The 72089-nt window shown below is 39.3% G+C and overlaps 1 protein-coding gene across 1 annotated transcript; it reads right to left on the bottom strand.

Annotated features, from left to right (window-relative positions):
- Positions 1–27105: 27105 nt before the first annotated feature.
- LOC128302539 (opioid-binding protein/cell adhesion molecule-like) lies at positions 27106–45522 on the bottom strand. The gene is made up of 10 exons (XM_053039383.1): positions 45432–45522; positions 39637–39740; positions 39107–39314; positions 37955–38113; positions 35191–35319; positions 34943–35080; positions 32745–32894; positions 32320–32373; positions 27946–28026; positions 27106–27775 (listed from the first exon to the last, which is right to left on the bottom strand). The coding sequence occupies exons 1-10, from the start codon at positions 45520–45522 to the stop codon at positions 27618–27620; spliced, it is 1272 nt and encodes a 423-aa protein (XP_052895343.1). The 3' UTR covers positions 27106–27617.
- Between the last annotated feature and the right edge of the window lie 26567 nt (positions 45523–72089).

Below are 72089 nucleotides of genomic sequence, written 5' to 3'. Positions count from 1 at the left end.
TCGCGAGTTGGCTGCTGCTGATCTCCCGGACTCAAGATGATAATGAAATACAATTAGCCTCGGTGGCTGTGATTAATACAAGATTGATGGGCGAGCCTTAATCGTGCTTTTCCCCCGTTTCACTCAACAAGTCGGTAGTCTGGGCAGAGCAGCCGGATTCTACCGGACGAATCATTTGCAAACATCTTCCTCTAAAATTGCGCGCCTGGGACTGCGTCAACACTGCCGATTTGATGCACTATGCAGTGAAGCTATAGTTTCTGCTTGTAAATGCTAAAGTGCGCATGTTAATGAAATTGCACGCATTATCATTTAGCGGCATCCATTCGCGTGTCGAATGTGTAACAAATGTATTCAAGATATACATTTTCCCGATAGCTAAGAGAAAAATCCTCCTTCCTAAGCCAATAATATGAGCTAAATACGGCATAGTAAAACTTCTCAAATCGCGATAACAACAATAAATACTTAAATCATAAAAAAGTTCATCACTACTCTAAATGACTGCCGAGTTTAAAATTAAACCTTCAACACTAATTAGTAGTGTTCTGCAGCTCCGCAACAAGGCAACTGGCGCAAACAACACTCTTACGAGATTGCTTTCCATCTTTGTAAGAATTAAAAATAATTAATGCCTGCAGATTCCAAATGCTTGGATAGAAACGAATACAAATGCAACCGATTGGTTAAACTTCGCTGGCTATGGTTCCGTTTCAACAGCAGCTCCCAACAAAGTGCTTTCTATAGCGCGGCGCTATGAATGTACTGTACGCTGTAGCTACGCGGTTGCTCATTAAATTCATTCACCTAGCTGAATATTTACAATATCCTTCCGACCGTAGTTTGTAGCATTGCAAACCACCGTGTTCATGTTCATGCAAAATTGTGAGGCTCGTTAAAGTGTTTCAGATTTTCAAAAATTGTGTATGAACAGATTCCATGGCCCACAGGGCAGCACATGTATTCCTTTGAGTAGGTAAAAATTCCACGCTTTTATTACCCTTTCTGTCGTTTTCTGCAAAATTCGTATGACATGGTGATTATGTTGTCAATTTCATAAATAAGCTTCGAAATTAGTTTGTTCAGTGCGCACCTTATCGTACATTTTGACATAAATATACTTTCCCTACCCAAAGCTACTTAGCGAAGCTACCAAATCGCTGCCATCCTACAGTTGACGGCGATCGACAGTTGATTTCTATTTTAGACAAATGGGAATTGAAACTGGCATCACGAAACAAAATATAAAATATGATTTCCATAAACAACGAACGAACACAGTTGCAGTGCCAAAAGCGAGGGACACAAACAGAAAGGAGAAATCTTTTGGTAACGGCACGTAAAAATCGATCCACAATATGATCATAGTTTAACCACATGCCTCCTTCTTTCACGAACCAAACCCATTCCTATCGCCTTTGCCAGGATAGGGGCGCCTTATACTTCCTTTTTTTCTCTTCGCCACATTCCCAGCAATGTTTTTTAGATTGGTAAGGCTCATTTTTTTATAGTTTTACTCTGCTTCAGCTATGCCCGAAGTACCCCCGACTTCCGGAAAGTGACTCCAATTGTTGTCGTTGGCATCAGCCACCAAAAAAACCCTGGAGAAAGAGCAAAACTAGCTCCGCTAGAATGGATTTATCGATTGAATTTTTCACTTCCGCGGTTGCTACAGACCGCCGGTTTACCTGCCGTATTTCTGGGTGGGTGTTTGTTTTTTTGTTTAACTCAACGAGTCCATTGCTCTTTAACAGTATTCATCTGTGCGCCGATGGGGAATTTATGAACAATGCTACACGCAATAACAATCATGCATTCAATGGCACGTCTAGCCGTGGGTACGATGGTTACTAAAGTTTTGATTCACCATTTTGCCATTATTGCAACATTGCTAAACACTGTCAAATTTGCACCATCCTATTTAATCAATTATGTACCAATTAGGGTTACTTTGTTCACAGTCAGGTGTCGGATTTCCGTCTAGTACTTAAGGTCATTAGGGTTTTAAGGTCCTTTAATCATCATATTATGTTTTCTAAATATATTTAAAAAATCTTCATTTGTGGGTGACCCACCAAAAGTAGATCTCATACTCTAATTTAACAGAATTTCATTTCAATTGTTTATAGAAAATTATGGTATTCATTTTGATTACAAGCTATTTCATCAAAAATATAAGTGAAAACAAAACAACGCTGTGTTGTTTATTAACTTTTCTTATAATTAGTTTGGTTCATTCACGTGCTATAAACATCAATGTTATCTAATAGAAAAGGCGAACGATTTCAATACCATGAAACGACCGGTTGTCCTCTTTTCCGCATACTGTACAACGTTTGCAGCATATTGCTTACATGGCTCAATTCTTACACCCTCCGAAAGTCTAAATAAACACCGCACAGAACACATGCACGATGGATTAATCAAATACCGGAAAGCATAGGAAAGCAAAAATCTTCACCATGAAAGTGTCAAATGCCCTCTTTCGTGCAGTGCCGGGCAAACCAAAGCAAAAATGGTCAATTCCCAATAGAATTTGAACACTGCCTAGTTTCCGGCTCTTCCAATGAATTTGAAACCATCTATATTATGCAAAAGCGATACAGTGCCATTCAGAAACAGGTAATAGTGACCGTTCGGTTCACTTCGTTCTGGCTCCGGCCATGACCAAGGCAACCCCAAGCTCTGCAAAACAGAGGGATGGCAGTAGACTGGTGTTGTATCTTGACCAAACCGGCAAAAACTACTACCTTGTGTCGTCACTATGTACAGTCAAACACACGCTTCGTTCTTCACTATACCCTGCTGACCAGTTTCAGGTGACAATATACTTCCATAAATATCGGGCCACATGTGGTAGTGCAGCAGACAGACCTTTGCAAGGTGGCGTGGAAAGTTGTGGAAACCCCAGAAGGATTTTTTCGTGAATTATCGACATTCGCTAACGTTATCGAACTGTGTGTGTTTTTTTTTTCAGATTGATGTGTACGTCGCTGTGGAAAAGTTTTCACCTATCATAAAATAGACTGACACACAATCTGGTGAAACATTTGTTTTTAAAGGAACCGCCTGGGTTTCGCTAACACTAAATAGATGACAACTTTGACTTTTGGCAAACACCCTTAAATCTTGATTGGCACAACAATGAAGTTTATAGTTTTATGTTTTATAATTTGCTACCCTATATGATGCATTGATTACATCAACTTTTCGTGTTGTTTTTTCAACTTCTCTACAAAATGTGCGAACAGTATCGCTTCTCACCTACCCTACCCTAATATGCACACAAAATCCCACTCCGAAAGGTGCAACCTAATCCACAGTGATAATGAATGCAACTTTCTAGAAAATCCCATTATAATTACACCAATTTCCATCTATTACCGTATCCTAATTCCTGTCTGCGGTAGGTGACGAAAGGAAGGTTGGTTCCGGTCGGAAGAATCATCTCCAGCGAAACTTTAAATACGGGCACGCTCAACGCAATCTCTAAGCATATCAATAAGGAGCGTCATCAGAAGATTATCACATGCTGTCTTTTGGCGCTCGATTCACCCAGCACTTCACCCGGTAAACTTCCCGACCCGGCACCTGGAAGGTGGGCGTGAAAAGCAAGATGAATAAGTTTTGATAATCTTCCATTATCCTTTTTTATGGGTGCAGTAATTTTCTTTGGTGGAATAAAAATTACCTAAATATAAATACCGATAAATCTAATGTATTATTCATATAGCTAGGTAATGAAAATACCGCAGCATACCCTTCCTGTCGTTGCTTTCACGCTTCGTTTAGATCAATTTGTTTGCTGCGCATTGTGGGTTTTATATTGGTGAACACCATAGTCTACCAATTTAAAAACGTTTCATGAATCGTCTACCTGTTTTGAGTAAGAAATAAAATATAGCGCATTGATTGGACTATAGAATTAACTTTTTTGTCTATAGTATTATAGATTAGAAGTGAAATTACATATTAAATATTAAAATAGGTAACTCTCTTCGCAGATAAACTCATAAGCAAAATCTTATATCAAGGGATGTTTACACTGCCCATTCTTGTGCTCTTGTTTTTGAGAACAATTGCTCATGATGTTACTGACTGCCTTCCAGAAACATTTTTTTAATCTTCAAATTTACTCCAGGTGTGTTAATAATCAAATCAATCATTCATTTTCACCCACTTTACCGTCATCGAACATGCTTCATTCTTCTGCCCGTTGTACGTTCTTGGTTCGATGACAAAAGCACTGCTTAAGCCAGACCTGCACTAGCAAACGCTGTGTCAAACTAACACGCTCATTTCAACCCGGTTTCTGTGATCATGTCTCAACCTCAACGAATCCCAGAATTTGCTAAGCTACCAATTGTTATCAGCGTTGGCTTTCCTTCGTCTCGCGTAGCTTCGTCGTACGCCACCTGATTTCATGTCACTGCTGAAACCCTTTGAGAGTAAATTATGCATGCTTTCACCGATGTGCCCAAGCCGGCGGGGGCCATCACCTTGCGCTATCGCCACCGGTGCTACGACGCTGAGGGTGGGTAGAGTTACAGTACGCGTAGGCGGTACCGGAACACATCACACTATTCACGTCACTCGATAAGCGCCCATCTTCATCTATATGCAAATAACTGTGCTCAAAACGTGGTCTTATGTTAAATTCACCTATCTAATCAACCGTTCTTCTTTGCGCAAGTGTAGAAGCGGAGCTGGCTGCTTTATGTTGTTGCTGCCACTGTTTTGTGAGCTGTTTGTTTTGTTGTTCCTGTTTTTGTTGCTAATGATTGTTGTTCCCATTGCTGTTGGCGCTAGAAGTTCGTAGTTAAATCACCGATGGCTGTTCAAATAGCTGACAGAAATTCAATTGACCAAACGTAACCATTTCACATTCACTTTATCCACGAAACAGTGAACCTCTACCTTCGACCAGTTAATTAAAATGTCTTAGGAAATGATGCGTAATTGTACAACATAACATTTGTTGCTAAGAGATCTTCCCCCCTTAGTACCTATTGCCTCACTGAGAATTCTGCAGTTTAGAAGGGAACATTTTAAAATATTTTACGGTATTGGACATTTTACATGATGATGAATCTTTATACGCGTATGAAAGATAAATGTATTGTCCCAGCAATTAAGGAACCTTGTTGTATATGACACGCTTTCCACTGTGAATGCTCAAGAGCGATGGAATATTCGTTCCCATCACCAGACTCTTGGTGCTAGTGCTCGGTTGCGTTGTCACATTTGTTCAACGAGATTTTAACTAAATCCATCATTGACAGTTTTATGATTCAACCACCGGGATGGCGCAATATGGGACTGGCCTTTCCATCACCATCAATCAGTCGAATGGGGCGATGGGTTCAATCACAACCGAATATCAATAAAACCGATCAACTCCATCATCGTTTCACCAGGTGGCTGGGTGGTTGGCAGCCAGCGTATGACTACCTTTGACTTGCCCGTTGTTCCTGTACCTGCTCACCCTTCATCCCGCTCCCGGCCCTTTTGACCCAACCGTACGAGCTTGATTTTAAGTTCCAACTTCCGCATGGCAACGATGTTCAAAAATCAACTCCATTCTGCCAAGCTTTTGTGGCCTTTGGCAAATCCATCCGTCCCACTGTTACCGCTTCCGACACCGTACCGTGCATCCGGTGCAGTATCAAGCACAAAATGCAACTGTGAATACTTGCCCGTTGCACCTGTTCCGTACGTCTACACTCGATTGATTGAAATAATGACTTTCGTTTTAATGGAAAACCTATAGAGCTAGAAACGTACGAATGCAGGAACGAACGAACGAACGCAGGAACGATTTGCGGAACGTTTGTACCACCTCGGCAAATAGGGTACAAGCAGACCGCTCAAGACTGCCTACAGAACACGTTGCTAAACGGTACACAACACAATGCCGACTGCTACGTTGTCTTTATCTTTGCGTCCCTACAGTGCAGATACTAATGCTAGTACTACTACCGGTGGTTGCAGGGTTTTCTGTTCCACTTTACCACTCTTCAAACCGTACCGGAAGCAGTGAAGCATTTTTCTTGTCCACCTCGAATCATTCATTTCGTCGCCACACTCAACGGCGTGTTCTTCATCTGTTGAAAGCACTGATGATGATTGATCAATTTTGTGATATTGAATTATGTGATCAATATCCGATTCATGGCCAGCTACGGTAACAAATCATTGGTGAAAAGTGCTATAACATAAACAATGCTGTACTTGTACTATAAATTATTAGTATGGTTGTAATAATAGCTTATACCAGTACCCACAATGCTTGTAATGCAACCTGCTATTATTTAACTGATTACAATGTATAATATACAGAGAATTAGCATTCACATTCGGTTAGGTTTTAAAACAAGTTCTATTTGGGTGGTCATAAAAAACTATATTTAAAATTCATTATACTCGGATAGACTCTGACTTGTTGAAAAATAATCGAATGAGTATAATCAATTATAATATTAAGCTGGCGAAACATTTTAAATGCAGAAGGTTTTTGCCATAAAATACATATGACAAATGAATTAAACGCTTCCAAAATTATGGACTATCAAATTAAAGTTCTTTCGATCGTTTTGGGATAAAGTGGACGATCGTTTTGAAAGTACACTTTCCTAACTTATTCTTGATCATTGTAAGTGATTTGTTTTGTGATGGTTGGTTGCTCTTGCCGTTGTTTGAATATTGCTCCGAAGTGAAAGTATTTGCATCATATACGTCATTCTATCACATAGAAAGAAAGATGTTTATTAAATTACTAGGAAGCTTACAAAAAGTGTGTTTTCGGAAGATTAAGGATTTGCTAAATCTTTAGTTGCAGAAATTCTGTCCTATCTATTACTTACCTTACAAATTCTACCAGGAAGCTTCATTCGAGATTACCTTATGATACCTTGTTTCTGATATAGAAAGTTGTATAGAGATATTTGTACAACATTTAAATTCGATTGAATTTATAGAAACTCGTTAAAATGGATACTCATTATAAGTAGGTTCACTGTATGGAATAAAACTTCGTAAAATAAATGAAAAGATAGGCACTACAAGTATTATCGTGAGAAAACTAGTCATTTCGTCTTCAATTTGAAATCAGAATCGTAGGTTGACAACCACCCATATTCTTCTTTGTAACGTGATATTTATCTAACAATCATTTGGCTTTACCGATTTAGACGGTTTACGTGCATTAGTTCAATCAATACTTTCGGAGAAATTGAGTCATTACTAATCACGTTATTTGAACTAAACAACACCAATTCAGCTTAATTGTGGAAGTACTATTGAATAGGCACCTACTTTGTTACTGAACAAAAGGAATTCAAAAACCAGTTGTAATTGTGTAGTCTTGTAAAGTGTACTTGTCGACGTACCAGATAAAGTAAACAAATATCTATTAATCTATGATTAAACTTAAAATTGCATTTTCCATTCCGAGTGGAACCTCTTTTTTATTTCAACTAACCCTTTCGTTGGACATGATTCTAATAGACAGTCCAAGCCGTCAGCATGATGAATCATCAGCACCAAAGATTATGAACTATCTGTAGTAGGTTATCATGACAACATCCAGTTAAAAGCAACACCTACACTGAACGATAGTTCCAATTCTCATGTTCTTCCTTTCTGAAATGGTAGGGTTCCTTTTAATGCAACATACACCCCTGACTATTTTCCCGTCACTTATCACTAATCTAACAAGCTTTCGTTTTGCACAATTTTGTCTTCATCAACCATTCCTTTTTTCTCGCGCGGCATCCACTGAATAGAGCGCCCTAAAAGCCACCATTCATTACAGCGACATCCAACCTTCCCAAAAACATTCGTTTCAAACATCAAAACGCGACTAATTCTCACAGGATGGAAGATTGATAACTTGAAACAAAAAAAAGAAAGCCAGCACCAAGAAGTCGACCGCCCTATCAGTATCATAATCAAATTTGCCAAAAATGTCCGCCTTTCGTATTTTCGTAGACGCGAAACACACCCGTCATGGTGTCACCGGGCCGCCTGCGTTTAGTTCTGCAGCTGAAGGCATTAGATACGTAGCAGGAAGCACGATAAATTGAAGGTTCACTTTTAGTAGCGTGCACCACGAGTTTGTCCACCCGTTTTGTCAGCAGCAAGGCGGAAGGATATTATCGGAGCTAGTTTACCCAAACACGATCGGTTCCATCGTTCAACCGTTACGGGACTTAAAATGTCTGGCCCGAATGAGCTCGTGACATGAAAGAAAGGTATAAATACCGGTACCACACGAAATCAGTTTTCATCTAATACGTCTAGCACAGTGAAAGGCCAGTTTTTCCTCTGTTACCATCTCCGCTTATACAGAACCTTGCGATCGCCGGCTACACTGCAACAGTCATGGTGCATGAGCTGCGAACCAAAAGCTGTCAGTCTGATGCCGCTGAGTATGTTTGTCCTCTTAGTTGACGTGTTTTTACGCGTCTTCCAATGAAACGATGTGCCATTGCCACCCGCGTGAGAAGGCGAGCACCGAAGACAGGTGCAACATTTGTGCTGATTAATGTCGGCTTATATTCACCCGCTCTCTACCTGCTACCTGCTACTGCTCTGGCCAAAGCTATAGTACACGTACCGCGGTGATAACTGAGTAAACCATAACAGTGTTTGGAACTTTATGCATAAGTATGTTTGTTCAGATTGTTGCAAAAGAAGTGTTGTTCACCAAAGGAAGCATTGCGCTTGTCTTTCACGAAATTTTCACCCCTTGCATATGATGAACCTGGATGTCTTGCTAAGGAAACTCGATTTGACAAGTGCAACAATTCGTAGGCATACCTCAAGGTCTGAGACAAAATAGCTAACGCTAAAATCAAGGTTATGTTTGCACAATTTGATAGGGGATAAGAGCAAGAAGTTTGAACGTTAACCTAGTGTATTGTGTATTATTCATTTAGAACGCGTAGGTAAAACACCAACGCTTTAACATAGCAAATTTTCCAAAACCAACAGACACGAAATCTTCGTTCTGTGCGTCCTTTGTTTTTAACCCACCCGTTGTGCATCCCACTCGTCCATCTTAAAGGCACGGTTATTAGCTATAGAAATATATTAACCAAATATCCGGCTTCGTTATGACACCTTTTTCCTTGCACCCTGGAATATTCTACATAACGAAGGATAATCATAAACATGTTTGCAGTGGTTTAACCTTTTCTTTCCATTCTTCGACATTCTGCCTTAGCTTCTTGTCTCATGGCAAGTGCCGGCACTGGAAGACTTTCTGCCTGGGTCTACCAAATAATACCCACCATGCCGCAGCCCGATTCAGCCGAAATGTTTTTCTTACTAAAGTCTAATGCTAGTTTCTCGGCATGCACTTAAGCGATGGAACCATAACAAAATATACACAGGGAAATCCTTTACCCGTTGGGCCTATCCCTAAAGGGTAAACAATACTAAGCTGAGCATAAAATTATTAAACGGGAACATTATGAACTACCAAACCTAGCGCTAGGCGTCGGGGTGTGTTTCTAAGACCCGGCTGACTCGTTGCAGCCGTGTTACGACGAACAGGCAGGGAAAACAAAACACCGCTGGATCGTATGTTTTGATCCCTTGTTTATCTACAGGTTTTGTGTAAACAAGATGATATCGGTCACTTCGTAGTGTAAGCTACTACAAGGTGAAAAGGGTGCCTAGTGAAGTGTTTGCGCATAAAATCAGGATACCGAAACTCCAAAAATAACAAACGAAGTTGGGAAGTTTATTTTGGCATGCTTTCAGAGGCAATCAAAGAAAATGATAATCCTTATCCTACCTAATGTCATAATATGAGCCTTGAGCCTAAAATTGTTAATAAAGATTATAGCATTACCTCTTGGCGTCTTACTGTATAGTTATGTTCTGTACGCTATGTGTGTTATAATGATTTATACCTAGAGTTCCTAGATGTAACATGTATTTATGCATCTATATTTCAAAATTTGTTGATTTGTACAGCAAGTAGTTAATCATATATTTCACAAACAATTGAAAAAACATTAATGTTTATTAATTCATCATTTACAACTATTTGACCATGGAATGAGATTAGTTCAAACCAATTTGAACAGTGCAAAGGGGAAAAACGTTATGTGCGGGCATTATGTGAGCAATTCTGACTTGTATTATGCAACGCTTATTCCTATTATTGCCTACTCTCAAGTTTAGCGTGTGAAGATCATTGAGTTTATTCGTAAAAAGCATTCGTATGGAACACCACTTGGTAATCTAATTTTGACGTTCTTTGTGTGCAATAATTTTTAACGAGCTTGTCATCCAATTAAAAGTAGGTGTAAATAAATCGCCATAACTTACATCATCGCAATACATCATGCTCATTGCCATTAGCGAACAATATCGCTAAACTTGGCTGCGAAATACGTGATAAATCGTTATGCTCAAGTCTGCTGGCTCTCGATCCGTAAATAATCGCTAGCTTTTGATAAAAGAAATCAATTACCTTAGATCGAATCGTAAAAATTCTTCCCTTTGCTGCATCAACGAACCAACACTGGGCCAAAGGTGAGTGTTTTCGAAACCTTCATCACACATAAACTATACCTGTTAGTGGTGGCGCAGCCAAACGGGCATGGCGCTCATTAAATTGTTCCACATGACCGGTTAAATCACTTCATCAATATAAAAGCGAAAGATATCCTCAAGAAAGTGTTCCAAAGAATGAAATATGTGAAGCACTAAGCTGGGGAGCAACAAATCTCGCATCCCACGTTATCGGGGCAAAGACGAAGTTTCTACTTCATACGGTCGCCACCATTTTTCACCACCTCAAACGAAAATATCCATCGCTGGGCTGCGTAGCCAAATGCAAACGAAACGGGCCTGCATCTCATAATTTTCCCATGATTTCTCCCGAATTACGAATGGCAACGCAAGAGAGTTAAACAGCAACAGCCACCCGAAGGAAAAAGTTTCCCGACAATCGTATCGTGATAAGAACGCACAGAAAAGAAGATATTCAGGCCTCAGTTCCGGATTATTGGAGCACACTGCCAAACGTTTAAGCCGTGGCTTTGCGATCGTTCATACATTGCACTCAACATGTGCGCTTTCGATAATAATTACGCTCAGGAGTACGATTTTCCATTCCACTGATTGTTAGAGCGGTGTAAAAAATACTTTCTGCTTCTCCTCGCCGAAGGGCATATCCTGCATTGAGCTGACAGGTTGCTCCGCACAAAAAAAAAGACGTAGGATGAAAAGAAACTGATGACGTTCTTATGTAGGGATACGCATACGCACAAGAAACTTCCAGCGGAATTGGAAATTCACTTACGCGTTTCAAACTTTTGTCCCGATTCCACATCAAACGGATCGTTGCATGGTATCGTCGGTATGGTTTTGTTGTTTCATTTATTCACGTTGTAGACACGAACCACAGCGAAGCAAAATTTCATGGGATTCAGTACGACTAGTTTGGTAACGATCGCTCAGGCAACGTTTGCTTGAAGCTAAATCTTTCCCTAACGGAATGTGGACCATTTTTAAATCCCTCATTCATTCTCCTACGTCCACGGCTTGTGCAGTATAAATTGTAGCCTTTCTGTATACCCGGCTCTACTTATTATCGTGATTGGCGTATCATTGCGTCGTACAACCCATATCAATGGAAAACAAATTTATCTCCTCCCTTACAAACAATGGGTGCGAGACATGCGTACGTAAGACCGTGTGATCTAGCGGAAGAATTGAGTAGCAAATTTGATTTTTCAATCAGGAAAAAATGGAACAAGGTGTGATAAACATCTTGTTTCGGCGCAAGTACATGGGCAATGTTATTCGAAGCCCTCGAACCTTTCTGCTATCTACCGGTTTTGGGACCCTTTTGGACCTGTAGCATCAGTTTGAGGGGCTGTCCCTTTTATGTCTGTGTGAATATGCGTTATTTCTTGCAAAGATCGACGTGACACGACCAAACCAGCTCGCCTTCATTCGATCACGTGCCGCTGTTTTTATTACTTTCGCCATCAATGGGGTTTTTTCTTCGTCTAGCGTCACTCCTGTTTACCGACAATGCCGTGTACGTATCCCATTGCTCGACACAACTCCACTGTTCTTTTATTTTCATTCACCCAAGCGAAATAATAATTGATAAAATTACTTACACTCTTCTCGGTGCCCTTTCATGCGAGCTTTTAGTATGTTACTATCTCCTTTTGTTACGGGCGGCCTTCAGCCATCCCCGAGGCGGGTGCTTCGTAGACGAATTCCAACTTCTGCGAGACTCAGAAAACGACCAGGGTAGCAGGTGCCTAGAAAAATCGGGCTACGTGCAAAAGAATGAAACGAAAGAACAAGGAACGCCGCTACTTACAATCGACAGCTTTGGCTTGATGGTTTCACCCTGGACGGTGGTACCACCGTAGGAACGGTACGAAACGGTATAAAGCAATTGCCACAAGTCCTGAGATGAGCTCGTGAAGAACTCGAACAAAAGCGGAGGAAAAAATCAGCAGCAAATTGACAACTGAACAAGAACGAAGAACGTGTCATTATTTCTGACAATTTTCGATTCATTTTTCATTACTTACTCCTGCAGTTATCACTCTGTTCCAGCCACATTCCAGCAAGTCGAAACGTTCTGTTCTTGTTTGGGATGTCGCTTTCGCTTCCACATTCCTTCGGTGCAAGCTGACTGTGCTTCGTTACATTTCAATCCACCTGAAGACCGGTGCTGCCTTGCTTTAGATTCTCGCAAATCCTCTCGAAGCCACAATGGAAAAGGGCAATCCGTCTCCAATCATAAGGACACCATACGGTAGCGAAACAAAAAGATCGAAGCCAATAATTAGCTACGTGTCACAAGAGTGTCAAAAGCGGACACATGGCGCTCACTGGTATTTATCCCGCTTCTTATTGAGTTTCTGGTTCCTTGAGGCTTGGTACAAACAGCAAAAAATATACATTCATTTTAGAAGTTGCTTTTTATTTTTGCTACAGTAGCGATTGAACTGAAATAACGAGACCATTTAACTTAAGTGTTTTAGTTATATTTTTAACCTCTTTAACTTATATAAATGATTTTTGACGTGTATTTGCCTCATCATCTACTAGCTATCTAATCACTGGCAGAACTACTACAAATTCGCCCTCAACATGCACACATGCACTTCGGGAAATTTGTCATTCATTTCTGCACCGATTCTTTACTTCCGCATACATAAATGCATCGCTTATCCTGGAAACAGCGATAGGCCTGATGGTCCGACTTCCCGGAAGTCCCTGAGCTGAGAATTGACATTTCGTAGTCACGACAATCGTAAACTCCCTTACTCCAGTTTGGGGGCAAGAATGTGATGCGTTGGTGACGAAGAAATATGTATCCCATTTACTACTTCATTTGAGGAGTTCCCGGACGCTACAGGCTCAAAGTTCCAGCAGTCTGCTTCAGCGCCAATGTCCAGGTCCAGTGAATGTTAGGGAAAAAGGCAACCATGTGTAACAAGCTATCGTACAAGTTTAATGAACTAACCAATCTGTGACTACGGTGACGATGACTAAGACTGACTGTCCTGCTAACTGTTCGACTGCATAACGACGAGTTCTTCCGGCGGTAGTAGTTGCGGCAATCGAAACGAAGCTATTGTTCCCGTTACGCATCCAATGGTGACCAGAGTGTGGCCCAGCTCCAATGCTGACGCCCTCCCCCATAATGGACCACTGTGGCGAAATGTTTCGGTACGGGTTAATCAGAGCTACAGCATCTACTGCCATTCTACAAAACGTGTAATCCTGTAAAATTAAATGAAAATCTCCATGTCTTCGATGAATGGTGGTGGTGCACCGCTATCCAAATACCTGGCCAATAGTGGAGGATCGGGATGAATCTGTCACCGGACCCTGGTCGGGATCGTAGCCGCTGTTCTGGTCTGGCAGGTACAATACGTCCCAAAATCCACTGGGGACGGCCGACCGCAGCACATTTCGATTGCACAAAACGATACCACGTGTAAATAGATTCAGTAGCATATTGATGCTTATTTATGCATCGGCTCTAATGGAATTCTACCATCATAATCATTCGTTGGCAATTTCTCGATACTTTGGCCGACGTTGGAATGCTAGGGTTGACGTTGTATCAGCAAGGGTGGGAGATGGAAAAAAGCGATTTGGAAATGGTGCATGGACATGGAAGCACAGCTCACACTGTTTGCATTATTTCAACTGACACAAATGATTTCGAAATAGCAACCAAATATTAGACTAGAAAGCGATGCAATTCAACATTTTACAGTGGTAGTAAGGGTGTTGGGTTTGGTTGCATTATTGAAAATCATACACATGAAGTTCAAACTTTGAACATTGTTTATATGTGTACTACAGGGAATTGCATCTATTCAAACCAAGTACATAAACACATACATAACAGGTCTGTTCTAGCATTCGAAACTACTAATATAAGCTGCATTTCATTTTCATAAGCTAAGGGGTTTAGTGTTGCAATAGCAAAAAACAGCAACAAAACCCCAAACTGCACCGGTTCGCTAGTGTAATTGTGGTTAAAGTGTTATGATGAAATGAGGGTTTGCTTAATTGGCTAATTAAAACAACAAAATCTAAATGGGATAAATAATCAATCAACATCGCACGTACCCACACACATGCTTTATGTTTGCGACACGTTAGCGCAATTAACGTTTACCTTTTCGTGGCGTTCAAACCCCCTTATTTTGTAGCACGACGACCGACCGTCCGACCAGGATGTGAGTATGTGTGTGCTGAAAAACTGCCTTTTTGTTTCATCGCTTACTGCGATCAGTCTGGTCGGGTTCTGCCTGGTGTGCCGGCATTTGTCGGTAGCGGGCGAGTGAGTTTATCGCATTTCGCAAACACGATGCACGGCATATGGCTGTTGTTCCAGTACACAAGTGTCACAATTCACACATGGCGGTGCTCTAAACGGTTTCCGCTCGCTACGCCCAATAAACACCCACTAGCAGTAGCGGTAGTACTAATGCTACGACTGCTATCACTACTGCTACTACTACCACTACTACTACTCCTACGAACTGAACCGCACCACACTGCAGAACCCAATTGGCAATCGACCGAAGAACCGCACAGGATCACAAAGGTCAGCGATAGTGACTAAGCAGGGCGGGCGAACCGAAATCGGTGTAATGCTAATGAAATTAATTAATCACAGCGTGACAGTGGAAATAATTTAAAATTCTACTTGATTTTATCATCGCTTCGTTTTGCTTTCACCTTCGAACACGGTAGCCAAGCAGCGAACGTACGGCACGATTCTCGAAGACCGGAAACATTTCCCTACAGCATAGCCCCGGCACATTATTCCGAACCACCACACATGCAGTACGACGTACATATTCTTGTACGATAAACGGAAAAGCGCTAGATTCATGCAATGTAGCAATTCTTGTGATAATTTCCATGTGAATCAATGCACCGCTTCAGACACAAAACACCCCGTCTGACCGAATCCTTCTTAAGTGCGTGTAGTGTGAGTTTATGCTTAGAAAGTGTTGTTCACCCGCATTACATTACCATTTTACACCGCTTACCATTGTATTCTTGAGATTAATTTTAACATAGATATTGCATTTAACTAGTTAAATACTATTCAAAAAATCTATTCATCAACTATAATTGAATTCATGGATTTGTACGTACAAAGGCGAACATAAAGATTTGCAACAAATACGGCTGAATTGTGTTATCTGCACAAAATAATATGATAACGAATAACCCTAGTGCAATAAAACATGAAGGAATGAATGATTCTCGCGTTTTACTATAGGATTGGAAATAATGTTACAGTAAGCGCCGTTATTGTTAGCGCATGCTACTCCAAAATTATTAAAAGTGTATTGATCAAAGTAATTGCTGGCGCTAGACATACGTGTTAGTCAACTTTCTGACAATTTATGAAACTTACTTACTTATCCGGCGCTACAACCGCTTCGCGGTCTTGACATGCTGCAGGAGTCCTCTAAACCGCTTACAGTTGTGAGCCTTCGTCTGCCTACCACGCCTCCTCTGTCCAAGAAGACGACCTGTGTGGGCTGGTACGTTCGGTGTTATTCTCATGACGTAACCAGCCCACCGGATGGCGAGTCTAACCCGCTGTACGACAGTGAGTTCGTCGTAAAGCTTATAAACCTCGCCATCGACACGGCGACACAGTCCACTCTGGGACGTATGTGAGTATTGAATGGTGATGGTGCCACCATAGACTAGATTTTGCCTCGTCAATCTCCAACCCGAGGTTTTCTACCGCCAGCTCAATCCTTTGGTAAGCATCTCCCGCTTAGGAGAGCCGTAAACCAATGATGCCTAGGCCATCATCGTATGCCAGGATCTGGATTGACTTATAGAAGATGGTTCCCGGAGTTTCCACCTTCGAGATGCGGATGTCCCTCTCTAGCGCTAGGTTGAATAGCAAACAAGCTAGCCATCTCCTTGAACCTTGGTGGCAGCAAAGGGCCCTGAGAGTTTTCCATCCAGCATCACCAGGTATCTGACGTTGCTCAATGTCATTCGTACTAGTCTGGTAAGTTTGGCCGGGATTACAATAAAGCTCATTGCGTCGTAAAATTTTATCCCGGCTATGTTGTCGTATGCGACCTTGAAGTCAATTAAGTGATCAAAGGAGTGTAGCTGTTGCTCCGGAACTTTCTCTAAGATTTGCCACACGCTGGAGTTCTGATCAGAGGTTGATTTTCCGTTGCGGAATCTCTTTTATTAGCTTCTAACAACCTTTTCTACATATAGGACAAGCCGATCTTATAGTATAAAGGCAAATAACTTGCAGATGGTATTCAACACCGTAATACTCCTGTAATTAAACTAAGCACTCTAGTTTAGCTCCCTTTTATTTTTTGTTTTTTTTTTTTATTATCGTTAGAACCGCCAGGCCGTATATCTACTCCCTTTTTCACGATTCGATTCACTATCCCATACCTTAGTAATAATTCGATGAATTTCGTTCTCTAATTCCGCACCTCTAGTTTTGATCAGTTCGGTTACTATTCCATCGGTATCTGGTGCCTTATTATTCTTTAGCCGATGGATGGCCTTTCGGGTTTCGTCAATTCTAGGTGGCACTAGCACGATATCATCTGCTAGTGGAGCATCTAGCTGTTTGTTAAACTGAAAGTTTAACAATTCATCAAAATACTTAGTCCATCGTTAGAGGACCCCTGACTGGTATCTGACCAGATCTCCATCCTTATTTCGACAACTGGTCACTCAAGGTCTAACGTTGTTTCAGTGACCTGATATCTCTAAGTAAAACTTCCCGGTCCGTAGTGCTATTTTATTTTATGAAGTTTATGTTTCCGCTGTTGTATGCGCAATTCTTATGTTCGATCACTTGTCTACATTCTGGTAGCAGAGGGTCACCTATTACTGTTGCGAATGTCTTTTGGACATTACTATCCTTCAGGCCTTGTTTGCTTTAACTCCATTGGCGCGAGGGTGAGCGACGTATCACTAGGCCAACCAAATAGTGATCGGAATCGATGTTGGTACCTCGATATGTTCTGACGTTTAACAGGTCCGATTGTCTTCGGCGGTTTATCAACACGTGGTAAATCTGATTACTGGTGGCTCTATCTGGGGATACTCACGTGGCTTTCTGAATATCCTGGACATCCTGACTCGTCAATTAGGCACTTCCGACAACCAGATTGTTTGCTGTAGTAAACTGGATTAATCTACTACCATTGTCATTGCTGTGCTCATGTACACTGTGTCTACCAATGTATTGGCGGTACATTGATTCCCAGCCGATGTTACATTGAAGTCTCCCAGGATAATTTTGAGGTCATGCCTGAGACACTGGTCAATGATTTTTGCGAGACAGCCGTAGAACAGGTTCTTCTCCTCTACGTCCATGTCTTTGGTAGGGGCGTGACGTTAATGAGGCTGAAATTGAAGAATTTGCCTCGCATGCGCAGGTTACATAGCCTGTGATCAATTGCCTTGAAGCCGATGATCTCGGATTTCAACTGGGGTCCTACAGCGAAACCCTTTCCAAGCATTTGATGGCGGTCGTGACAGCTATAGTAGCCATAGATACTATAGTAGTAGCTATGCTACTTTGTTTATGCGCCCAGGTAATATTGCTACTGGTCACAATCTTAATGAAAGTCATAAAAATGTTAACAGGTTTATAAGAAGAATTCAGTTGTTTTTGACTAAAAAACCTTACTTTCAAATAGAGATAATTTCTCAAAAAAAATAATGCTTAACAAATAGGGGGTTTGTTCAGATCTCTACAACATTCCTTATAATCTTGAAATAGTACTACATCAATACACTAGAAGATGGATCTTCCAAATCGTAAGGCCGATATTATAGGCATCTGCTGGTAATTTCATAAGCACCGTACATCCTGTTGGAAGCGGTAGATCACGCCGGAGTACATAATCACAAAGAAAAACAAATATTACACATAACTTTAAGAATGTCCCTATATTTGTTCTCAATAAAAAAGATAAATCTTTTTGAACGAGAAAGTGAAAATATTTATTAGTTTTCTTTTTGATACTATTACTTCTAGACGATTTTCATTTGAGGTATAAATCCCTTTTATTACCTCTAATCAATAGACTGGTCCTCTGGTGTTCTCATTTAAGTTGTAATCTTTGAAATGTAAATCAGAATGGTCAGTTACGGGTGACTGTTGCAAACCTACAGCCATTCGTTAAGAAACATTTTTAATAGAAACCAATGAAAGAACGATTAAAAAACCTCTACGCACACACTAGCCAGACGAAAGCTCCCGTTTGCACGTTACATCGTGTCGTCTTTATTTTACTTATTGATGAGTAATCTAAATTATTCGAATACTCGTTTATCAAACCTGTATGGCAAACAGAGAATCAAGTTTGTGCAAGCAAATGATTACTGTAATATCGCATACGAAACGAATCCCAATCAAGCGCAAATTTGAATGAGACCAATGTCTACGAACGTTCGATGTGCGTTGAATTTGAAAACAAATCAACAATTGCTTTGTCTAACGCTTTCGTTACGCCACCTTACGTGACTTCACACAAGTCGCTCTAAATGTGTATGGCGTGAAAAGTTTCATCAGCACCCCATAAGAACCCGAGTACGAGGCACCCGGGATGCCCACATCGCAAGATAGCTCAGGAACTCACAAACCTCCCCACGCCAAAAACTTCTCACCGTCACACCGTTTGGAAGTCAAGACTAAACAACGGCAACATCGGTAGCAGCAGCACTAGCAGAAGCAAGCAGCAGCTGCGGGAAATGAAATTAATTTTATCGGTTTCTGATACTTCTGTTGCGGAACTGCTCCGGGCAGTCATACGGGTATAAACATGCCCTGTACCACCTACGGCACCTGGGCTTGAGCCTCGTGTCGCCATCGATTGGGCGAGGACGAATATGTACCACCGCCGATTCGTATGCGCACCAAAGTTAACGTTGGTCCCAGCGGCGACGGCTGCTACGGGTACGCGATGCCAACCCAGGCCCGCAATCGATGTCTCGATGGCGGAGAAGCGGTAAATAACTCCAACGCCACCGGAAATTGGATTCTCATAATGAAAGCAGCTCCAAGACAAAGTTCGTGGAAGTTGAATTACCGACGCGCAAACGAGCTAATTTGCTTAACAGTGCGGCTTGATATTTCGCTCCGAGCTGACAACAGATCTGATCGGATGGATGGATAGGTGAAACTCACATAGTCGTATTTTGACGAATCCTGTGTGCATCCTTGTTTACGCATTCCTGTCCTTTACCGCTCTGCTTACATCGCACCGGTTTGTTACGCCATTAGCAGAGAGCGCAATGTACGAACCACGCCACAATGTTCGATAAATTACTAATTTCAAACATCCATAACATCCCAACACACTGTGACACATTTTGACTACTGAAATAGATTTCTATGACGAACGGTACCGTAGTATGCCTCAAGGCTTAGAGGTCATTATTTTCAAATTGTCCAACTATCACATAAAAATGTGGAAAATATTTACAGTTTAATTTTAAACTCTTTCTGTTGCACCTGGTGTTTTAGTGCCGTTTGCGAAATACTCCCTGGAATCATTTGTACGCCCAAACGCTGGCGCTATCTTCAGTGTCGGTCATTTTTTTACGTTGACCTACCTTGGGTATTATTTCGGGGTTTGTACTTACTTACGAGCGATCGTTTCATTTCCCAACCATGCGATACCAAAGAGACCGGCGGTAAATCCTACGCCCTTCGATGCATGCGGAAAAGGTTTTGGAAAGAAAACCGAGTTCATGGAAAATGCAGAACCATCTCTTAACCATAAAAATAAAATGCTTTTCAAAATAACACATAAGTACACACGTTCACCTAGCGAGCCTCCTAGCGCTAGTTTAACCGAACGATATCGAACTTTCATCGCCAAGAATGTTCCCGTTCCACGTGGTTTTGCCCTTTCACATTGCTTTCCCCACATACATTTTTGTGCCGTTTGCCATATCGCCAGCCAAACCCTTATTTGAGGCGTTTGTTCTCGCGCCGATTCTGTGTAGTTCAGTGTTTCGTTTTAAGAGCGGAATGCTCTCACTCTAGCCGCACGCTTAGTACCCATCCGATGCCGCACTAAGCGATCTCAGCGCACTCACTAACGAATGCAACTACACCCGGAAATAGAAAATAGCACCACCAGCGGCGGCAATACCAGTGTATTGTACCGAGGGAACCATTGCGATTCAATAAAAAAGATGGTTGGAAATCGACCGAAAGACGAAACGTAAATAAATAATGCATTTAAACCCGGTTCTAACGACAATCTTTAAGCACTGAATGCATTTGAACCTCGCCACACCTGCTGACCGTAGTGTACCTGATGGGTTTCGTTTGCGTTTCGTTTCGGTGACACCTCTTATCTCAAAATCAATCGTACTTTAAACGTTTTAACACCTTTTTCACAGCCTGACCGCAGTGGATGCATGTAGCAGCGAAACGATTTCTTCTTCATTACTTGTCCATCAGTGTTTTGGTTGTTGCTTTTTCCTTTTTGATTCAGAATGGGTCGTCGTTTATTCCATAGTTGTATGGTCTATATTTTACTTCTTTTACTTGTTTCAAGTGTTTTACTTTAATTGTGCAGAACATGAATAAATAAATACGGAACAGAGTGCTGTATCATAATGAAAACCCATACTAACAGATCTTACAAAACCTTTCATTCAAATCCTGCTCTCTGTCAAACTACATCAAAAACAAAATGATTATTTTGAGATCATTGATTATTGTTTGTTTATCCAACGAAAGGCATAAACTCTACTGTTTTTTTAACGAATAGAAGAGCATTTTTATGACGGACACGGTTATTACATGTTGTGCCAATAATTTGGTCTTTATTCTTCTGTTGTTTGAAAAGAGGTCGTAAGCGCATCCTTCAGTCTGTTTTATCCTTTTTTTCCTCATCTTATCTGTCGTTTTTTTTTCTTTATCCCTACCGCTATCTGACAGGTCGTTGGTGACCTTTTACTCACTGGTGTAGCGTTCTCAACACACTGAAATGACGATGAATTGTAACTTTAATTCCTATACATACTTCAATAGAAAATGAAGTTTACATACATTATAACATCATATATTATTTTCATATATATATTATCATATAATATTTTCCTGCCAACTCACATTCCCAATTGGTTTTTACTTTCGACCTAGATGCTAGTTTAATGTAGTTTGAGCTGCAGGAAAATAAATTCCTGTAAAGAAACATCAGCGTTAGACACAAGAAATACAGCGTTCATCTGTGATCAAGATGTTTATGAGTAGTAATTTAGTACATAGGCACACTCTAATTTATTTGTCAAGCATTACAATCACTCTGTGGTGTCGAACTGCTGAAGTAGTGATTCAAGTCGCTTATGGTTGAGTGCCATAATTTGCCAAAATCCAAGTTCATAACAAATCAGACGTTCATATTTCTTTGGCTTGAAACATCCATTTATGTGCTGACGCGAATCATTAAAAAATGTGCATGTTTAGTGTGAAATGCAATTAATTAGTTTAATTAAGTTTTTTTAATCAAGAACGGTTAGGCACAATCGCTGGTAAACAAACTCGTTATAAGGGAGATTCTTTTCAATACAATTTATTTGCAAAGAAGGCCAGAATACCAGAAAAATGGCCATTCAAGGTGTAACTAAATTGGCTTTTATTTTTTTTAAATGATGTGGTGAAAATAATCATTCTGCATTAATTCTAGATATTTTTATGGTACGGTCGTATGTTCATTTGTTTTGTGGTTGTGTACATATTTACCAAAAATGAGAAACAATATTCGTCTCACATACGTCAATCACCGGTAAAACCACTGCATCGTACGGACTATGTTTGCCAACATCTAAGATAGTGCTCTCCAACCTTTGGTCCGCGGACCATTTTGAGGCACAAATACTGGTGGTCCGCGGAAAGTTTTGTTTTCTTGTTATCATTTTAAATACGATGCCAAGCGATTTGATCGGCAGATGTATTGTACAGTTACACTTCGATTTATTCTACAGCGCAAATAATCGTCAGCACCATCGACTGCCGGTGGTGTATTCTTAGCGGCGCCGTTCTTCACACGACAGGACTAGGCCAAAATCGAACCCGGACATATCCTTCGTAGTAAGAACTGAATACCCGGCTACGGGTACATAAAACCAAAGAAAGCCAGAATTGGCAGTCATGACCTTAGAAGGTCGTCACGCCAAGAAAAATGAAAAAAGTATATGATCGTAATCTCTTGATACACTTTCACTTTACAGTTTATAATATTCAAATACTCAAACTAAAATTCGATTAAAATACGGAATATAGTTTGGAACGCTCTTGGTTATTATATTTTGATTTCCACTATGAATGATCCTATGGCCTAAACTGCACGGATTTAGAAGACTGTAACGGGCAGTGGAATAATAAACACATGTCCACGATACTAAATAGGTAGGAGAACACTTCTTTAACGTTGTTGTTTTAAATTCGCCATCAATAGCCAATAAACAATGTCACTAGTTTATCGAATATTGGTAATTTTTTTCCAAAACACAATTCCTCATTCGATGTTGGCAAACCAACAGTAAAGAAATATAAACAAATAACACGACCCCTACACTTGTTCTGCTGGCCACAGCTCGGAGGTTCGTTTCTTAGAAAATACCCACCCTTACCCGGTAGAGAACATTATTGCAGTTCAATAATACACATTAATTACTTCATCTAATGCAAAGACTATAATTAAATTTGCTGATACCTTTCATTGAAACAAAGCTTCATAGAAAAATTAATCGATTAACGTTGACGTTTAATAACATTCAATCACTTACATAATGTTTATTTCTTTTTTCAGATTTCCACATTCATTGGCAGCCATCACAGCAGGTGACGCTAAACTGTCTTAAACCAAATTATTCATTTTTTTCTATTCCATTTTAGATACATTTGGGCGAAGCGGGCATCTGTTATATATCTACGTCTAAAGGTATAGGTTGAAACATAAGCAAAGGACATGAATGTAAAGTGATAAAGATATTAATCAATTTGTGTTTTTTGTGATACATCAAAATGATTCTGACGATTGCAAAAAGTAATAGGAACCAGAACGGTTTTCATTTCATTTTCACACAGAGCATTCAATTTCAACAAACAACTCAATCGTTTAACAAAACACGCGCTCAATAATACAAGCGATTCAGTTAATAAACTTAATTCAATTCATAGCACAACCCTATAAACCATGTAGTTCAAGTTCTACTAGCAGTGAGTTTTTCCCACCAAGGATATGCTGAATGTACTGTTTCGATGATTTACAAAACTTCTGTGCATACCAATTGAAGTGCTAGCTGCTGCCAAACTAGACAAAGAGCGTTTTGTGCTACATAAAACAGATTACTGAATGTATTTTTACCAAATACCCGTTACACTCACCCACGTACGTGCGGACACAATGCGTGACCAAAGAGAAAGTTGAACGATGATAACTTTGTTTGGTTTTTCATCGCATGCTTTCACTCGCATCCGTTCTCTCAATATGCCACAAATCACCGCCTCGCTTTTTTACCGAGCAACTGCATACATTTGTGTAACACGTCGTTTTTTGTGTGTTGTTATATATTTTATTCACTTCTGAGCTAGCGAATTATATTCATACACTACCAGCACCATACGATAGCTAAAAAAGTACACATGAAGTAAAAATGATGAACGGATGTTCATCACCAGAGAACAGTGCAACGGCAAAACCATCGTAAAGCAGGAGGATAGAAATGCTACTGTTTACGGTATATTTATTGGACGTTGGTGCCAGGCTAGGATGGATAAAGTGATGAAAAAACTGGATTACCAAGATCCCAAAAAACGACTAACTGAATTTCAATGAATTGTTCGATTGTTGACTGAATAATTGATGATTTAGCTAGTCTAAATTTCGTTTTTGTTGGGATGCTGCTTTCGTTATTTATGAGATTTTTTTTACTACGCGGGCATAATTTATGCTTGCTTCTGTTGTGGGTGAAAATATGAATTACTTCTAGTGCATGATGTAAACATGCCATGGTTCAGAAACGATAATATTTTCAAAGAAATAGTATTAACATAACGGATAATGATAAGTATTTTAATGAAATATTTTTAAAACACTTTTCAAACACAGATGAAATAATTCGAAAAATAAAACAACGCTTACATAATTAACAACCAGGAATATTCTGTGCCAAATCTCTTTTCTCTGTGCCAAAGTCTTTTCTTGTTTTGTACAACATCGTTCACGAATCGTGTTTGAAATGATAATCCGAATGATCCCTTTATTCAAAACAAAGAAAAAACAAGAACTGCAGGAACGAATATCAATAAATATTTAAAAAATATAAACTAATGACAGTGGAAGCCATAGCCATATACCGCTTCTAAAAAGAAGATAAATTTTACTACAATTACGCAGTGAATAAAATTGTAGATAATTAAAGAATTAACGATCTTATTTATTGTTATAGACCAAAAAGTTGTATATGACGAGTGAACTGTTTAAAAAGAAAATTCCATGAAGTCTTTTGATTGAGCCTCATTTTTCAAAGATATATTTGAGAATAATGGAATGGAGTAAAATTGGATCAAATTAAATAATCAATAAATTTAAAAACAGAATTAAGTTAATGCAAAATGCAGAAGAGATAACCTTTCCGTAGCAAATATCGCAAAACAAACTAAATAGCAACATTTTAGAACAGGTTTCTGAAATAAGCAGAAAAATACTGCTAAAAATAAGTATGCAATGGTTATTTGAAATTCAAACACTCATATGATACAATGAAGTTGCAGTAAAAAATAAACAGAACAGCATAATTTTCTGCAGTTATAATTACTTGTGCAGTACCATAACAAAAGTAAAAACTGACCAATCTTCTATAGTAGGAATTTTTAATCGCTTTTTCGAAATTTATCACTTTTCATTGGAAAGAAAAACAAAAAATAGCCGAAACGAACAAAATCCACAAATTTATTTCAATTGTTTGTATAATACTATTTCAAGAGATTTATTAAGATGGGCTATATCAAGAAAATGTACAAAATCTTTCATTGGATTTCATTGTTCTCTTTTTTGTTATTTTTCATGGCTATCGACATATTATTTGCCTGAAAAATAATCATTCCATTCCAAAATTAAACACTGAAAGTTTATGAAAATACGGAAACCAACTAATTCGTAGTAGATAAAAAAACACTAGATGAAGTTACTCTTTTGAATTGCAATGTGTCAGTTATGTATACTAAGGTTCAAACGTTTCATGATCTTGGAAATTATCAACTAATTGACACTGAATTATCGAATTAGAACAAAATAGAACTTTACAAGAAACATTGCATTAGTATGTAAGGAAGGATACGATAAAATATTGAAAGTCACTCATGAAAATATCAAATATGAAAAGTCACTCAAAATACTACAGGTCACTAAAATACTACAGGTCACAATTCATATCGAATTACCTGCCTTATGTGCATGAAGCTACTGTGACTTGGGGAGAGCTGTAGAAAATTATCATAGCGTCTGCATGATTGACTTTAAGTTATCCACAGTACGTATGAGCCAGAAGCTTATAAGACAGAAAAGAGTATTATTTAAAACTTTTATAAGATTTTAATTATACTCTGCATTTATACACCTTATAACATGGAAAATCATGAGCTCGGGAATCATGCAAATGTTTTTGCATGACATATTAGAACAAATCGATTAAATCTTAAATTGAAAGATGCATTTGTTATCATCCGATTGTTTACTTAATGTTCCATCACAGAAACGCATCATGTAAAAAACGAATGGTGCTCTTGAAAGTATATTATTTAAACAAAATGTATTACGTAAATTGCTAATTGTTAAAAGTTCTTCTAATTCAAAATAATAAAAATCAATCATTCTTCTTCATGTAAGAAATTGGTAAGTATTCAAATGATACTTTACACTCCCTTGTATAGCGAATAAAATTTGTCCAAAAACACAACATAACCGCTACCAAACCCAATTCGCATCGTTTCTCCATTGGCAGGACTGACTATTCAGCTCCGTGTAAAAAAAATCAGAAAAGTAAGATAGACTTATGAAAAGGATTGTGGGTCATAGAGAGAGAGGTCAACTTAACATGCTAAAATTTGCGGAGCTAAACTTTGTTCAACAGTGCTTTATTACTAGGCACTGACTGACTATTTGATCACGTTTTGCAAATCATGCAAATTAAGCGATTAATAAGGCCAATATAAGCTAAACTTAACCCTAAATAAATCTAAAATTATCAAAGTACATCTCAGATTCATTCTAACATTGACTAACGGCTGGTTGTAGGAAGAAGCAATACATTTTTGACAAACAATCCTGCCTTCGAGCAAAGGACTTGATTTTGGTATCAGTTCTGGTGTATAGCAAAGTCAATGCCCCGTCCACTGCACCGTGCAGCCCCAGCTCAGCGATCAGTAGATTTATTAATAACTCTACTCCGCTTGTTCATAGATCATTTCTTACGTCTCTTTATTTCCATCCAAATATTTTATCCTAATAACATATTACCTGACAATAAGCGTTATAATTCGCTTGTAGTATGTTCCAGTTCTTAAAGCCTACATTTTCTCAACACATTGTTTTTTCTCTGAAGCCGATGCCGATTAAGCATTAATGTTGTACAAGCATTGGCTCTTTTGTGTGTTTTTGTGAGTTGTTTGTTATCTAATCTTATTCATTTGCCTAAGGATATGTATCGATGTTGCTTTTGGATTGTTGGTTTAGGTAGAACTTACTAAACGTAGCAGCGTATTTACAATTTATAACTAGCTTTTCATTTTTTCATTTCTAGCGCATATTTCCCTATCTTTGTTTTGCAGTTTTTAATTGTTTCCTGCATAAACTGTATCGTTTACAATCGTGTTTGGTGTAACACAACTCGCAATATTAACTCATTTTCATATTACATAACAATAGTTTAATGGAACCTTAATAGCTTTTTCGCTAAACCGAATCAACATGAACGGAACGATCGAAATAAACAATCCCTCTATTCTATTGGCTTTCTACTCTATTCTATTCTATGATGTAGACTTATCATTACAAGCGTCATATCGTTCCGGTTTGCAAAGCGAAAATGACAACTGCTAAAACTATTACTATGTGTATCCTGCCGCACAACAATTCTTTCAAGCAAATGGCTCCATTCACCCCGGTTGTTGATATTTCATAGCTGTCGTCATTCCGATTACCACTTATTATTACATCTGTTGTAGAGGCCCGCAGAAAGGCAGAACAATGCACAAAACCATGAAAAGAGAAAATAAATGTACATTTTAATACATGATTTGCTATGGTTTCTACTAATTCCAGTGTAAATGCTTAGCAGCATCAACACAACATTTAATCATAATTTTAATAAAACCTAACATTTTACCTTTCCTCTTACTGGTGCTGTCCAAATCTTCATCCATAAAATCATTAGATTCGTAAAAGTTACTCCCTTTTCGCGATTTATCTAAAACGGAAAGTGAAAAGATTACAGTTAAACACCAAAATTATATCGTTATTATTTACGCAAAATTAAATGCAATACTTGTAATATATTTGACATTTATACTAAATACGTTTTAATTCTCTGGTTGTTATATTTACCAGCATACAAAAGAATAATCGATGGATAAGACAGTTTTTGTTTCTTGAGGTCCGGTGGTTTACTGATAGTGGCACCTGTCTTCACAACGTCAGGACAGGTCCAATCCTCTGTACCCCAGGACGGACTATTCAATTACGAGTAAGTTAAATAAAGTCAAAGAAATGCAGAAGTGACATCATGATGGTGATGTGTCGATAAGAAAAATTTAAAAAGACCATTTTAATCTTTAAATCATAATGTATCAAAATACATGCGCCAATATTCTATCGGACAATCGAAAACTGAACGACAGATTGCGTGCTCCTTTGGCAAATGCTTTACCTCAGATAATGCAAAAGAATCCAGAACTGGTAAAGACAAGCTATTGAGTAGCTTCTACAGTTAATAAGATGATCATAGTGGTATTCTACTGTTCTACAGTGCTGTGATGTTATATTTATTTCCATATAATAGACATGGACCAGTCTTTACTGTTTTTACGAGGCAATCATAGCTGACAGCTTTTGCAGTCTTTACCGTTTTACAAGCCAATTACACACTCTTTGCTGCATAGTAAATTATAATAACATTTGTATAATAAAACATATCGAATATCCCTTACTTGGCTACCAACGGTATCGACTTTCTAAAAATTTCTTTACTAGTTAATCTTGCAACACTATTCCTATCTGTCACACTATCACTATCCTATTCGCACATGCGATGCTGTCACCAGAATAAAACCCCAAATTTTTCAATCCGATCACGCCACTCCGATTGCTAATCTGGCCTGACCATGTTTTTAAGATCATGTGAGATGAAGACGAGGTCGGAAGGTTCCTGTATTTCATTTCGACACATCCTGTATCCTTATCTTTCTATTAATTATTTTTGAGTCACTACACCTGAAAGCAAAGTATCGTTCGACGGGGGTGATCTGATGCTGGTAGAGTACTTTGGTTAACTTATCATGGGACTTCCATTGTTGCACCACAACTTAAATCGTGGATCATATTACGGGCTACTTGTATGATCTAGAATAATCCTACAATGGTTTGAAATTATCAAATTGTCGCTCTTATTTACAAGCCAGCGAGACTAGCGGCATGACATAACAGTTCATTTCTTTCAACAAGTGTCAACAAAAACGAAAGAGCTAGTTACTAATAATTAATGACATTTGTACACTGAACAAGCTATGCTATACAAGATTAAATCATGTAACGACAGCCGACTTACAAGATTAAATAACCCGAACAAGTATAATTGAAAGCGTCCCTTTAGTCATTACAATGCATTCGTGCCTATACAAATATCAATACTATGGAAACAAACAAACAAACACACAGAAAAATTATCATCCAATTTGTTACGCTCATTTTCCGGCAAAGAAACAATCCAATTGGATTTGTCTCAGATTTCAAGTTTTCATTTAACAACACAACGAATTCCTCGGATTAGATTTTCTCCCACCAGCAAGAAAAAACTATAAAGGGCTAGTGCGTGTTTTTATATCTCATTTTATTCGACGGTCGGAAAACAAATTTTACTCTTCCTGCTCCAAGCCAAAACGAATAGGTGAGACATAAAAGAAAGACCAAAGCAAATGCCTGCAGGTCTCCTGGGAGTTGTTTAGAATTCGCTTCCAGACTGCTGGTGCCAAAAGGGGGAAAGTCCGCTTCCGAAACGCTACCGTCATTTGCTTTTGCAAAAAGAAAAGCACGCTACAGTGATTTTTTTCCATCGCTACACATAACGAAAATCGACAAATATTATACAGCAAAGTGTACAGTATCGTACAGAATGCTTTCAGCCCTATATCGTTTAAGAGAGTTGCAACTTAATTTGTGCAATACGACACAATTAGAAAACACAAAGTATACATAGCCTACATATTGTTGAGAACGAATTCAAAATAGTTTCAATGCATCACATCCAATTTATGTTTCAGTCATTTATGTTTGTCGGAACCAATATTTTGTTCAGCACTGTTTTTGGCCATACATTTTCGTATTGCGTCCCGGTTTAACATGGAAACAAACAAACAGCAAAGTCCGACCGTAGGTGTAGATACGTAAGTTAATACTGACGGAAGGCCTTTGTGACCTATGAAGTCATAAAAAATGCTCCACATGTGTAAAGCCGTGTCTAATGAGTATTATTTCACAAATGAGGTTTGGCGTCTTGTGCCATTCGACTCCTGGAACCGAATTGACCTTACTGCACAAGAAAGTACCAAGTCCAAGTCCACAGTGTGTGTGGGTTTCCTCGCGCTTGCCTCGAGCGTCTTCGGGCGAACCAAACCAATTGCCGGCAGCAATCACAAATAACTTGTAATTTTGTACAATCGTACCATGCAACTAACATGTACCTAATTGTTAGCCATCATCATTTGCCTTACAAAATGTGCGCATATGTTTTTGGGGCCAGCCGAATCGCTCACAGACGAAAAAGGAAACACAGGAAACAGGAAATGTATAGAATCCCATTCCATCGGTAGCAAATGGCAACAGGGGCGTACGATCGGCTACACTAAATATAATTAGTCCGCATGGTTGGCTTATTGGCCGACAGAGTTCAGGAGATTTTACGGGTCATTTGCGTGTTGTTTTACGTGATGATTTGATGTACCTCAGTACACATTGTGAACCGCCAAACCAGTGATGGAACAGTTGAAACTGAAATTTCTGTGATTTTTTTTTCTACTGCAATATTTCCAAATCCCCGACAACTAGACTCGGAGATCTACCACAACCTGAGAACACTCAGTATGTTACAGCAGATATGACCAGCGGGCGGTTTCAGTGTGTGGTGAAAAAGTGGCTCACTGAAAGAGTAGTATTTCAACCCTTACACGCATTGTAACACAGTAACATATACACAATCCCCTTGTGGGTGTAACGTTTAAACGCCTTTTCTACTTGACATTGACACCTCCGCCCAGCAAAAGGTATGCCTTTCATTAGTTTGAAAGAGGTTGCGGCTTTGGTTCTATTATTTCCATCGCCAGTTCCTTTGCCAGCCCATCGGTGGCCAGTAAATTTCACTAATTCCCCAATGAACCGCTCCTGAGTGGTCGAGTTTTCCCTACGCCATCCGGTTGCGTTTCACTTTCGCCACGAATTGGGCTTTTATGTGCCATTTTACTTTCACTCAATTTTGCAACGATAAACAATACTACAATACAGGTCGGCTACACCGTTGATCGGCTTGACGTCCATTCGCATTCTTTATGGCATAGGCTAAAAGCCACTGGATTGAGTTGGGAGAGAGAGAAAAAAGCACCGTTCCAGAAGCGTTTACCTTGCGGAAAATTATGGTACCAACGTTGGGGCCGCATTTCATTAGGATGACCATATATTTCATACCCGCGGATCTCGGCACACCAAAAACTACTTTTAGCGCACATCAAACGCAATGTACGTCATGCAGATCATAAACACTATGTCTACCGAACCTTGAGAACGATTGCCTCGAATCGTGCAACGATATGCGAGCGAAAATAAACTTTCAGACGCGTCCATCGCGTGAAACAGGCGTCATTTTCACAGTTCACAATTATATTTTTATTGTGATTAATGATGAATGCTGTGGTTGATTTCGCTGCGCTAATGCTACATCGGATGTCCGTGTGCTTGTACATCGCTGTACACAACAAATATCGCCAACCAGCAACAGTCAAATGAACAATCGCACGCATCCTTTTCCTTACACGCGCGTCGTAATTTAAACCCAATTTTTCCCGCCCATCCCTACCCGAAAATGTGTAAGCGCGTCTGATCTGATGGCGGAATAATTGCTTTGAATTATTGTGGCAGCGAACGCACACGAGTTTGGATCAAGCCACCGCTAAACTGGTTGATTGCTCTATCACAATAGTATGTTATCATCATTAATCTTGATTTTGGTTAATGACTGTTTTAACGCTGATTAGTGCACTTTTTCTAAATATTTTTACTACGGATTTCGAAGCTGTAAAGATGCTATCAAGATGGTAACACTAACGAAGGCATTCGGTCTATAAAATTTCGTTCTGGTCAAAACTATAATACGGAATAATAATATGGTAATAAATATGGAATTGTTGAGCGATTACGAGTAAAATATTCGTTACCGTTACATTTAGACCCTCTAAATTCGAGGACCTCCTATAAAGCTTTCATCGCTAATACTTACTTCTTCGCTTGCCGTCTATAGTTTCCACTGAGTTGATTGCACTTTTTGGTAGCTCTGAAATTGGAAAACAATATACACTATGAATGGCGCGAAAGAAATACTAATTCCATGTACGAAGCCAGCATTTTAAAGTGTACAATCATTCCAGACACGAATACGGAACTCAAGTTTTGTTCACATCTTTGCTTTTTAGTGTTAATATGATAAACTATTGAAATTGGATTGCAAACTCTCAACCACTGCTTACGGTGGCTAGATCTATTGTGGAATAAACACCACGGACGTGGAGTCGTATTAGTCTCGTGGTGACGGAAAATGTAAACAAAAAATAACCTAACAAGAATTGCTTAAACGAGCCAAAAAACAAGATTTCGAAACAAGCTGAACTAAACTGACGCTGCTAAAATAGGATTTGACTGGCTTACTGTATAGTTTGATGGTTCCGTCGGTTTCCCCTAAGGAATTTTTAGCGATACATTTGTAGGCACCAAAATCGGCCTGGCTCACAACCTTGATGCTCAGCTTCATCACCACTTTGTACGCGTTGTCTATCAGAACCGGCTCGTACTTACCACCTGCAAACGAAGAAATAGGGAGAGTACAATGAGAAACACAAACAGAGCAAAACTGGGTTCTGTCAGCTGAAGAAAGCATAAACGAACGGAAAATCTGAACATGCGAAAAAACGTACCAAACACAACGAAACACTTTTTTGTTCGCACCTTCTGCAAAATTTGCATAATTATTCAAAAAGAAACCTGACTCTTTTGCTGCAGCTCTGCTACTAGAAACCACGAGCTTTGGATCACCTTCAAATTTAGGGTGTTCATAATACAACTGAAATCACATACGTATCGCCGACGCATCAAAAATCCTTGCAATCGGAAAACTCCCGGACACATCTCACATCGTCTTAAACGATTACCATTTCAGTTGCTGGAAGAGGTTTTGCACCGATCGGAAAAGCTATCCTACTTTTATAACCGCTTATTTCCAAGGCAAAGACTACTGCCCAGATAAGCTCACTTTGTAAACCTTGTCAAACTCTTAAACAGCGGAACTGAATTAGGTTTGAGAGAGAAGCAAAAATCAGCATCTAAATATAAATCATATCAACTCCTTCGGTTAGCTGTGTTCGCCAGCAAATGGTTCCCTGGCTGTTGCAAATGTTGCCTGTAAGGTAGTCTCGATACCACAGCAACTAATAATGTGGCATTAACCTAATTTCAACCCAATTAAGATATTACTTTCGACACAACATCTATCGCTTTCACGGTATTCTGACCGACGGTATGAAACCACCGTCGGAAAGAAACGGTACGAAAGAAATGTCGAACCACGTACCGCAGTGTGTGGTCAAAAGGGACAAGGAAGTATCGGAAAACACAGCGAGCATAAATTATGCTTATCAAATCATTTATCCTAAATCCTGTCGCCTCGCTGTGCTGTGCAGGTTTGCGAAGCGTAGAAAGGGTGTCCCGGGTGTCGGGCAGGTTAATCTCTAGCCACGGTCGCATTCACAGCAAACCGAATGGAAAAGCTTCAAGGAAATCAATGGTAGAAATCAAAATGAACAAGCCAATGGGTTAGGCTAAGCCATGTAGTCAACTTGGTCGGTGTCGGAGGGAATTGTTTGCTAGGATACAACTTAATAATTCTCACTTCGTGTGAAATAATTCCAGGGCGAGCTCAAAGATGCTCTTTTCGTAAAATAAGTCTTTATATTCTCGCTAGTCGTTTCAAACGTTTGTGTGTTTTGAATATAATTTACAGTGTCATTTTAATTATACACCTCGATTCACACGTTAGAAAGCGAACTCTCAGCCAACGCTCCAATGTCATTATCAAATGTGCGCGTCTCATTGGCAAACGTTGCGTCCCAACCATTACACCTTTTCACTTCGGTAACGTTTTGGCATCATTCGTTTATAACACAAAACCCCATTGCCTACGTGAACATGAACGACACTAAAACTTATCAACCGCTAGACCTTGAACTGATAGCAAGATTATCCACCCTTCACACTGTCACACTCGAAAGTACGCATATAAACATTGATGCACCGACCTTTACGCCTAACAACCAACAACCAACCATCGAGAGCACGTACATGGTAATGGTGTGTTACGGTTTCGTTTTTCCCGAAGACAATAAGAACAAAACAAACCATTTTCTTTCGCACCTCTCGCTCCCTAACGCCCATTAGCATTCACTTATCCTCTGATAACAATCCGTACGTAACCGAGCAAATTCCTACCCTCTTCCCGTGTTCTCAACGTTGCGTTCCATTTCGCAATTTACCATCCGAACATTGGTACATTTTACGCCCGTACAAAACAAACTAGAACTCTCTTCATTTTCCCACCCTTGGCACGTAGCACAGATGTAATCAATGAAACGTGATATGTAAAAATTATGATAAGAAACTATCTGACGTAGGCTCGATTTTAATTCACTTTGGAAGGTGCGCCCTGGTGCGACATGCTCTTGCAAACTGCAACAGCTAACTGCGTGACACTACTAAAAAAGGAGAGATTATATGTTGTACAGTTTTCAATATATTACGAAAGTTATTTATACAACAATCATACAAAATACGCAAAACATCTCGATCGCACTTACCTTGGGGAACAATGTCACCCTTTTCGCGGGTCCAATAGTTAATTGACTTGGGATACGCTTCCGAGTGGCACTCAAGAGTCATTCGTTGACCTTCAACCGCTCCGACCAGCTGATTGGGCACCCATATCATCGGTGGAACTGTAAGCAAACAGCGGGAAGAGAATTATGCGCAAACCAATGAACGTCAGGCGCCCATTGCTATTCACACTATCCAGATGGCATCCCAATGCAGTTCGTACGATACTTACAGTGCACTATCAACATTACCCGTTTGCTAACAGACGGTGGAACTCCATTGGACGCAATGCATAGATACGCACCCATATGCAGTCTGTTGACTTTCGGTATTGTGAACGTTGGACCTTCGACTGATGATACTGGAGGAGAAAAGCGATTAACCGGTAAACAAAAACAATTAATGTCAACTCGTCAGGCAATGCTTGCATTCTACGCAAAAAGTGCTTTTTGTTAAAGTTGTACATATTGGGCCGCATATATATTTCTCGTCACCGTTAAAACGTTGCGTTGAGTTACTAAACATTTGCCACATTCTCTTCCACACCGGAAGAACCTCACAAGTGCATGCTGAATGTTCTGGAGCAGCAAATAACAGCAGGAATTTGAACAACACCACAATATCTAAGGATTCCTAAGGGCCACAGACGTAAGATGAAGGAATTTCGAACCAGCGTACTGGTTGCTACTGCTCACTGTGTGCCTTTTCCTAGCAAGAGTCAGGCAGAGAAAAGCTTACTTATACTAAAAGGTGCTTTGTCTCCTTAACCCTAGCATAGGGTTGGTGTGAATGATAAATTTTCAATTGGCTGGAAAATTGGATCTGGGAAATAAACTTGTCATAAAACAAAATTATTTTTCTGCTCCCTGCGCTCATTTTGCTCGGCTGTTGTCACACACACACACACACACACACACACACACACACACACACACACACACACACACACACGGATGGACTGGGTGAACCCATCCTGCTGGGCATATGAGCCTTAGCTTGTAGACTGATTTGGTGTTGCGTGTGGATACCAACGGTAAAGATGCTGACTTGAAGACGAAGAACGCAAAATAAATGCCAACAAAGATATTACCAAATTCTAAGCTGTTACACTATTTATTTTTTGTTTTGTGTTTCATGTATCAACGACTTACCAAACAAGGAGAAATTCAAGCATTCAATTTACCACAATAGATCCCAAACCGTTTTACTATCCCAACATCTTACAGTTCTCCAATCCGGAAGATTTTTTTCCAACGTGACCAATGGGCCAATGGGATGATCGGCCAAAAGACAGACGTTCGAAAATCAACCTATCGATTGAACCTGTCCCACAGTGTGACCTTGGTGAAAGAACGGTAGCACATGTTTCATGGCGTACAACTTCGTCTATTGTCTAGACTGTCGAGCAAAACCGCTATTTGTGACATCTCTGTTGAGTAAGTGAAGATGTATCGGTATTGACGGGAAGTCGTTTGAAGTTTTTCGGTCTCAAGCACGATAAATATTCCGGGCGTCGATTCCCTTGTATCGTTCTTTCGATTTGCTCTATCATCCACGTTTCACGGTCGTCGGTTTACCCTCTACGTTCACGACCATGCCACAAACAACACAATCGACAACGTTAATTCGGACTTGGTTCAAGTGGATACAATAAAATGTGGAATGTATTTGCCAAATTTCGACGGTAAATTAGCTCAATTACACCTTTTCTCCCTGCCCTTACCGTAGGCTCCCCTTTCCGATTCCAACCATGTATCACGATACATGTTTACCTCTCACAACCCACCTCCCTATCAATGGCCACCCCGGGCTTGGCCCGTGGAGCTACGTTTACCGAACAAATAATTCATTTGCACCCATTCGTTAGCTCCTCTGATGACCGATGGGAATGGTGGAATTGGTTTGAACGTACTGACAACGATTAGGCTGACTTTCTCGTTTCCAATCACCGGCAGCAGTTCGCTCTCAATCAAATCAAGCTTAGCACGATGATTGGCGTTCTGAGTGTTCCGAGTGTACACCGACCCCATGCCATGAGTGTGGTCGATTGTTTATTTTTGTAGCATAAATCTGTTTCTTTTCCGATGATTGTGTGAAGCTCTACTGTAACAGCGGGATAATAAGAGCAGGTCGGCTAACAAAATTCAATCGACATGGGAGTTTTGTTTGCAAACTGGAACCACTGGAACCCAACGCAAATAACACCACCACTGGTGTCTGTCTGCCGTATGCTTTCAGTTCATAGCAGCTTCCCAGCGTAAAGGGGCTATTATTGAAATTAAACTCATCTCACCGATTCGTATATCATTGCTCAGGATGCAAACATATCTGAAAGTAATACGAGCACAAGGCAATACCGGTGGTAAAAATGCAGCGGGGCGACGAGCTCTGGGCGGTTGGAAATAAAACGCCAATGATAAACAAGCTTGATGTGCACTCGTGCCAACTCTCTCACATCACAGGGGCCAATAAATTATATAGCCCATCAAATATCATTGCTTTACATCTTGACGCCCTTGTTACCGCCGACTCTCCTTTTTACAATTCGATACTTTTGAGCTCTTCTTTACCTTTCGCACACCTTCCCACACCAGCTATGCCACACGGTTCGCACACGTTTTACACTCACTACAAGTATCAACAACAACCAACAACAAAAAAACAGCTCCAAAAAGTTTCAAATTTAATGGCCGTGCACACATAAAAATACGAAGTAGTTTAAATTTATAGCAAACCTGTACCAACCAATCGTTCAAGTTTGGATCGGTGGAGGGTTTGCTAACATCGACTTATGAGAGCCCAGGTGTAGCTCAACAGTTTAGTACACACCGTGGCCGCGGTATCTGCTCACCGCTTATTGAGCAGTACTTTGTTTTATCGCTCTGACATCATGCACAACACACATTCGTAAATCATTTAGTAGATTTATACCAATTTTATTTATTTGTAAGTTACTTTAGCTAAAGGGTCGGACTACTGGACCATCCGCTACTCACCTTGCTCACCGTCTTGCAGGGAGATGTTATCGCCAGCTTCACGGCGCCACACGATTGCTGGGGCAGGCGATCCTACGGCGGCACATCGCAGCGTCACGTTGCTACCCTCCCGTACGACCATATCAGTGCTGGTTGGGTAGTCCAGTATGTCCGGCGGTACTGAAAATTCCAACATACAGTCAGCAAATTTATGATTTTCATCTGGATGATAACTATGTGCTTACAAAACCATTTCACAACCAAAACCAATGCAATAAAATGTTATTCGATACACTTTCATCAACAGCGATCGTTCTTTTCCTTTTAGAGCAATGGATCCACACTCTACCTTCTAGAGCGCAATTAAAAAACCTTCGATTCAGCACATGAGCATTGAATGCATTTTCTATTCACGGCTATTCCTTTTTAGCCTTCGACAAATTATTCAATCTGGCATATTTTTTCCATTTTATTGTTTTTGCTTCTACACAGTAAAGTGCATTATCACCAACATGACAGTGCAAAGACGTTTGGTAAATCGCAACATCACTAAAGGCATAACCCGCGCATGCATTTACCGCAAATGCGGTGTTAGCTGTATTTTCATGTTATATTCATTGTTACAAACCTGCTTAGTCAATTATACTTTCCCAAGTTGCATGGCGGAAGCTTTGTTTTGCTTCATTATCCATTCGCTTAACTTCTTCGTTTGGAATTTCCTTTTGCCCGAGTTGGGTGGTTTCATCGACGAAAAGGGTCGACCCACACGTCGATGCCATATGGCGAACAATTTGAATATCACGTGACTGCCAGTAGTAAGTCGTGACACAAAAGTAGCGTCCTGCACATTCCAATTCATACATAATTATAATTCTCTTTCAATACATGTATTGCATTGGTTTGTTGGTTGCAGAAACTGGCCATGTTTCCAACGCGTGGCGGTGACTCATTCTACGGAATGGAAACATCTATTCTCAAATTTCTTTCTCGGAATTTCTCGCATTGAGGTACTTTTTTTTTAGCAAACATTCGCTGCCATAGTTCTATATGTTGAAATACCGTTCAGTTTCATGCCGAAAATAAATACAAAAGACCAAACAGCACTGACACATTATCAATAATGAGGCTGCAGGTGCTTGCCGAGTTTTTCATTTTATGTATGCATATATGTACCTACAACATCCAGATATCCCATCTGGCTTTTCATTGGATCCGTATTGATTTGGCACATGTACCATCCCCGATCTGTTTCACGGATGTCCTTGATTCGAAGCTGCCAAGTTTTTTTCTCTGTATATGTAATACCAATTCGTTTGTTCTTCGTAATGACATGATTTTGGATGGTGAGAATTGTTTGGGTGTCCACCCGCAACCATGCGACCTGTTTGTAGGCAAAATAGAGAAGAAAGCGCGAGCTCATGAAGATATCATTTTTTACTGCAAACAGTAATGAATTATTGAACGTAAAATTAACTGCATGCTTTTTTTAAATTCAATAACTTTTTCATTTTTCCGACAGTACGATCATACAATTTGAAACGCATTGTGAATTTTGTAAATGGTGTACGTTAAAATTGAAATATATATGATAACAAAACACTCTTAACTAAATTATTGAAGATGGTTAAAAATAAAAACATCAGCTCAAATCGATAATGTTTCTTTATGTAAAGTATCTATATTTTTCACTTTAATTATCAAACCTTATAAGCACCTAGATCATGCACTACACATGTTAAGGTTGCTTCTCGTCCCACGGCTGCCGTTACATTGGTGATAGGCGTGCTGAACTTTGGATCGGTTATCACTGTAAGAAATGGGAAGAAAAACAGCAATTAGTTAATAATTATGTAGATAATTCTAAACATCAACTGATTACGGGGTTATTTCTACCATCAATCACAGTATCCATTTGATCAATCATTAGTGTTCACTCTAATGAAACTACTCATATCTGAAACAGATACGAATTGCCGAGCGAGTGTTATTTTGTTTTGAGGTACGGGTTAGATCGTTCAAATCCGCAATGCGTTAAATTGAACTTTAATTTTTTCCAGTATGCTTTTTCTATTTAATTATCTCTTAAAAGTTCCAGGACCTCAGACTAGAACTCCGTCTGAATGTTTATTTGAAGTGACAGAAAACTGGAACCCCTTCATTTGAGAGTTTTTGAATGATATCTTTAACATCGAGATATTCCTAATCATTATTGATTAAATCTGCATGGGAGTTAGAGGACCCTAATTTTAGCTTTAATCACAACAACGGACATCTTAAACTCTTCGTGAAAGAAGCTATTTGGCGGCTAGAACATACTCCAAAGGATTTAAACACAAAGTATTAATCATAGAATAGTTACTGTCTCTGAGAAAATTTCTGTGTCTAGGAGTGCATACGAGAACGTGTGAATTCTTCGAAGAACAGCCTCATCAGCGGATAACCTATGTTAAACGATCTAAATTTGCTACAGCATTAAATTTAAAGAGAAACAATAGAAGGATTACTACAAGAGATGTACAAAGTATGTTGGGAATGTTGGAATACCTAAAATATCCTAACATTTTGAAAGGAACAAAGAAACAAACCTCATAAAAATGAACAATACGTGATGTAAAGAGTAAACATCTGAGACGAAAATGAAGCAATTCCGAAGGTATTTCACTTCATCTTAGATATTTCCTTAAACCCCTATATAACCTATATGTGTTGTTTAAAAAATAAATATTTCGTCTTGCAAATACATTTTTCTTCCTCAAAATCATTTCACGAAAATATTGTTCTGGGTTTTGGCTTAATAATATTTCAACTAATTTCAAAGGGTTGGAAATAATTGATTTGGCATAATTAATTTGAGGAGTTCGACACACGACCAAGGTTACGAAATGAATTAAACCCGTTTGTTAATGTACGCAATCGAGTTTACAATATCCAGAAAAGGTACTTCTCGGCTTTTGATACAAAAGTGTTATTATTACTATTTTTATATGTTTCGAAATGTGCTGTGTTTGGAAAATCAATCAATTTTTTTTAATGTACAACTTTTCCTCGCTGTAATTTAATTAACACGAAATCAACCAATGTGGAACTCTGCCACATTTATAGGATAATGCACTCATTCTTTAGCTATGTAGCAGTACAGTAGGGAATGCAAAAGTGGTGGCTCAGAGTAAGTGCCTCGTCATGCAGCTGACAATTTATTAAACAGTCTAGTGGTGTATTTAACCGCCCTAATGAAAATCGACGTTTAAACGAAATAATTGAATGTACAATGGATGGTATCACATAAACAGAGCAGTGATGCAAAACCCTAACGATACTCCTAGCACGTTCCTGTCTGCATCCATGCACGGAGGAATAATCGCTGCATAGGAAAAAGGGGAACATCATCAGCAGAGTCTCATGCAAAGTGGTACTACCCGATAATTTGAATTTCCACGTATTGAGTGCAATTTCAATCTCCTACGTTAGTCACCCCGTACGGATAGACGCACACGTATACATGAAGGGGAAGGACCTATTTGACTTTTCCATAAACCCAACGCATTTGTTTGACCACCAACATCTATGCAGCAACCTACACCTACAGCTGCATTTCGCCAGTGCGAAAGGTTTGGGTGAACGAACCGTTTCTGTTTCTATATCAATTGCATTTCGAACTTCTAAACGGATGAATCTGTGGAGCCCTGTTCGGGGTTCCGTTTTAGACAGGTCCGGTACGCAGTTGGTGTTTTCATGATGATACGAGTGCCATCGGTTTGCACATCGCACAAACAACCGACGACACTTTTACGATTGAAATAGCCACTACGCATCGTCTGCTCGATACACCAAACAATACGAATATGCTTGTTGAGCTGCCAAGCACTGTAAGCATTGTAAGCAATACATCGACAACTGTTGCAAATTGCAGAATGTTTAATTGTTCGAAACACCTAAAGCGTAGCCAAGATTAGGCGTTCTGTTGTTGATTACGAAAATACCTATCTCTCAGTTGTTTGAGTATTTAAGTACATTAATTTTAATTTTAAAAAAATTATTGTAAAATTACTAATCAAGTGTAGTGTACAATAAAGCAGTGAAATAAAGCAGAGTTTAAGAAAACGAATATGTGAAAAGAAATTGAGAATAGCACCAATCGAAATCGTCAAAAGGTACCTTATTGTGGGTTTACACTCTCACGATTCGTAAAAAATCTCTCCCGACCAATGTGAAATGTTTAAAATGATATGAGATGGGATCCCTACAAAATTGAGCCATATTTTCTTAAAACCCCGTAACTTACAGCTAAACAATCAATTCTGTTCCTCTGCCCAAATCCTTTACACAAATATAAACAATACAGGCGGTCTTATAAATTTACATGCTGAACACAATCTACCATGTGTGCTGCTAAATAGTTCACAAATGAACAGTTTAATATGGCATCGTAAACACACTGTAAATATCATTCGTAACTTATGAAAGCTGTTCCCTTCCGGTTGCTCATTCATGGAAACAGCAGCGATGCTAACAGGCAACCGTTCATCAAAGGTGCACCTCCAAAGGGTAGTGAATGGCTCCCGGGCAGTATTATTCTATAAAACCAGCTATGCATATTCTGCTGGTCAGAGATCACTGTGTGGCGCAAAAACGGCAATATATAATAAACTGGAAAGCAAAAATCTGCCCTCAATTTATGTAATGGATTTTCTCTGCTCTATATTCCCTTTTTTGTCAGCCCATTCATCTTTTTCCTGCATTCGTGGATGTAGACCTTCGTACAACTGGACGGCTTCACGCGAAACGCTGTGAATGCGTCCGTACAGTATGCGCTTTACAGATCCGCCTCGACCGCACTCGTCTGTTGTTTTTCAGCCGAACTCCCTACCAACATTCCATCACTCGCACTCCTGTCATAGTGATAGTTTCACGACCGGCCGTCACCGTGCTGTTGATCTGCAAAAGGTGCATCTGCGGGTGTGCAGTTGCATGCGTGGATGTAAGTGAATCGCAAACTTGAGCAACCTACCTTGAGCCGGTAGATAGTACGCCCGAAAAGGATTAACGTGTGTCTCTCACTAAAACACCAAATCCTTACGAGCGTCCAATGGACAGTGTGCGTTAGGTTTTAATCCTGTGCCACAAAACTTTACTCTAATCTGTGGCGTAGGGATTTTTCTCGTCCGCTACCAATAGCGACCTGTACCGTTCGTAGGCGACGGATTTCCACCATCCGCCCGGCAACTGGACACTTCGCAAGAACAATTTCATAACTGCAGCTCACTTCTAGCACATCCTACACAGATAAAGTGTTCGTTTTGGGTCATGTGGAATTTTCCTCCGGCACCCACAGCTCAACTGCTGTCGTAAAGTAAATAAAACTCATCATATTAATTAGACTCCTAGGTGTTATGCTTACCCTTTGCATCACTGCCGTGGGACCCTCCTGGTCGCATCACCGATTTATTTTATGCCATAATGTCGTGCAATCGTTCCATGTTCATGTTCCAACTACCGAGATGGTCGCAATGGTCCGAGCGAACGAAACGCCACAAAAGTTTCGAAAAAAGTTTAAAATGATCCTTAAAAAGTCTTAACTTTCTATGGATTTTTTTTTTCGACGATCCTCGCCAAAAGAAAGTGATTAGCACAAAATATCTTGCAGAGTTTGGGATTGTTTAAATGGTTCTTTGAAGCTCGACTTTAGAAACAGCACTTTTGAAATCCCGCAGAACTATGTGGAAAAAGATACCGAAACTGTTCAACCAGAGCATTTCAAACTATTTTCGTTTGATAGTATTATCCGAAACATGGATTAAATTATTCCAATTATGCGTAACACGAGCAATCTTAAAATCGTTTTCATAGACTGACTTTCAGAAACAGTTTGAATCTGATTGATATTATTGCCCTGTGGTGCTTAAACGACATGGACTGCTGAAATACGGAAACACGGATTGATGCACATACACCTAAATTATGGATTTATCAGTCATGAACCAGAGAAAACCGCGACAATGTATCATCTGCGCTGCATGTGATATATGCGGAGGGAAGAAAATGCCACCGCTCAAATAGGCATACTGCAAGCTAATCGTAATGCGCGGTCTTGCGTGGAACATTGCATGGTGTAAAAGCTAATTTCCTTCCGATCCCTCATTTCCACTCGCGCGTCTGCTTCCTCCATCGTGTATATGTCATTATTTAAAGCATTCTAGTGAGCCCGGTGGACCTACTTGTTTCAACATGTCATGCATCGGTGCTCCGCTAGCCAATTCCACCCCTGATCATTCCAGATACAGATGCCAAATATCAATTACCATTTTGCAGGAAGAAGCTACGAACCATGATTCATTTTTTACGGTACTAAATGAGATAAGAATGTTAGCTGCATTTGTACATCGGTCTAGATGTCGAACGCCATCGCTTGAATGTTCCTTTTTTCTACATACAAACAATGCAATATATGTCCACAATGTCACAATCAGGAATTTGTGTGGCCCGTTTCATACCAATTAAGCAATCCGAAATGGTACCCTGTTTTCCAAAACCGATGCCAACGAAATCAATCCCGACACGGTGGATGCAACAGAATTTGAGTTGTCCATTTATTGTACATGTTCGTGGCCTTACGCTTACGATTTACTATTCACAGACACACATACAGACAAATATAAAATTCACGTTCTTGGCGATCCGTGAGTTACTAACAATGTAGTTCATTTCGCACATTTGTGGGAAACTACAAACTGTCAACTGTTTTTAGGTGATTATTCAATCATGTTAGCTAAAAATATATGATTTTTTGAAACAATCAATACAAAAACTATAACATTTGCAAATAATTTCGGTGTAGCCTTCAATTTCCTTCACAATACCTAATCAATTTACTAAAGAATACAAACCTATCGAGTGTGCCTAAAAAATACATTTCCATTTTCCATGTTTAGCAATTTTTGTAGCTTTCGCAAATTTGTTTCAGTTTCATGAAGAACTTATACTTGGATGCTCTAAAAAAAAGTAATGTGAAGTATTTTAAAACGAAAAACTACAATTCAAATTGGAAACTGTACACATTCAAGAGTGCACATCCAAATGCTTTTTTGGTTGATTCTAAAATTGACACTTCTTCAAGATTTTCCTCGAAGTGTTGTAAATAAATGCGAGTTTGCGGTACCTACTGACGCTCGAATCTACGATGTTCAACCGAATTTTGGTCACTATTTTGTAAAAAAAAGCGGCATTCGTTGGAAAATAAAATCCGACGACAGATAATAAAAATTTGTGTCAAGAATATCTGATAAACGGATCCATCGGATCAGAAGTCTCCGAGAAATGGTGAACACGGATTGTTTTTCACCACTAACTTTTCACCAAATATCTTCAGAACCTTGAGCTTCAAGAAAATGTGAAAAAATGATTTTTTTTTCGGTAACATGCTGACTGTCAAATCCCCTAATCTTCCGTTTTATTGATAAGCCAACAAAAATATTTACATTTAATGAAATACCTGACTTACCTGTGACTTCGGAACATGATGCAGGACAAACAATATATGCAGAAATGAATACAAGCGGCCACCACGTATCAAAAACACTGGAACAAATCATTGCTTAAACACACTTCAAGTTGATAGTTCGATAGCAAAGTTCGACTCGCTGTAGTTCCACATCACTCCAAGCACGACACAAAACTGCACATATTTTGACAATTTAATCTGCTCTCTGTCACCAAACACACTTTTCCAGTGTAGCTAAGGGAAGTTTATCTTCTTTGGTCATATGAAATTTATACAATATTGTACGGCATATTGCTGTAAATAGATTATCTAAATAATTGCTTATGTATGATTTATAAAAATGGCCGAATTAAGAGTTAAGAATCACCACTCCGTTTCTAAGTGAACGCAAAACATACATTTTGGACAACATAATTTAACAAAACAGTTTGCTTAAAATGCTGAGTGCGGTGAATATGGGTTGAATATGCATTGAATAACATGAGATGTCGGTCTAGCAAAGAAATGTTCCTTGTTCATCATCAATTTGCACATATTTGGCACCATTCCTATCCCGACACCCTGTGGTGCTCCTAAGGCATTCTAACCACTTTCACACCGTTCATAAATTAGCCAAAGGACACCAATTCCCGCACAGGATCGAACAGCAACGAGGCTAATAAAAAACTTTAACCCTGTCCGATGAAAGCAAGTACTAATCTTCCTGGGGGGGTAAATCTTCTTCGCATTGAGGCACTATCAACACAGCTCACCACACACGAAAGCTTGAGAAAGTAGCATTCCCAGATACATGCGTATAGCAAAACCGACCAATACGGCACCGGGCAGAAAGCGTGTTCTGCCATCGATCTACCATCTGTCGAATGGCTGAGCGTTGGCGAGTGCAAATCATCCTCGTAGCAGGAACACAAATGACACACTGAGCTAACTGCTAACGGCTAGGGCAATCAACACATCCGAAAAGGTGATTGCAGGTGGAATAAGAAGGTCAGGCTCGAGGCCAAAGCGCTGGCCTTTAGCACCAACACCGAAAGGGTTCGATTCGATCCATGTGCGATAATCGGTCGCTTACGGGCATCATCTGTCTACTGCCAGCTGAACGGTTGGACGAGTTTTGCATGAGCAAAATTTCTTGTTTTCGCATCAAACCCATCTCACCACGGTACGAATTCGGTGTTCTCGCCATCACCATCCCAGGCTAGTGGCTAGTGCGACCGACGACGACGATGATGATGATGCGTCGAAACTCACATATTAAACGAAAACACCAACATAAAACTTCTCGATCCGTAGCGACACCAATTGACACGCTGCATGGACGCGTCGGTGGCAGCTCGTACGCAATGAAAAAATAAGCACGAAAGGGTGTAATAAGGAAGGGCATCGGTGTTGAAATGAACTTTGGCACTTGATTAACGCCAATAACCAGACCATATAGCGAACCGTGCTCAACAGCAGCTTGTTGATACGGTACGATGATAAACACGGTAAACGCTCTCTCGAGTAACTTTGTCACCGCAATCACCCGAAAAAGTTGCAAACATTCGGTGATCGCTCTACTTTTGATATATGATGATACGGACCCGATAGTGTGTGGGCATGAGAAAGGAGAGTTTTAAGGGTTGCATCTCACCTTCCGAACCCGCACACCGTTCGTGACAGCACCAGAAACAGCCAACGTATGACAGTAAAATTACACCACATCGGAAATGTTTACTGACCGGTTTTGTTTCCCAGTTTACTGATGGAATTTTTAAACCGTTTTCTAGCATCTTCCGGTGCTTGCCCTGATCGGAAATACCACATTTCTCAGGTTTCCATCTGAAGCCAGCTTGTAATAAACTTGTGCAATGTACAAACAGTCACGATGCACTTGGAGTAATGCCAAGGCGAGAATGCACATCGTACTCACGTCGTACTGATTAGACGCAGGGCGTCAGGAGTTCCCCGTGGTGGTGCCGGCAAAATCAATAGAACTAGACTTCACAACTACGTTTGTCAGCTGGTGGTTGAGTTTCTCGTTGCACAAATTGATTTTATTTTTTTCTAATGAATGTATGTACCAGCAGTGGCTACAGTAAACCTGCTTCCTTGCTTTTGACATGAGCTACAGGGTGTTTGCGTTCGTTAGAGAAGTTTACTGCTGTGTTTTCATGCGTCTGCCATACGCAGTGCAATGATTGTTAACCCGAACCATGTTTTCTAACCCATCATCGGTATAATTTCCACCAGCTAGCTTGTTTCAACTAGCTTGTCAATCATAAACCTATTACTAACGGCCTTATTCTTTTTGGTCCTACTACCGATGAATAATTCCAAGTGTGTGCGTGTGGGTGCCAGTGAATAGAACATATACTAAAATTCATAGTTATTATAGTTCATGAAAAATGATCAAACAAAAGTCCTTTTTATGGAAATATTTCTTTATATTAATTAAGTAATGAAACCATAAAACTAACAAATAAACCTCTTTAGACCGGTACCAAAAGTCGTCTAAACGTGTTGTACATAAGTTAACAACCCTTTTGGATATTTTTAAACCGAAAATGGCAAAACTATAGCATAAAACAAACGATTATTCAAAAATATTTAAAACTAAAAAATCTACTTCCCCTAAATGACCCACTAGCTGTGAAAGTCCTGAGAGTCATATGAAATAGAAAATCCATCCCATGTTCCCCAAAAGCCGGTAAGTCAACATACCTAAGTCAACAATAATAGCAACAACCCGGAACCATCAACTATATCTGCAACTGTTGCAATTATTATTCATCATGTTCCATCACACAGAAGTAGATGCAAAAGGCAAATGCACCGGTAGTGCCAACAACAGCATCAATTATAATCCAACATGCAAACGACACAACAAACGCGACAACAACGCGAGTGAATTATGCATAATCGTTTTGGGGTTTGAATATTTCAACATATTCAAAACATCATACTTCTTCACGCTCACTCAGGGATCAGATTTTATCACTATCCCGGCACAAAAAGCTAAACTGCACACCATCATGCACCACCGGCCTTGGCAAATGTGTAACCTGTGCTACAGTGTACGCATTTGGCTAAGCGTCTATTTCTGTGGAACATTCTACTTATCATCTTCTAACATTATAATTGACAACGTTAATGTATGAAACGCTACAAAACTGCACATGCACGCACTAGGGCAGCGTAGTTTGGTTGTATATCAGATGTAACTGTGCTCAACGTATAATTAGATCTCTTTTGCGCACTACGTAACCGATGAATTTTGTAACAATCAAAGGACCAATTGGCACCATGCAAGAGGTAGAGAACTTGGTGCGACTATTTGGGCAGATTTAATTTCACAATGCAGATGCCAGGTTTTTTTTATTCCTTTTTAATACAATTTTGCTTTCATGGTTAAAGTAACAAAATAATTCCATATTTATGGTTGTTTCTGTATGCGGTATCTAATTTAATGTCAGAAAAATAAAAAATTAATTAACATCTGACGTCAAGCATATCTGTTAAACTCTATCAAACGGATAAATTTGTTCACTTGAAACCAATCTTATTTCACAAATAATTCTATAACCAAAAGTCATACAAACCTTCTCGAAAATAAAATTATAACATTATTATGCTTGTGCATTAAGCTAGTACATTCATCAAATAACAAAGAACTAAATGGCATTTTAATAATGTGGTTTTCGTTTGCCACCAATACCAGGGAGTGGGGTTGAATCGTTCTTGGAATGTTGTAAAATGTTGATCAGTTCCAAGAAACCAGTGTTACCTACACACACGGAGGCACTCGGTGTGTCCGCTGGAAAATTACATAGGGCATTGTCGAACGGAATATGTATTTGAAATGCGGTTGAATTGAAACTTCACGTGATAGTCGATTCCATGGGGCGCTAGGCTCATACTTGCAGCAAGTGCAATAAACCTCACATGGGGTTGTTTTGTTTTTCAACACATTTCGTCTGCTGCAAACCTTTCATTTAACCCGAACGCCTTGACCACACCGGCCAGAATGCATGAAAGAATACGAATGAAAGTTTTGTTGCTTTGTTCATTTTGAAATCCATCCCCCGTATGATTACTCTTCTGGCGCCAAAAGCCGAGTCGCAGGCAGAAAGCGTTATTGATTTTGTTTTTCAACCCGCAATAAGCAGCACATTCAAAATTGTTGGGCATAATTCCAACATAAATCAATTGATTTGTACATCTGTTCTTTTTACCGTTGCTAATACCAATCGGTAATGAGACACCTTGGCACCGGTTTGCTCGTGTTCAATATATTATTTACATCCTTTATGGTAGCTAAGTGAATTGAAATTATCTATAACCTGATGGGGCACGGCTTGACAACACCTGATAACGCATGAATATGGTGCGCACGTGGTATGTTCAAAATGGAGCAACATCGCTTAAAAACTAAAAGGAAAACATTGCCGGCGTGGAAAGTAATTTTCGTCTTTTTTTAAATTTCCAAACCATCACTTTACCGAAAAAAAAAACACTGACTCACTGAAAGCACGATAGTCTCACATATACACACACGCGATATCCGATCGCTTGGAAAAGCTTGCGGGGAAGAAAATTCTCCAAATTATGAAGAAACAAAACAGCCAAACACATCGTGGATCGTGGAGAACGAATTTCAACCTTCACAGGTAAAAGTAAAATAGAAATAGTGGCAAAACCGCGGCAAAGAAAATCACACACACAGCATAAGAAGCGCCGAGCAATATCTTCCATTCGTGACTAAATTACAGCTCGCTTGCAAATGGGAAACCGACACAAACTTTTATGATGGTTTGTTTTAATTTCAAACAGCACACAACGTCACGGAACGGAGTTTCAACCCAATCTGAGCACTATCAAACGCCATATTAACATACACGGTAACCGGAACCGCAAAAACAAACCTCTGGCACTTGATCAACAAAGCAGCCAAACGCAACTACAAACGGGGAACGATTCTATATTTTGTTTTCCAATAGTTTTGCTGCTTATGCCGCAACCGTCTACCAACTATTGCCACCAATCACATCAACTACCACAGATCGACTGGTTTGCTGCGTTTGCGGGCCAACGGATGAAATGTGGCGTCGCGTGTTCTGGAGCGCTCAAGGTTTAAATTCTGGTTGAGTGCTTCAACAGTGAAAAGGTACTTAATGCGCATGTGCACGCCTTGGATACTCATGGAAACCGTTAATTTGGTACAATACCGCATGGTATTTTAGTTTATCTACATTCCGAAACGAATCGTTGTAATCTCGTCGATATAAAAATATTTTAAAAAATGCTTCAATTATTTTCCTAAAATTATTTTATGTTTTGGAAATTTAATTCGCATATCTCACTAATGTTTGCAGGCCTTAATTTCCCCACTATTGATGAGATACCCAACACTCGGTACTCAGCATTCCCGACCTTCCCCTGGTGGCAATTTTTATGTTCCAGTACAAATTAGAGCCATACCTGTCGGTAACAGACAAATCCACAACAATTCAATGAATGCAGTGGAACGAACCGCATAGAATTCCAACCCTGCAAATTATAGTTTAAGTTAGCATCGCAACAACCTCAAGAGGTCTAGACCTAGACTGCCATTTTTGGCTTTTCTGGACCTTATTTGGTTTGGTTGGTATTTTGAAATGCTCCTGCCGTGCAAAGGCCGGTACCACTAACAAATACTACAATTTTATTATAATTAGACTGTTATTACTATTACTTATTAACATTTTTATATTTTATTTTATCGTCAATAGTTCAATTAAAATAATTATCAGTTTAAAAAATTTTGCTTTTAATCATACTTTAACCTAGTTGAACGGCTTTTTATATTATCCTATCTTGCTCTGTTGCCTGGCCGTTCCTGAATAAATAAAAACAAAACTTGCTCTGTTTGTCAATCCTAGTCCATCAAGTCTCGCTTTCAGCTGTAGTTTTATTTAACATTTCTAATATAAACCAGTTTTCAATAATTCGTAATTATAAAAAAAAATGTTGTCCCTGTTATGTGTGACAGACGACAGAGTTGAATTCTACAGAGTTGAATTCTACAAATTCTACAGTACAATAAATAAAATTTTTCCATTTATAAAAGTCTACTACAATTTAGCAACAAAACTTACAGGAATTATTAACATCGATGTGTTATGTTTGCATAAGTGCAATTGCATATACTTTTATTTTGCCATAAATAATCGAAATTCTTAGTTTAACAATAAACCTCAAAACTATAAATAATTGAAACAACAAAAGGAGCCCTTCTTCAGAATCTGTTAAGCATTTCTGTCTCGACAATTTCTGAACTAAATTGAACCTCACAGTAACACGCAACCAAGTGCAATAAACACACCTTGCTGTGCATCCTTCTCCGACCATTTCATCTATTCACACACGCTCATTCTACCACCAATAGCAACAAAAAATGGCAATGGTATGGAGTGTTGTGAGCAAGCTGCCACTGGGAACGAGCAGGGATTAGCGACTACACCGCGACACGCTTTATTTGGCGCCAACACAATATAAATGTAGTAACACACACTTAATGAGCCGTATAACTGTTAAATCTCATTACTACTGTTGCTGTGAAGTGTTTTTACAGTCGGTTGTGTTATTGTTTTCTGGATAACTTCGTTTCATCGCTCGCTTCACACCCGTGAGGCATCTTCAAGCTCAAAGTACGCCGAACGCCTTTGTTTCTCGCACACGCGTCTTCTGCAAGCGCCAATGTTTCTGTTTGTTTACACTCCTTACCACAACAAAGTCCTTCCTTTGCGGTGCCTTCCATTTTCTTTTCCATTCTTGTCCTGATTCAAACCAGTATATTTCCGTTGTCGATTCATTTTACTGCCCGAGATCAGTACAATGATTCCAGCGGGCCATTCAACGTGTCGGTTACACCAGCACGAATAAAAAGCACGTCAATGGAAACGGAAAAATAGGCATGACTTTTCTTCCCACATAACGATGAGCTCTTCATGCCGAGACCACTTCTCATTTACCAACCATACAAACAGCATTAGCCTCTACTCGTTTGTGGCGAACAAACGTAGCCTTTGTTCGTACACGTCGCTGGTTGATATAAAACTAAGTGTAACCATGATTGTTATCACTCGGTTGGAATCAGTGTTAAGTACTCGGTGACAATGATGAAACCACAGAAAGCACGAACAACAGAACATTCACAGTGCTTGTTTACAGCAATGTCATAAAATGTTGCGTCCAACCTTTCTCATCACAAACGTAACGATTCAATTTTCGTTTTCAGATGTTTGGTTTTTTTATCCTCTAATGAAACGAATATACTTACAAATCAATCATCTGCATTGCTGTCGTACGATGTTTCTCATATTATTAATGTTATTTATATGGTGCATTCACAACATTTCAAAAGTCAGAAGGACAACTTATCATTGTGCAAGTTATATGATTATTAGGTATTAAATAACAGACTTCTCTGTACTGTTCCTTTCAACAAAACTTATTTAAAAAGATAGCATTGCTCTTCAAGTTTCTTTATTAGGAATTCACAACCATTGTCATCACGTCGTAAATGTTTAACTTGCAATCACTTAATTATACGCAAATCGTCCAAAGGCTCAAACGGATTGCACCGTTGCTCCATTCTATTAGCATCAAATGACACCTTAAGCTTATTGCCTTTCTTGAGAGCAAGCTGCAAATGGATAATCGCACTTCAACAACCCCTGTGGTATCGTTATTAAATCAAAATTTGTAATTTTATCGCTCAATTTCTCCCCCGCAAACACTGGCACCGTACCCGGTGAAGTCGCGTAATAAATACAAATGTATCCATCCTTTGTTACTAGCCGCCCCGAGATCCGAGAGTCTCATCGTCGGGAGCACCGGAATGGAACGGTACGGTACGAAATGGAATAAATATTTATTCTACATTACGGCTGATATTATCATTATAACATCACGTCGTAAGTTTGATGTCAAATCAGAACCTACTGAACGAACGTACAGATGGGGTGGTATTCTTTGCATTGTGTTGCTGGAACACAGCAGCGCTACTATGGAAAAATAACGTGTGTTGGTGGTGGAATATACTGTGGTCTCTTAAAATTACATCCCTTTCTCTTCAGGTTTTTAGCAAAGCATGAAATTTACTTTTTTTTTGTTCAAGATAACAAGAAAACGACACCCGAACGAACGATCAAAGTAGAATGAAATCATTTTGATATTCCGGCCTCACCCGGCCATGCTCTAAGCGTGCATATTTCCAATGCGCTGGAGCAAGATGTCGAAAGGTTGTGGCATACAATTTGTTACACAGCAAAATGTGACAACCAAACCCCACAACTTCAAGATGGTAAAAGACATAAGCTATGTGATGGCTCATTATCACATACGACTATTTTATATCGAAAGATTTCGGCTCGCATAAACGATACGTTTTGATATCCTTGTTTATCCTGCGACGATGAACAGAATGCTAATGTACCTTTCGATGTTGCTACATGAGTTTCCGTGCTACTATATTGCTGGCGGAAGGCTAAAATTCCCACATCTCTACCATCCGTAGCAAACGTCTTGGCTGGTCGACATTGCGTAATATTCGAACTGGCATCCATTTCAAACCAACGATGACTCATGGGAATAATCAATCCCAATTCCTGATCTTCATTTCTTTCCCCCCATTCGACCCAATCGCTGGTGCTGACCCGCGCATGGTGCTGATTAATGTTATTTCTTCACACGCTGAACAGCAAATTAGAGTGCATCGCGAATAAAATGGACCTGATCCACCCAGACGCTTTTGCCCAATATTAGCACCCATACTACCTTTACGTCACCAGGCGTCTCCATCGTGTCCATTGCGTTTTATCACAGTTGCAAAATTTGATGAGCACTAGTTGATTGATTGAACATTAACAATAGCACCGCCTAGTATAACATCCAAACGGTCGCTAGAATCAATCGACCCGACAGTGCTAACGCACACACACACACATATGTGATTAATCTCATCATAAAATCTATTAATTACCATCAACCGAATCAATTCGTGAGATGCGAACATACTGGAAATTCCATCTCGCAGGAATCAGTGCCGTCTGTATTCATTTCACCTGACACAACACACGACCTATTTGGTAACGATGTTAATCAATATTCTTCACGGAACTGCGGACCGTTGCGCAATTCCTAACAATGATTGCTTCCCCTTGCATAGCGTATATTGACCTGCCATATCATTTTGCGTTCACGTTCTTCTTCTTTGCTCGTCTTTCTCGTTGCGAAGATTAATTATATAACATCAAAGTTCAAAGTTTCGCAATTTGATTTGGTTTTTTTAAGCGTTTTTTTTCTATTTTGCTATGGCAATGTGTCGGAACCCAACTCTTGGAATGTAAATGTTTACAACGCTTCAGTCCTCAGCAGCATAATTGCTATTTAATAACAACATTAGAGCCGTTCTAAGCTCAATTCGCTTTCTTAATTACGGACGCGGCTTTGCGATGTGGCATTAAACACATTTAAAATTGAGTAATTAACCAACGGTAAGTATCATTGTTTTTAAAATAAAATTAGCATAATTTGTAGTACTTCTGTTCGCAAATAGGTTCTTTGAAGATTCAAAACATATTTCAACACTTGCTTGAACTCAAAATGTGCGAAAAATTCATGGATAATAAAATTGAATAACATACGCGTTTTGATAAGCAATCTACAATAATTGTTCCTTTTCTCGTTAAATTCACACCTACATAAAACGAACAAATTTGTAGCTTGTGACACATTCTCATATTCTTCATCTTCTTCTCATTAAAGTTTGCATAGAAACTTTCACTAAACATCATCGACCCGCACATACTCGTACCGCATATGTGCAAGGTTTTATGTCAGCATGCTCCTTGGTCGGTGGTACGAAAAATGCTACTTTATTTGCCCCTTGGACAAGCCAAACACTTGAATGAAGATGTTCTCTGCTGCGAAATGCAAACCTTGCACCATTTCGTCCCATTCGCTCTGCAACTGACCATCGCCATCTCACCTTCATCCTCACGCTGCAACTATTTATGCTTAGTTTATTCAAATTAACGGTAAGGGTTACCGAAGTTTGCGGTTGACACCTGAGAACCGACCATAGCCGAGTACGAATGCCTCTCCTAACGAGGTACAGCACAAGATGGAGCACAGGGTAACAACGCTTACGCCACACCATGTTCATTGCCATGTTCCATTCATTCACATCGTGTCCAAGCTAATGTTTACCAAATCAGACTCGCTTTGCTTAACTTGAGTCTTTGGTAACTCAATGTCAGTAAGAATTTGTTTAGCTCTCTCGTAACACGCACGTATGCTATCCTTTTCCTCGTGCATGCACACCAGCATGGAGAAGAAACAACACTTCGGAAAAGATTCTTTGAAACAACTCTTGCTCAGTTCCCATTGATACGGTGTGAGTTTTGCTAACTTGATGTTGCTTCCATTCCATTCTAAACCATTGTTTTGTATAACTTTGATCGTTCGCTGCTGATGGACTGCATTTTAAGGACTGGACAAAACTGGATTTGTATGACTTTCAAAACATTCCCTCAAACGTAGTTCCTCTCTCCGCGCACACACACACACACGAACACACGAACACGTTCCTGATTTGCAAAACAACACCACCCTGGACAATGCTGCTATCAACGTCAATCCTTCATATGGTGCATAAATGAAAATATCCCTTACGATGAAGACTTGCACTCACACAGGGCACATCAGGGACGGAAAACAATGCAACTCGGGGATGCAATAATTGTGCTGGAGTGAGTAACGCCTAACAAACCCAGGCCGGGACTAGCGAATGTGAGAAAGATCGAAATCTGCACTGAAACTAATTATTTGATTTAGCTCATCGTACAATGTAAATCTCTCCGTATCAAAATGCATGAGAGAAGTCGGGTGAAATTCATTGTCATTTGCATTTTGATTTATTTACGTTTTGTCGGAGAGATGCCTTAGTGTCTTTACACGCTATGTACATAAATAAAGGAAACACGACTGTGCAGTTTGTCAGAATGAGTGCGGGCTTTTGCTGTCCGAACACTCCCATGCACAGGTTCACAGGGACAAGTTCACAGCAACTGTGCTGGATGTGTGTAAACAATTATCAAAAAACTGCCAGATCCAACTCTACCATCGATACACTCTGTAGTACAAAACAAACTTCTCACGCAAATGATGATTGCTCATATTTAATTAGAGTACTGAGGTATACATTCCCAGTAAAAGGTGTGTGAATATAAGCTACGGATACCGTTGCTTGGTAAACGGTAAAAGCTATACAATCGACCATCTAATCAGTACGGGAGTAAAGCAAAGTTTTAATGGCAATTAAATGTTTATCTATATTTCCCTTTAATTAAACTACCTCTCAAATACAATAATATTATTTTCGCCTTTTTCGCTGACGTATCACGTTTTAAAAACAAATGTAAAGGATACAAAAAGGGAATGACATAATATTTCATCTTTTCGCTGTGTGTCTCTTCCTCTCAAGCAAAATAACATAGGCACTGTTCGTGCTATCAGGAAAGTTCAAACATGATCTCCATTTGATTGATTCACACACTGTTACAAACACGTCAAATAATCACGTTTCAATCTCGTCATGAATGTCGCGACCGTGTCCCCGCAAATTGAATATTTTCACCCTCAGGATTGGGTCACCATCATCGCCGTGGTCGAAAAAGCTTTAAAAGAGAACCATAAATCGCTCCTTAGCTTGATATTTAGTACTAAAGATTTCACTTGCACTATGAGGCGACAAATGCGGTGTGGCTTGACAAATGTGAAGTCAATGTGCTTGCCAAATTGACATCTGGACCATCCAGGATTGATTTCAACCATTCGGCTTTTAACAACCAACATCGGTTTGGTTTATACTGCGTATGCTCAACTACACCCAGATACCTAACACTTCCATTCGAGGGCACTGTCACACTCGAAAACAAACGAACGTCACAAGACTTAAACGTGTGATCGTGAAATAAAAAGTCATAAAACCGAAAATGTGATACACGTAAAAGTATCGTTTGACGCCAACGAGATTCCCCCTAGCAGTCAAACTCATCTTCAGCTCTTGGCTGTGGAAAGTTACAATAAACTACAACAGTAGTGCTCCTTTCTGCCACATTCACATTCGCCAAAATCATGTGGCGTTTCATCAATTCGCCACGTTTCTTTCTATGTCGACATGTACGAAATTCATTCTTCTTTTATCATGATGCCTTGCCGAAGACGTCAAGACATCACACACACAGACACAAACATTCATACGCATCCCAAGGGGGTCAGTAGCATGGAAATGTTATCAAATGAAACCGGAGCAACTCCGTACGCACTAGACTTAGACATTCCGCTTTCTCGCCCGTGTTTGCTTTTGTCGCTGCGAATGTTTGCACGTGCCTAGCTGATTTTATTAGTAGAATGATGACTCGGTTTAAAACCCTAGACGTCCGTTTGGGTACCTTTTCCGGAAACAGGATATCAAATCCAAAGAATACATACCAACGAATTCATTTAAAGGTACAAAATTTACATTTACTGCAGGCGCATGTAACTGAGTTTGAGTATTTCTTACTGATGATATTTTGCCCAAACGCACTCATAGCTTGTTAAGTTAGCAAAACGCTACATATAACGTGTTAACATCAAACATTGAATTATATACATGAGCTGTAGGTATTTAATTTCAATGTAAGCACTAAAAATCATACATAGTGTATTCAAAAAACTTTGAAGTTGAGCCAAAATCACCAAAACAAAGTTAAGCCAAATTATGTAATTATTCAGTTTATACAACAGAATAATTCTAAACAATATAAAGATGTGATGAAAGCTTCTTCTTTATTGGCACAACAACCTCAAGAGATCTGGCTTCTTCCTGGCTTTCTTTGATTTAATTTACTCGTAGCGGGATAGTCCGTCCGGCGTACGAGGGTTTGGTCCGGATAAAGTTTTCAACTGGTTCTGTCGTATACTACCAATACACTACCGAAATTGAATGAAAACAAAAAACACAAATTCCGTATGGTTGCTATAACATTAGAAGAACTAACTCTACCACTTTTTGCCTTCTTTGATCTTATTTACTTAAAACAATCTGGATAGTATTTGGGATCGGTCCTCTCAAACTAAGACCACACACAACACCACAAGCTCTTCAGTAAAGCCTACATACAAATTCATACGGTGATGATACATGTTTGCTCTTTGTTTTAATAAATTTAATTAATACGTTATTGAAACCCTTAATCTTCTTTCCACTAACTTAACATATCCGAAGGTACAACATCCCTGGCAACACATTAACCACGGAACCGCAAAATGAAAACTTTAACATTCAACGCTGATCGATTCACACAGTCCTCTACCGACCTGTTCAATAAATATGAAATCTGTAACTAGTGAATTTTAATTTAATTTTCCCATAATTCATACCGTATCGCCTCACCTTTATCTAACCCAAACTTTGTCTATGCTAAACCACACCCAGAGCGAAGGTAAACCGCGGCCACTGCGTCGACTGAGTCGTGCTTTTTTCTTCTCTTTCTCGTCAGCAAAGTTTTCAAAGATAATTTCAAATAACTGCACAATGTCTCCACGGCATTCCACGATCGCAAGGTAACCGTTTGAGCTATTATTACAACTTAACTATTTTACCATTCACAGCGTGCACTTGCTCGGCGACCCATGCAAAACGAGCGTAAACAATTCATTCACATTACATTGATAGCGAGGACAAGACAACTGATTGCGGTAACTCATACCGGCAACAGTCTGCCGTGGTACCGTGTCTTTCCGCGCGTCGTCAGCGATCGGAATTTCTGCTATAAAAAACCACTATCTGTCGGAAATTGTGGTACATCTGAATGCCTAACCTGTGTGTGTGGGGTGTTGCTAACCTAGGCGAGCAGCCATCACCGGGGGTTTGTGTAACCAATCGGTGTGTTTGCTGCTTCCACCAAGGGGTTCCCACAATATTTGTGTTGGATTTTCGTCTGTTTTCTTCCAGCCCCAACAGCGAAAGCACTGGCTTTGGTTGGCACTGGGAAAACTTCGCCTCTACAATCGGCGTGCGGTGGACCATTTCCATTTGCTCCCTGCCAATCCGAACTGGAGCCACTCGCCCACCCCATCATCACACACAAACACGTTAGCATTTTATTTCAGAATTAAATAATAATAAATCTTCCACCAGGCAACAACATTTGCGCGCTTTCTCATCGCATTCAGTGTGTTTTGTGTTGGATATGGAACAAAAAAAAAGAATACGTTGCAGTACTAATATCAATAGCGAAATACTTAAGACCTTCTTGGCTAAGACCTGCCGCAGCAAGGTAGCATTATGCGATCGCACACAACTAGATGGGAAAGAAATTTCGAAAGTCACAATCGGTCGAACCGTCAAACGATTCAAGAACAAACTCCAAACAGTCCGGAAATTATAATAACAATTAATAGGTGGAAAGTTGATTTTGTCGCTTCCCTCTTCCAGCTCCCGATCCCGATTTGGTCAAATCTTCTGAAGCGTTGCGAACATTTGGCAAGCTGGAGCCCCGGAATGCAAAGTTCCGTAGCTTCTCGGGGAGTGAGAAAATAAATAAATATTTTAATGTCTTAATGCTTTAAGTGGCGATTAAGTGGAGGAGTTTTCATACTTATTTCATGAATAATACATTCTTGATTATGACCAGCCTTGGAAGGAGCAGCGATAGGATTAAGTCCCAATTTTCGGAAACCCATGACCGGAATTCTTCTTCCATTCTTTGGCCAACCCATGTGTCTTATTATTACTGCCAGTGACCAGAGCAATTCCATGCAGGATTATTCCCCTCAAACGTTGTGGTGGAATCCTTCTTGAGTGAGATACGAAGGAATCAACTGACCATTGCTATGAGTCTTCAATCGTTTACTCAGGGCATATGCAATAAATGTTATAAATGCCACTCTGTAGATCTGGAAAACCTCTAATGAATATCAAATATCAATCTACATAAATACACCACAGACGGGTATCACAAAGGGTTTTTTCAGTTTGTCAAATAATTGATTCCATATGTCTGAGTATGTAGATCATGAAGGTTAGCTTTTTTCAAATACGACTATACAATCATCTCTCTTTGCATCACTAAAGATGCAAGAAAAAAAGAATGTTATGATATTTTTACTTTACAATCAGTAGCACGTCTAAGGAAAAAAACATTTTCATTCAATATTCCGGGGAATTGTGTTACAGAAAAAACATCACCATGCAGTGTCATTTTGTCAAAATCTATAATAAACACGAATTTGTACACTTTCCCAACCCAAGTACCCAAAACTGTACTTAAATCTAGATCCTTACGCGATCGTTTTCAAAACGCAAGCTCTATAATTAAATTCTTGTATTGTCAAATATAACCTACTCATTATAGGAAATGAATGGGTTGTGCAATGTATGCTACCTCTCTAGTGAGCTGCTACGAGAGTTTTACTTATGAGGTTACAGTTTCATTGTAAAACTGGCTACTCTTTCCTTCGTTTTAAATATTTACATCTAATGCATGACGTTGTATTGATTACCAAGTTGTTACCAAAGTAGTCAAAAATCGACAGGTTATTCATTTGAATATATTAAGACACTATTCTATTTTATTTAAGATTCATTAATTGATATTGTTGATAAACATTTTTGTTTCCATGCTAATGTTGAATGTTTTTCAATTTTTATGCCTAAGCTACCTCGAAACAATTCGATGAATCTGTGTTAAATTATAATTGTTCTTATGCCAATTAAATAAACAACCACATACAAATTCAAATATTATAACATACTGCCTTTTTTATACGAAAAACTTTAAAAAACCTACTTTCATTTAATCTTAATTTTATAACATTTATCGAACTTTTATTGCACAGGCCTAATTTTTTCTGCTGGACAGTTTTTCTTATGAGGTTTCTCATTTATGTATAATTTATTTCCTCCTCGTGCCCCATACATGAGAACAAATTGCTGGTTAGAGTACCGCATTCCCACAAAATAATTAAAATATTTCATCATTTTACCTTATTTCCATGTTGTTTTGGTGTGAAGAAAGGAGTGTAACATCACAATCATCATCACAGCCCTACATTCTTAAGCAGGTTTTGTTGGTTAAGTTCCTTTTTTAATAACAACATGAAACTACCACACAGCGCGCGGAAAGCTACCGATCGATAAATACACTCACGCCAAACTACACATCACGACCGTTGTCGAAACACGACCCACCGTATCCAATGCAGACAGCTAGAAATTATTGACCCCTTCTGGTACTAAACCTTCGGATTCAATGACTTCCGGATACTATTTTCCTTACTGCTTATACTGCTCATTGTCGCGCAATCCGGTTGGTCATAGCTTTCACCATGTTTAGAGTAAAACTCACCAAATGGCATTTTGGAAGCTAAATCAAATGGAAAACGTTTGAATCATACATTTGCCTGTCAATGGTTCCCACCAAACCGATGCCCTACCGTTGGCCGAAACGAGTTTTCATCAAGCTTTCACTCGGAAGCTCTCCATTGTTAAAGCTTTAGCGACACTTCATTTCCATCATGTCCGATTGACCAATGTTGCAATGCTAATTTCTTCCGAGTGCCATTCCACTGCTGTGCGGAGTACAAGCTAGAACTAATCCTCACAGCCAATGTGCAGGTAGGTTGGCAGCTCGAAACATTTTCCGTCACCAGGTTGCTTCCTGTTCTACGGAAAAAACGGAGACCCCGATTTAGGACGGCACATTACCACATCGGAACGTGAAACTATTTTTATTAGGTTCTGCTGGCAATCAACATGGCCATTTTCCGAAACGTCTTGGGAACGTCATCGTCCCCTAGTGCACCAAACCGGTCAATTCTGTGGCCACCTTCTGGAACAACCCCGGTAGCGTTCCTCACTGGCCAACGCGATTTGATTCCCATTAAGGTTCCATTGTTTATTGTCCTTTTTCGCGATTTACGATTATTAGTGTCCAGTTGCTGTAATATTCATGATATTGCATATAAATCGTCGTTAATATGTTTAACTTCCCACTTTCTGCAATGAAAATCACCACACCTAGCATGGCTCACAAATCCAAGGAACTAACCTTGCCTCACAGGTAACTGCTAGGTATGGAAAGACATTCGCAGGCCGCTAATATGGCCTCCTGGGACTTGCTCCATGTTCGTACAACTTTACTATTGACCAAATAAGGAGAAACAGTCATACATTTTCCAAATGCAATTGCGTTTTACACTTCGTACCATGAACTATGATTAGAACATGCTGTTTATTTCGCAACTTATTGCCTTACCTTATACTTGTTTTAGAATAAATTTCACACGTTGCATAATGTTATTTGTATTTTTGCAGGATTTGGTAAAGAATAAATCACCATTTAAAACTTTGTGCTAAGTGATTTCAATTAAACTTAAATTTTACTTTAATACTCACAGGTGGCTTAAATATTTTTGCAGGATTTGGTAAAGAATACATCACCATTTAAAATTTTGTGCAGAGTGATTTCAATTAAACTTAAATTTTACCTTAATACTATGAGTTGTAGTTTCTAAACAATACAAATCAAAAATTAAAAACTACAATTTTTGTTGTTTTCATGCCAATTTGATTCCATTGGGACAGGCTCGGTGATTTATTTGGTGTCGGTGCCGGTCCCACACGAATGTACTGAGACAAAACCCCATCCGCACCGTTTTTCAAAGAAGAAAACTTCATTTTTATAAAAAGTAATAATGAAACCCTCATTAACCCACTCAAATCGCTGATGTTCATATTGGCACGGTTGGACCATGAAACATTGTACATTTCAATTTATTTGTATATTTTTTCCATCATTTTTTTAATCGATAACGAATATCATGCTGGCAAGTGGATGCTTTGATGTCAGGATTATAGTACGCCTTGAAAAAGAAAGTTTAACCGTTTTCAGTACAGGCTATAGATAATCTATATATATATTGTTTGCACGTTTTGGAAGATATTGGACTTGATGCACATAATTATTATTCAGAGATTATAATGTTAGCTCCATTTGTGTTGTGGTTTAGCATCCGCAAATAAATATAACTCCATCCATTGAAACAAAACCAGAAATTTATAGCCTGTTATACTAATTTCTGACAAATTTGTAGTTTCCTTTCCCAGAATGCCAAATTCTTAGTATTTTTTCAATTGTTAGATGCTGCTAAACTCGAAGTATAAAAAGATATAGAAGTTAAAGAAGAAATAGTCAAATATGCCCAAATAGTAATATATTCTCATGAAAAACACACTTATTTTCATACGAGTTTTTCTCTAAACTACATTTTGCCTTTCAGAATCCAGTATTTCTTGAAATTTAGGAAACGGATTTTCTTTAAGATTGTAAAACTTTATTGCACCTTTTATTAGAGCTTTGAAAGATTAACTTTTTATTGTTTCTTTACGCTTCGATGATAAAATACTCGTTTGCTGTATAAGATTGCTAATTTAACATTTAACAATTCATTCATGGTTATTGCTTAATCGTAATGATCATAATAAAATCGAATACTTTTGTACATTATTTATAAAAGTTTGTCCATTTTCGCTAGTTAGGTGCATACGAAGCTCGGCTAGTTTCAATCAATAATGGCATTCGTAATTTCACTTCAAAACATACAACCTCAGTGGAGGATCAATCCCCTTGGAGGCCCAGGGCGGAATTTTTCAAGGGGGGCCCATAATTTTGCTACGGCATTATCGGTGTTAGGGAGATGTACTTCAAACATGATGTAACAACACCAGCAAAGTCTCGGAAAGAAAACTCCCTTGCGTACATCTCAGAGTGCTGTTGCGTAGCCCTGTAAACGGGCCTAGTAAGCTAGTCTCTATATATAAACGTTTGTATGCGCTAAGGAGAACCATAACGCCACTACTTGGATCGCCATTAGCTGGTACGAAATTCCATACAAAACCAGCTGTTTTCAGATTGCCGATACCAAGAGAGCATCCACAGAAGAGGTAGCACCTAGTACAGCAATTCTGGTCGAAAACCGCCGAAAGGTATGCAATGTTTTAACACTAACTTTCCCGTCGGTGGAGAAAAATTTCTTCGAAAACTACCAGTTTCTGAATGTATAGTACCAGGAGAGCATCCACGGAAGAGGTAGCTCCTGGTACTGCGCCGTAAGGTATGCAATGTTTATACACTAACTTTGCAACCAACTTGCAATGCGCCGTCAGGTATGCAATGTTTATACACTAACCTTGCAACCAACTTGCAATGCAAGTTTGGTGCAAGCAAGAAACTTGCAGCAAAATGGCGCGCAAGATGGCGCCCAACTTCGTACTTGCATGCAACAAACTTGCATGCAAGCTTGCATGCAAGTTCTTGCAAGCAAATTCTTGCATGCAAACTTGCATGCAAGTTTGTATGCAAGTTTGTATGCAAGTTTGTATGCAAGTTTGCATGCAAGTTTGTATGCAAGTTTGCATGCAAGAATTTGCTTGCAAGAACTTGCATGCAAGCTTGCATGCAAGTTTGTTGCATGCAAGTACGAAGTTGGGCGCCATCTTGCGCGCCATCTTGCTGCAAGTTTCTTGCTTGCACCAAACTTGCATTGCAAATTGGTTGCAAGTTTAGTGTATAAACATTGCATACCTGACGGCGCATTGCAAGTTGGTTGCAAAGTTAGTGTATAAACATTGCATACCTTACGGCGCAGTACCAGGAGCTACCTCTTCCGTGCATGCTCTCCTGGTACTTTAAATTCGGAAACTGGTAGTTTTCGAAGAAATTTTTCTCGACCAACGGGAAAATTAGTGTCCTGGTACTGGTGCAATTTCGTTTATACTTTAAAGTCACAAAGTCGATATTCTTCTCTGCATTTAATTTATCACATAGAAACAAATGTTTTATATAACCAAGGAAGATATTTTTGATCAATTTTCTACCTTGTTAATTAATTTTTTTTGCTATAAATTAACTTTGTTGTAAAATTTTCAAAAATCGCACAATCGGCACAAATTTTTTGGGGCCCCCAACACGGCGAGGCCCTAGGCGACCGCCTACTCCGCCTACCGTTTGATCCGCCGCTGTACAACCTTACCTGACCATACTTTTATATCGTGAAATTAGACTTCCTGAGCTTCAGGTAATTCCGAGCTTGATCATTGATTGAAAATCAAAATGTTAATAATTCACAAGTTCTCTGTCTCTATCTTCCTGCCTCCGGTTTCTCTCTTTCTCTTGTTCAACCACATAATAAATACAGAACCACAGGGTAGAAATGCTACAGTGTATACAAACGCCGTACACCATTGTACACGTGGTTCCACCTTGCCAATATAGTAGCATCTGGGATGCAATACGCGACACGTTTATTTCATTACGCTCCAACTCATTCCTCTATTATTCATGGATTATGTGCTCGAGACAATCAAATTCATAACTTTATTAAATCGTTTTCTCCTCGAGCAAAGCTGTACAAATATCAAACCAGGAGGCCGGAGTTGATGCATTATACGAAACAGCATCCCTTGAAACAATAGCAATAACAATCAACAGCTTCATTTTCAAGGGAAGTTTGCTGCAGATTGTTGCAACCGCAAGCAAACAGTCCTACTGAGCTCTTATTTCAAATTTCACCCCAACCCCCGGTGATTGTCCAGAAGCTACATTTGACATTTGTTATCATGTCGAAGAATGTGCACCAGCGATGCTATTTGAACAATAATCGAATTGACCCGAATCAAGTTCAATCAGCTTGGGTCCGCTTCAGAATTCAAACTCATGCAAAAGCTTCGTGAAGAGGTAAGAGATAAAGTTGTGCCAAATATTTGAACGCCAATTCGGTAACAATTATTTTGGTATCATCGTTGGATACGTCTGCATACCAATGACGAATTCTGTAGGGAAATAAACAACATTCTATTCTAAAAGCAGTTTTAAATTAACTTAAGATCATTCCGTCAGATTTGTAGGTTAAAAAACTCGATAATTAACACAAAAAAAACATTTTTCACAACATTTAACGGTCCAACCAAGCCAGAAAAATTTCATTATTTTACCCTTAAAGCACCTGTAAATGAAAAGGTTAATTTAAGGGTAGACGAAAGAAAAATTAGCAGTAATTAATTTACCATTTCTTGCAGTTTAAGACATGCAGATTTTCCTTATTTTAATACGGAATTAAACCGTAAGGGAAGGGTTGGGAAAATCTTGCACTGAGTATACACACAGGTAAGGCAAACGTCGTAAAACATTTTAAAAACAACTTTCAAGGCATAAATAGCATAATAATACTGTTTAACTGAAGCGTTCTGGGGCGACATCGCACTGGCTCCACAACACACGAGCGAATGATACTACCGAATGATAGACGATAAAAACTGCTCGAATGAGTAAATTAACAGCTCTTGACAAGTTCCGGTTCTAGGTATAACTAGGCTCGGAAGCCCGTTGCATGCAAATTACAAATTTTACACTAAACAGATGAAGTTATCGTACAAATTAAAGCTAGTTTTTTTATATCAACATGTCAGCACATTTGCCCATCCATTCATTACTGATAATTTTTTGCAAAAGTGAATAGTATGCAATTAACGGTATCCTGAGTACCTTAACTAGACAAATTGCTAACATTGCTGCTTCCGTGGAGAACATTCATTTTGAATATGAATTCAATGGCAAATGCCGTTTTGTTTATTCCGCCGTTAAGTAAACATTGAGAACCACCGTTGTTAGCCTGCAAAATGCTATTCAAAATAGCAACTAATGAAATAACGACAAAAAATGCGTAAACATAACCCATAGAACACGCTGTTGATCAGCTTGTTGGTATTTTTTTTTTCTTCTCTTTCTACAACTACCACACTGCCTCTATATTGTCTATTTCCATTCGTTTAATACTACGAGTTTTAATTTTTTGTCTTAGCATAAATACGATTTATCCCGTGCTTCGCGATTATAGTCCTGCTGAACGAAGAGTGCGCTCATCTTTGTCGTTCCAAGAAGATGGAGCATCAAATCAGCTCCATTTGAAGCCTGGATACCAACCCGGGACCAGATGAATAGCCCGGATGATGGTAGTTTTTATCATAACGCTCTCTGGTATGATTGCTGATAAAATAGCTGTAATGCGGCTGCTAATCCTGCTACTTCACTACAAACACAGCCAGATTAACCAAAACGACTGACCACTCGCCTTTACGCAATAGCTAAAAGCCTTCCATACCACTATGCTGGCTAGTAAAATCTTTATGGTGTATCTTTCCAGCTGCTGCAAGCCTTTTTTAAGCATACAGAATTTTAAAATGTAGAGCATACCTCTTGCCTTATTATTCTTTTTCTTTTTACAGCGTTCGTATTGGGTAACATTTTTAACATAAGTAAAACATGAAATGGTTTAATTTTGTACGTTCTCTACCTTTTACATAATTAACGAATAATTTGTTCAAATTTTGTATATACTATTGCACAAGTCTTCTTCAAGTTGTTACATAATCTCGCGTACTACTCGGCTATTTCGAAATCTCATAACACTATACAAAGAGTGAAAAATATTAATTAAATTATTATTATTTGTTATATAATATTATATACTACATAATATAAATTAAAAATCTAAAACTGTAGCTAGTACTAGCTGTGCTAGTTAACATAATTAACTCATTCTAAAGAAAACAATGTAGATACGATATCTAATTTTCAGTAATAAATCCTTCCAATTCAAATTCAATTCCCATATATCATTCCTTCAATCGATAAAACCAATTCCAGTAAATAGCTCCAATACTACTTAAAGCATTTTTATCCTTTTATGGTGTTTTTCCAATTTGCGATGCTTTAAATTCCTATCCCACTAATATGGTTTGGCATCCATTCGACCTTTGGCCACGAGTAAGCGTCAAATTCTTTTAAATTTGACAGAATTTTACCCCAAACTACCTCCAGTAGTAGTCATTTTCAATTTTCTTCATCACTCACGTTCTAAATATATCGCTTCGCTGCACATTTACACCGGTGTGGCCTTATAGCCTTGCGAACGTTTTGTCCACAAACGTGTCAATAACAACTCTGCCACAACAAGCCACCGAAAATGGTGTCAGCGAGAAACAGAGTGCAACAGCGACAAAAAATCTATTGCTCAATAGCTACTTAACATCGGTGAACCGTAAAAGCCTACGATACACATTCGGTTTAGAAGCCGATCGATGTCTACACATGTGCGAATGAAGTATGGTTCCTACTGTGGTCGTTTTAGGGCATGGAATATGGCTACATTATTGAATTCACTGCATCAAACTTGGTGTTTCTTTCTAGGTTTTCCTTTCTGTTCCTGGTTGCTTCATGGCCAATACGAAAACTAACCTTTCCCTCGTTCACGTGCTTTCTCAGTTACATGAAATGCATTGCTACGTGCGGTAACACTAGAACTAACATTTTTAACTAACCATTGAAGGACTACGACCTACTCAGATTTGTTTAAACAAAACTAGTAACTGGAGTAGACAAAGAACGAATTTCATTCGTTTTCTCCGCCAATCCGCATCACATTTTAAAATTAGTTTACAAAAAAATCATACCCACTGTACTATTTTTCCCTCTATCAATCACCGAGTCAAATCAGCAATACGATTTACTCAGTGAGTAATGTATAACTACATGTGAAATTATTATCGATGCCAGTTATCTGATAGAACACCACGATTCTCATCTGTAGTTTATGGTGCTCGATACTTGATTTCAATCAACCCTAATAGCAGGTCAACTCGATTGGAGATATGGAACACGTGGAACGCCAACATCCAGTCAACCATATACCATGCACATCACGTTGTGCTGCGCTAATGCATTGATGGTATCATGTTTTATATCTGCTTCAATGACGAAACGCCGATGAGACACCAAATACGCTAAAGAAATCAAAGAAACATTGCAACCACTGTTTTTTTTTTGCTGTTCTTCCCTTTCTTCCTCACTGCCATTGCGTGTAACTTACGGGGCCGTAACATTGAGCGTAGATGTGAACGTCTGCCTTGCTGCATGTAATGATAGCGCCAACGGAGCACAAAAACTTAATGTATTGACTAAATCAAAGCTGCTGCACGATTCAGCTATTTTGCCCGAAGCTACCAAATTCACCTGACCAAAAGTTTCATTCGTCCCATTCGCTACAAGGTTGCAGATATAAACGATTATGATGGAGGTATACATGAAAGCGCCGAACACAAATAACTACAAGAAAAATTTAAAAACCCCGGCTACCGAGACGAACGAACCGTTGCAAAATCTGGGTTTCGTACGTGGTGCGGCTTCGTACAAAATAAGCTCCTCCAGAAATGCCCTATAAATCAAACGGTTCATCTGTTTCTTGAGGTGATAGCATGCTTCTTTCAGTAAACTTTCCAAAGTGATGTATTGCTCCCAAAAGAAACAATCGAGCTAGTGGAGATCGTTTGTAATATGCCGCACGTTCGGCAACAACATACTGCAACACCCACGATGACCATCCTTTGCCCAAGCCCAGAACGATGATAGTGCAAGTATTTTCTGTTACTGGTACACCGGCAAATCCACTCCTTCACACATATCTGTACACGCTGCTAGCGTACACCGTAACGCTCGGTCGATTCCCGCTGGTCTGATGAAGTGCCGTGAATTTACAGGTTGACAGTGGCTAGATTAACAGATGATGATTATTTGCAACGGCGTTTTTACCACCTAAAGGGTTTAAAATGGAACATTTTTTTGCCCTCCCAAATAGAAGTGATGCGTACTTAACAAATGTTTCTTAACATATGCTTTGTGATAAAAAAGCAAAGAGATCTTGAATAGAATCTTAAGCGCGGAAGCTCTAAAACTAATTGTATTGGATACAAATCTTCCTACCTCTCTTAAGTACAATTTTAAAGTTTGAGACAAAGCTATACAATTTGCTTTTTTAAATATTTCACAATTACACCACTCTATCAAACTGCACAACACATTCAATCTTGTGGTCAATGACGATATCTTACGGTTGCAGGCAAGTGGTTTTGTTTGTTTGTTTTTTGAAACTTTTATTAAACTACTTTTCGCCACAATTCACATTTTCCTCAGATATTAACCCATGCAAAGTCTTTTTTTATCCATCGATGATTACTCATTAATCACTTTACCAACAGCTTCCTTTCATCTGTGTGACGATATTCATCCTATTGTGAACACGTATATACATCCGTTGCAAACAAACCGGGTATCCTGTAACGTATGCTATTGAGTTCTTCTACGGCCGGTTTATTGAGTGACCGCGGCACCATTTCCCCTTCACTCACTCGGCCACTTCCAACGCATGCCCAAAGGAAAGAAAAACACGTGTTTCCAGTCAACGATGACTTACTCCACCGCTTCTACGTGTTGTCGATACGACCGGCAAGTGTAAAACATAAACCAAAACTTACCCTAACGTTATGCCCCTGCAGGAGCTGCAAAAATGATTGAACGCACTTTGCCGAGCGTCAACTAGAGGAATTACTCTGTGGTGCAAAATGCAGCCCGCATTAGCTACCATCGTTTTTACTAAAAGTACATTCGATTTGAACGGCCATACAACGAAGGAATGGACACACAAATGCCCTCTGTACTATTTCCAGTCTACTAAAAGACTAGCACAACGGTGTGTGATTTAGTTCGATATTTTCATAACACGGACAGAATAGTTGCTCGGGTCATTTCACCGGTACAACCGTACGTTGTGTTGCAGTGTGCGTAATGCACCTATCTACCCACAGGCGAATAAACCGACCTGGCAAGAAATATACGACTATAAGAAAATAACGCCTAAAGCAATGGAACGATTTCCAGAAGATGAAACATATGCAGCCTACGGTATCTTAACATTGTTTAGCATTTATATTCAACGGAAGGTATATCGAAGATCTAATTTTACTATCCGCCTTTAAAAATAACTTTAGCAAGTGCACTCATTTCAAAAGCTTTGATTGAGCTTTCCATTTTACTCTCAGAATCGAACATATAGAATAATTGGGTCACTAGATTATACAACTGTAACCGAAGTCGATCTTGCAAACGGATTAAGAAGGGCAATTTGTTCATATGACTTAACACGGATTATAAAAAAGCATATCCCAAAACTATACAATAAAATTACAATAACTAGCATTTTATACTTTTGTTTTGTTGCCTCAAACGCTACTTACGGTTCTGCTGTCTTTCTTTTGGTTTTCTTCTTATTTCTGGACATTAGGCTCGAACACACACTTTTACCCTACAATACCCATAAAGCACTGCACTGTTGAAAGCCGGACTTCTCATCATAATTTACAACGTATCTTACTCACGCTATAATGCATATTCTTATAACGAAAGATTCTTGATTGTGCCGATCCTGCAAACTATCGATATATCAATTTTAATGGGCCCTCAGTTAATAGTAACTCGCAATATATAGTTGTATCCGTTTCGTATTAAATTTGAATACTTTCAAATTGCTCTCGTACCATCCGTCATTGAAGCGTTGGCTCAAATAACGGCCACGCGTTTATCGCTAGATGCACCATGGTTGAACGCGTAGCCGTTCGTTCAATGCAAAAAGGTCTAACCATTTTCTGCACCACTGGTGTGTGAACAAGATTCAAGCACCTTCACGCAAGCCATC

Source organism: Anopheles moucheti, chromosome 3, assembly GCF_943734755.1.
Source record: "Anopheles moucheti chromosome 3, idAnoMoucSN_F20_07, whole genome shotgun sequence".
NCBI lineage: Eukaryota > Metazoa > Arthropoda > Insecta > Diptera > Culicidae > Anopheles > Anopheles moucheti.
The sequence above is the reverse complement of the archived record's forward strand: the minus strand, read 5'-3'. Positions and strand labels throughout refer to the sequence as shown.

What these genes read in the sequence shown, in the direction of transcription:
- LOC128302539 (XM_053039383.1), bottom strand. Translation starts at nt 45,522, where the DNA reads ATGATTTGTTCCAGTGTTTTTGATACGTGGTGGCCGCTTGTATTCATT. An exon ending in GGGTGACATTGTTCCCCAAG is followed by an intron (nt 32,895 to 34,942) that starts GTAAGTGCGATC and finishes CTTCGTTTGCAG; the next exon opens with GTGGTAAGTACGAGCCGGTT. An exon ending in TATAGACGGCAAGCGAAGAA is followed by an intron (nt 28,027 to 32,319) that starts GTAAGTATTAGC and finishes TTTCCGTTTTAG; the next exon opens with ATAAATCGCGAAAAGGGAGT.